At 54.6% G+C, this 70,606-nt stretch overlaps 7 pseudogenes across 7 annotated transcripts; all 7 read right to left on the bottom strand.

Moving 5' to 3' along the window:
* Positions 1 to 2,328: 2,328 nt before the first annotated feature.
* LOC306951847 (protocadherin beta-15-like) lies at positions 2,329 to 5,637 on the bottom strand (annotated as a pseudogene). Its single transcript has 2 exons — positions 3,006 to 5,637; positions 2,329 to 2,418 (listed from the first exon to the last, which is right to left on the bottom strand). The product of its transcript is annotated as a protocadherin beta-15-like (transcript).
* Positions 5,638 to 11,952: 6,315 nt separating this feature from the next.
* On the bottom strand, positions 11,953 to 15,267 carry LOC306951842 (protocadherin beta-15-like; annotated as a pseudogene). Its single transcript has 2 exons — positions 12,630 to 15,267; positions 11,953 to 12,042 (listed from the first exon to the last, which is right to left on the bottom strand). The product of its transcript is annotated as a protocadherin beta-15-like (transcript).
* Positions 15,268 to 21,594: 6,327 nt separating this feature from the next.
* Positions 21,595 to 24,909, bottom strand: LOC306951837 (protocadherin beta-15-like; annotated as a pseudogene). Its single transcript has 2 exons — positions 22,272 to 24,909; positions 21,595 to 21,684 (listed from the first exon to the last, which is right to left on the bottom strand). The product of its transcript is annotated as a protocadherin beta-15-like (transcript).
* A 7,270-nt stretch (positions 24,910 to 32,179) lies between these two features.
* Positions 32,180 to 35,494, bottom strand: LOC306951841 (protocadherin beta-15-like; annotated as a pseudogene). Its single transcript has 2 exons — positions 32,857 to 35,494; positions 32,180 to 32,269 (listed from the first exon to the last, which is right to left on the bottom strand). The product of its transcript is annotated as a protocadherin beta-15-like (transcript).
* Positions 35,495 to 45,593: 10,099 nt separating this feature from the next.
* On the bottom strand, positions 45,594 to 48,908 carry LOC306951844 (protocadherin beta-15-like; annotated as a pseudogene). The gene is made up of 2 exons: positions 46,274 to 48,908; positions 45,594 to 45,683 (listed from the first exon to the last, which is right to left on the bottom strand). The product of its transcript is annotated as a protocadherin beta-15-like (transcript).
* Positions 48,909 to 54,619: 5,711 nt separating this feature from the next.
* On the bottom strand, positions 54,620 to 57,796 carry LOC306951849 (protocadherin beta-15-like; annotated as a pseudogene). The gene is made up of 2 exons: positions 55,188 to 57,796; positions 54,620 to 54,709 (listed from the first exon to the last, which is right to left on the bottom strand). The product of its transcript is annotated as a protocadherin beta-15-like (transcript).
* Positions 57,797 to 64,738: 6,942 nt separating this feature from the next.
* LOC306951843 (protocadherin beta-15-like) lies at positions 64,739 to 68,052 on the bottom strand (annotated as a pseudogene). Its single transcript has 2 exons — positions 65,415 to 68,052; positions 64,739 to 64,828 (listed from the first exon to the last, which is right to left on the bottom strand). The product of its transcript is annotated as a protocadherin beta-15-like (transcript).
* Between the last annotated feature and the right edge of the window lie 2,554 nt (positions 68,053 to 70,606).

Below are 70,606 nucleotides of genomic sequence, written 5' to 3'. Positions count from 1 at the left end.
CACTTCCTTCTAATGTGTCAACCTCACCGCTCAGCTTGGGGCCATCGGCAAACTTGCTCAGGGTGCACTTGAGCTCATCATTGATGTCACTGATGAAGATGCTGAAGAGCTCTGGTTGCAAGACCGACTGCTCATCACTGGCTTCCACCTGGACACAGCGCTGTTCAGCACAAACCTCTGTCTATGGCTTTCCAACCAATTCATTATCCATCCTATCGTCCTCCACACAAATCCATACCGCTCCAATTTGGAGAGAAGAATGTGGTAGAGCACCATGAGAAAGGCCTTGCACAAGTCCACAGGGATGACAGCACTTACGCTTCCTTTGTCTCATGCTGCTGTTCCTGCACCACAAAAGTACATTCAACTCACAAGGGCTCGCTGTTCAAGCTTGTCCAGATCCCATTGGAGACAACCCTTGCTTCTAAGTGGGAATCAATTCAAGGCCTCTTGCAGGACTTGCAGCAACTGTAGGGCTTGTCGAGGGAATTGGAGCAGCCACAGAGTGTGTTGAGTGGGTTGGAGCAGCCACAGGACTTATCCCAGGGAAGGAAAAACCTCAGGGCTGTCACATGAGTTGGAGCAACTAAAGCAGCTTTTGCCAGGGTTGCTGAAACCACATGGCAAATAATGAGAGCTGGAGCAACTGCAGAGAGCGTTAAGAGGTGCTGCAATTGCAGGGCCTGTGTCTGTGCTGGAGCAACCACAAGGCCTCTCACGGGTGTTGAAGAAACAGCAGGGTTTGTTGCTAGGAATGCAGAGACTCCGTGGCCTGTTTTAAGGACTGGTGAAACGACAGGGCCTGCAGCAGGATTTGAGGCAACCACAGGCTGTGATGGAGGAGCTGGAGCAACTGCAGGGCAGATAGCAGGGTTGCAGTAACTACAGGCCTGTGGCGGCAGTTGGAGCAGCCACAGAGCACGAAGCAGGGCTTGGAGCCACCACAGCAACTGGCACAGGCCTCAAAGCAACCACAGGCACTGCAGGGAGGGATGAAGAAACTGCAGGGCCTATCTGAACATTCTGAACAATTCCAACCAACCCCTGGGGAAGGATCCACGCCCCCTTTGGGATAGGTCTCTCCCCACTTTTAGAGTTCTGTGTGATGTCACATGGCAGAGAACATCTCTCTGGCCAGTTCAGGCCAGCAGGCCTCCTTCTGCCCTCTACCAGCTTCTGGTGCACCACCAGCACGCTCACTCTCAGGGCACAATCAGAAGCAGAAATGGCCCTGGCTCTGTGCAGCACCGCTCAGCAACAACTCACTAGTCACTGTTCTAAATGTGCTTTTCCTCCTAAAGGCCAAACAAACCATCATATCAGCCACTACAAAGCAAGTCAGCTCCATTCACACCAAAAACAGGACAATCAGCAACACAGAAACGTCTTACAAAAACCAGCTGTAAGCCAGCATCAGCACATCCAGTTGGAATGCAGCTCCTCATTCATGGCACACAGCAGTTACAGCACCACCTGCTATTTGTGCCCTTATGCTCCTACCAATGCTGCTGATTCGCCCCTACGACCTCAGAGAGAGGAAGGGGGACCCGTCCCCTTCTTTTACTGTACCCTGATGGCTGGCACCGCTGTGGCAGGGAACAGATCCGGATGAGAAGAGCTTCCCCAGACGCTGCTCACCATGACTGCCCTCATTTCACACGGACACAGGGACCTGAAGCTGTCCTTCAGCTTCCGGTGTAGAAGGCTTTAAGAGCAACACTGATCCTCAATGCATCTCTCCAACAGAATAATAACTTTGCACAAAAGAGTGAAGCTCAGACTCTTTCAGACTTCTCAGCAGACTTTATTGGTTTCTGTCCCCAGGCATTCAACTCCAGGAAATACATGAGCAAAGGGAAATTCCACATTGCTTTGAATCTTCTATTATCTAATATTCCATAATCCTGACATGTTCCAGAACCATTCATTTACACTTAACTCTGCGAAAAGAATGAAATCAACCAACCAACTAACCAAACCAAACAAAAAAACCAACAGAGAAACAGTGCATAAAAACAGATGTATGAACATGAAAGCTTCAGTATTAGAAAATTTTTCTTCTCCTTATTCACTTAATGCTTAGGAGCAATAGCACTATCACAATTAGATATCACGCCTCAGTAATCCCAGCATGCATCCACCTCCAAATGTAACAACATTTAAATATGAACACGTGAATAAAGTACTGCATCAGAGGAGATTGTCCTTGACTTCTCACACAGCACATCTCTGCTTCCCTGGCGATTTTTGGTACAATGTTGGTGCCTCCTTCATTTCAATTGGAAGAGATCAGCCCACGAGGACCGAGATGCTTCTCCTTCTCCTCCCTTACTGATGGCTGAGCCAGGGGCTTTGATCCAAACTGGCATTCTCCTCTGCTGCCCTGGCACCCGTGCCTTCAGAGACGGGAGCTCCGCCCTGCAAAGAACACAGTGCAGGGCTGACATGGGGCCGTTAACGGCAAGCAGGTGTCAGCGAGAAACTGGGAAGGCTCATCTGAACCGATGTGAATGGGACACCACTCTTCCTGCCCAAAGGCAAAGAAAGAGGAGGGTGGAGACACAGCTCTCGGACCCAAGCAGGACAACATTAAAACCCCGTAATGAACCCCTTAGCCCCTTAGCAAAGCCTTGCATATCGACTTCAGAAAACCAGAAATATTTTTGGATCAAGAAGAGGGGAGCAGACACTAACGGTTCCCTCAAGAACAAATACCGTGCTTTAAAGACAACGGTAAAAAGAGGATAAAGGACGTGAGAACTCAGATAGCAACGGAGGGGAAACTGACTCCGAGGTGACAGCAGTTATGCCGTCGCCGATGCCGTGCAGGAGAAACGCGACGCCACCCATCACCGCCACGGCCTCGCCGCAGCTCCCCGCCGTCGCACAGCCGCACTCGGGGCCGAACCCTCCCTCGCAGCCTCCGTCCCCGCCTCCCTCCGTGCCCCGCACCGCGCTGCCCCCGCGCTCCCCCTCGGCCCCCGCGCGGGGCTCCGCTCCCTCACCTGCACGGCCCAGTCGCCTTCTTCTTGGCCGAGGCCGGCCGAGCACAGCGAGCTCCGCCGCTCGGCCGCGCCGTGCGGCAGCCCGGCGGGGAAGCAGGGCAAGAGCGGCCCGAGGAAGCGGAACTCGCTGTCGACGGTGCCGGCGGCGAGGCGGACGTCGTAGACGTAGCTGCGGGGCAGGGAGCCGGCGCCGCTGTCGGCGGCGGAGCGCGGGAAGGCGGGCAAGGGCCCCGGCTCGCCCCGCCGGGCCCGCCGCACGTGGGCGGCCACGGCGGCCGCCGCGCCGGCCACGAAGAGCGCGGACACGCAGGCCAAGCAGACGCTGAGGTACAGGGTGAGGCGGCCGTCGGGCTCGGCGGCCGGCGCCTCTTCGCTCGCCCGCAGGCGGCCTTCGGAGAAGCCGTCGGCCAGGGCGACGGCCAGCGTGGCGCTGGCGGAGCGCGGCGGCCGCCCGCGGTCCCGCACCAGCACCACCAGCCTGTGCCGGGCCGCGTCGCGCTCGCCCACGGCCCGCGCCGTGCGCACCTCGCCGCTGTGCAGCCCCACGCGGAACAGCCCCGGCTCCGTCGCCTTGGCCAGCTCGTAGCACAGCCACGCGTTCTGCCCCGCGTCCGCGTCCACCGCCACCACCTTGGCCACCAGGTAGCCCGCCCGCGCCCGCCGCGGCACCAGCTCGCCCAGCGCCGCGCCGCCGTCGGCCGGCGGGTGCAGCACCACGGGCGCGTTGTCGTTCTCGTCCCGCACCAGCACCCGCAGCAGCGCCGTGGCGCTCCGCGGCGGCGAGCCCCCGTCGCCGGCGACCACCGTCACCTCCACGGCGCGCACCTGCTCGTAGTCCAGCGGCCGCACCACGGACACGGCCCCGCTCTCGGCGTCCACCGACACGGCGGGCCGCTCCTCGCCCTCCTCCCGCACCAGCGCGTACCTCACGCGCCCGTTCGCGCCCGCGTCCGCGTCCGTCGCCTTCACGCTGCCGATCCGCACCGCGCCCGCCTCGTTCTCGCTCACCCACATGCTGTACGCCGCCTGCGTGAAGCGAGGCGCGTTGTCGTTCACGTCGCCGACCCGCACCCGCACGCTCTCGCGAGCGCTCAGCCGCGCCCGGCCCCGGTCCGTGGCCACGATGCTCACGTTGTACTCGGCCGCCGTCTCCCTGTCCAGGGCCGCGCTGGTGCGCAGCTCGTAGTGGTCGGCGAACGCGGCCGTCAGGCTGAACGGCACGTCGCCCTCGACGGCGCACTCCGTCCGCCCGTTGTCGCCGGAGTCGCGGTCCCGCACGCTCAGCAGGGCCACCACGGTGCGCGGCGGGGCGTCCTCGGGGATGGACGCGCTCACCGAGCTCAGCTCGATCTCCGGCGCGTTGTCGTTCACGTCCAGCACCTCCACGTGCACTTTAGAGTAGGCATACAGACCACCGCCGTCCGTGGCTTTGACTACAAGTTTATGGGTTTTTACTTCCTCGAAATCCAGGTTTCCCGATACGCGGATCTCCCCTGTATCAGCGTCCAAATCAAAAAACTGCTGGGACTTCTCCGAGGTGAATTCGTACCGCACTTTGCCGTTGGTTCCTTCGTCGGGATCGGCGGCCGACACCCGCACCACCAGCTGCCCCGGGGGGCTGTTCTCGGCCACGCGCACCTCGTACACCTCCCGCGAGAACACCGGCATGTTGTCGTTGGCATCCAGCACCACCACCCGCACCTCAGCCGTGCCCGACCTGGGCGGCGAGCCCCCGTCCGTGGCCGTGAGCACCAAATGCAGCTCCCGCTGCTCCTCGCGGTCCAAAGGACTCTCAAGGACGAGCTCCGGGTATCTGTCTCCATCTTCTCCTTTTTCGAGAGCGAGAGAGAAATGCAAGTTTGGGGACAGGCTGTAATTCTGCAAACCGTTCATCCCAACGTCCTTATCCCGAGCTGCTTCGAGGGGGAAGGCAGAGCCCGGAGTGACCGTTTCAGGAATCTTTAACACGACCTCCTTCTGCGGGAACACGGGGGAGTTGTCGTTCACGTCGCGAAGCTCCACCTCCCCGCGGATCAGCTGCACCGGGTTCTCAAAGAAAAGCTTGAAGAAGAGCGCGCAGCTCTCGCTGTGCGGACAGATCCGCTCTCGGTCCAGCGTCTCCGTGACCGTCAGGACGCCGCTGTGCGGATCGAGGCGGAAATGCTGCTCGCTCCCCTCGGACACCACGCGCGCCTTGCGAGCCGCCAGCTGGCTCGGAGAAAGCCCCAGGTCCCGGGCGACGTTGCCCACCCACGAGTCCCTCGCCATTTCCTCCGACACGGAATAGCGCAGCGTCTCGGCCCCGCTCTCCCACACGCAAACGCACACGAGCCACAGCACCACTCGCCTCTGGCCGCCGCCGCTCCGGCTCCCGCTCGCCGTCCCTCTCCGCCACGGCCGGCCTTTCCCGGCGCCCTCCATGCCTCGCCGCCTCGCTCGCCGGCCCCGACGCGCCGCGCTGCCGCTCGCCGACCCCAAGCCGCCGCACTTTGACAGCGCCTCGGCCCCGAAGCCCCCCAGCGCCCGGCTCCGTGCCCCGCCGCCCTTCCCGAGCGGCTCGCACGGCTCTTCTGCGCGCCTGCGCCTGAAAGCGCGCTGCGGCCACAGGGAGCTGCCGCTCCGTGGACAACATCCCCACCCAGCGGCGCGACGCCGAATTGCTCCTTCTCCGCCTTCCCACCAGTTCCCGGTTCCAATCTCCTTTCCTCCTGCACACGCGATCCCAAATCTCAATGTAAATACTCGCCGCGTTTGGCAGCAGGCTTGTTGCCCTCACACGCACTGCTGCTCTGGGTATCACTTCTCAGGTCTCCGCGGCGAATTCATTTCCTCCGTTCTGTTTGGTCTTTGCAAAGTATTTTCTCACTGCTATTCAGTTCATTGTCGTACTTTCCTCATTTTCCTTTTTCTTTCTTTTCGTTTTCTTTTAATCCCTTATGGTAATTAACATTATAGTGATTAACATTATCTGTTATAATAATTAACAGAGCAGTCCTGACACAGACTGGAACGGAATGGGAGAATTGCTGCCAGAGAGCTTACACAGAACTGTGCTGTATTCAAATGATTCACCATGACTCCACCATGCTGTCATGCTCGTCATAATACTCTTCCAGGACAGAATGCTGATCCTGTTTCCTTCACAGTGTGTATATCAGCATGCCTTATGGTTCCAGGCTTCTAATGCTTTCCTGTTTGAAAGTCAGCTTTCTTCCCTGACATGACAAACATGTCCTACCTTGCGCCTATTCTGAAGTGTGGCATCACACAACAATGCTCTCTGATCTCCTAGGACACCGAAGGGGCTGTACACTTTGCTGCAACCCTGGCATCAGTGATTCACTTGCCTAAGCCATGTGAAGAAGCAAGGATCTCCTCGTCAAGGCATCCTGAGCAGGGCGAGATTGATTCATAGATTCATAGACATGCTCTGATTTTCTGATCATCTTCATACCTCCTCTGCTTTTGTTCCATTCGTTCCATGCCAGTGTTGGTGGGCACCAACCGGGACAAAATATTCCAGGTGGGTCCTCATAAGAGCAAAGCAGAGGAGGACAATCACCTCCCTCACCCTGCTAGCCACCTCTCTTTTCATGGGGACCACAGTACAGTTGCTCATCTCTGCTGCAAGCATGCATGTCTGGCTCGTCTCTGTGCACCTGAAACTTCAAGTCCTTCTCCACAGGGCTGCTCTCAGTCAGTTTTCTCCCAGACTGTAATCACACTCGGAAAGGACCTGACCCAAGTCCAAGGCCACCTCGTGGACGTGTGGAACCTCATTCAATTCCCATGGACTCACTTCTCAAGCTGTTCCAGGTCCTCTGGAGAGCATCCCCACCATCTCTTGCATCAACTGCACTACGCACACCAGTGTCATCTGCAAAACTGCTGAGGGTGCACTTGATCCCGCTCTCTCAATCCATTGATAGAGATGTTGAAGAGCGCCGGTCCCCACACAGACCTCTAGGGGGACACCACTCATCACTGCTTTCCACCCGCACATAACGCTCTTGACCACGATTCTATCGCTGTGAGCATCCAACCAATTCCGTATGCACTGAACAGCCCAGCCTTCAGATCCATACCTCTCCAACTCACCCGTAAGGACGTTGTGTGGGACCATGTCAAAAGCCCTGCGCAAGTCCAACTGCATGACAGCACTCACTCTTCATTTGTCCAATGCTGCTGTTACTCCACCATAGAAGGACACCAGATTGCTCAGACAGGATCTGCCCTTGTTGAAGCAACGCTGGCTGTGTCACATCACCTTCTTTTCTTGCAAGTGTCTTAACATGGCTTCTGAGAGGATGTGTTCCCTGATCTTCCCCGGCACAGACATGAGGCTCCTGGGTCTGGAGTTTCCCAGCTCTTCCTAATGGCTAAGACCCTTGACGAGCCTTTTCTGTCTAACTCTTGTAAACAGCTTGTGGCTCTTAATTGTAGCGTTCCCGTTGTGTGAATCTTCTCACCATATTTCCATGAGAACAAATAGGTTGATTTGTTGTAATTTTCAATGCTGTGGTTTCCAGCTCTGGCTTATTTCCCATGATGCATGCATTGGGATACAGGATATTCAGTTCCCGGTTCGAATCTCCTTTTCTCTTGCACACACGAGCCTGAAAGTGAAATGGAAATACTCGCCGCGTTTGGCAGCAGGCTTACTGCCTGCTCACAGAGTTCTGCTCTGGGTATCACTTCTCAGGTCTCCCCATCAAACTTTTTTCCTCCGTGCTGTGTGGCATTTGCAAAATATTTTGCCATTTCCATTGGTGCTGTTGTCGTATTTTCTTCTTTTTCTCTTATTTTTAATTAGCACAGTAATTAACAAGAGAGGCGAACAGACACATAGCGTTTCTGAGTGTGATAATTGGTGCCAGAGAGCTTGCATGGAAAGGGTGTGTGATCCTTCCCAGCACGTTTCTATGATAACAATTAGTCACTAGCTTTATAGCCTTCTCAGCTGGGATTTACAGCTCCTCCTTATTTCCCATGATGGACACACTGGGATAGAGCAACTTCAGATGGGCTTCAAGCTGCATTAGCTTTTGGAGGACTCTCCCTACTTCCTAACAGCTCTGAGGGAGAAGAATGCTACCAGTGCTCCCAATCCCTTCATCGTGCTCCCAAGGGATATGAGTTCTCTTGATGTGTTGTAGTCCTCTTGGTGCATCCTTAATGACACCACATGAAATGCAGGATGGAGTACTTCTCCAGCTTTACCAGGCATGCGAGCTTCTTCTTGTTATTGCAAAGGCAGGTCCCCAGACTCACTCAGATGCAGCCACTGTTGCGCTTTCCTCTTAAATCAGTTTTGTCTGGATGCATGATAGTCTAAATAGTATCACAGATTAAGTCAGTTTCTGTCTTTCCCTTCCTTCCATGCATTGCATGCATCTGTCCACCCATCCATCCATTTGGGATTGTTACCATCTCTCTTGTCACTACTGACATCAGCAACACAGAAAGGTCCAGTGAAAACTGTCATAGGCCAAGCAGACATAACTGGGAATACAGCTTGCAGTGGAATTACCAGGTCACAGCCTGACCCAGTGGCTGAGCACCAGGTGAGAAGGCATCGCTAACGCTGGGATCCTAGGGGCAAGCAATGTACCTGAGGGACTGGAAGGAGTGGAGCCTCTCCTTGCCCCCTCCTCCCCCTCATGCAAGAGGTTGCAGACAGGGGAGTAGCATCTCTTTAGACAGAGTTTGAGCCCCTTTGAGTCATCACCAGTCACTAGAAGGGGTGAGCCAGTTTTCCTTCTTTTTTACCTGCTGTTGCTCTTCTTTACCTCTGTTGCTCTCTTCATATGATGGAACTTGAACTCCTCCATGTGCTGCCAATATCTCTTTTTCAGCTGGAGCGTTAGCAGGCCTCTGATTCTCAGTATCCCAGAGCCTAAGGGTATACAGAAAGAAAAAGGATGACCTCGAGCCTCCCACAGAGCTTTCTGCCAGATTCTTCAGGCTGGGCTTTTTTCCTTATCTGCAGTGCAGTGTACTTTTTTTATGTCTTGTCCTGGCCCATGAACCACCTCCCTGTTTCATTTGCTCAGAGGTTTGTCATTGCTCAGACCCCGATTTGAAGTCATCCTTCTTCTGGGTCAGTTGACAGAGAGGACTTGCAATCAGACTGAAATGCAGAATGTGCACTCTTGAGAAAATGGAAACTTTTAAGAAAGCTTGTGTTTCTTTTTTGCCGGTTGGTGGAAACACAGCTTTTGTTTTGTTGATCAGATGATGTCCATCTTGCCTTTTTATTCCTCAAAAAATGGATCTCCTACGCAGGGAACAAACGGCTTACAGGAGAATTTGGATTCTTTTCCTATGTTTCTCAAAACCTTCCTCTGCTCTTTTGTCCCACTCAATGATGCCATCAATGTAGTGCAGGTGTTCAGGAGCTTCTTTCTGTTCCAGTGCAGTTTAAATCATTCCTTTGGAAACGGTAGGGACGTGTATCCAGCCCTGGGGCAATCCATACCAGGTGCACTTCTCCCAGTCTGCATACGTATCTGGGGGTTACTCCAGTGCAGGTGTCAAACCTTGCAATTTGCAATCTTGAACCTCATTAGGTTCACACAGGCTCACCCTTCAAGTTTGTTGAGGTCCCTCTGGATGGTGTCACTTCCTTCTAATGTGTCAACCTCACCGCTCAGCTTGGGGCCATCGGCAAACTTGCTCAGGGTGCACTTGAGCTCATCATTGATGTCACTGATGAAGATGCTGAAGAGCTCTGGTTGCAAGACCGACTGCTCATCACTGGCTTCCACCTGGACACAGCGCTGTTCAGCACAAACCTCTGTCTATGGCTTTCCAACCAATTCATTATCCATCCTATCGTCCTCCACACAAATCCATACCGCTCCAATTTGGAGAGAAGAATGTGGTAGAGCACCATGAGAAAGGCCTTGCACAAGTCCACAGGGATGACAGCACTTACGCTTCCTTTGTCTCATGCTGCTGTTCCTGCACCACAAAAGTACATTCAACTCACAAGGGCTCGCTGTTCAAGCTTGTCCAGATCCCATTGGAGACAACCCTTGCTTCTAAGTGGGAATCAATTCAAGGCCTCTTGCAGGACTTGCAGCAACTGTAGGGCTTGTCGAGGGAATTGGAGCAGCCACAGAGTGTGTTGAGTGGGTTGGAGCAGCCACAGGACTTATCCCAGGGAAGGAAAAACCTCAGGGCTGTCACATGAGTTGGAGCAACTAAAGCAGCTTTTGCCAGGGTTGCTGAAACCACATGGCAAATAATGAGAGCTGGAGCAACTGCAGAGAGCGTTAAGAGGTGCTGCAATTGCAGGGCCTGTGTCTGTGCTGGAGCAACCACAAGGCCTCTCACGGGTGTTGAAGAAACAGCAGGGTTTGTTGCTAGGAATGCAGAGACTCCGTGGCCTGTTTTAAGGACTGGTGAAACGACAGGGCCTGCAGCAGGATTTGAGGCAACCACAGGCTGTGATGGAGGAGCTGGAGCAACTGCAGGGCAGATAGCAGGGTTGCAGTAACTACAGGCCTGTGGCGGCAGTTGGAGCAGCCACAGAGCACGAAGCAGGGCTTGGAGCCACCACAGCAACTGGCACAGGCCTCAAAGCAACCACAGGCACTGCAGGGAGGGATGAAGAAACTGCAGGGCCTATCTGAACATTCTGAACAATTCCAACCAACCCCTGGGGAAGGATCCACGCCCCCTTTGGGATAGGTCTCTCCCCACTTTTAGAGTTCTGTGTGATGTCACATGGCAGAGAACATCTCTCTGGCCAGTTCAGGCCAGCAGGCCTCCTTCTGCCCTCTACCAGCTTCTGGTGCACCACCAGCACGCTCACTCTCAGGGCACAATCAGAAGCAGAAATGGCCCTGGCTCTGTGCAGCACCGCTCAGCAACAACTCACTAGTCACTGTTCTAAATGTGCTTTTCCTCCTAAAGGCCAAACAAACCATCATATCAGCCACTACAAAGCAAGTCAGCTCCATTCACACCAAAAACAGGACAATCAGCAACACAGAAACGTCTTACAAAAACCAGCTGTAAGCCAGCATCAGCACATCCAGTTGGAATGCAGCTCCTCATTCATGGCACACAGCAGTTACAGCACCACCTGCTATTTGTGCCCTTATGCTCCTACCAATGCTGCTGATTCGCCCCTACGACCTCAGAGAGAGGAAGGGGGACCCGTCCACTTCTTTTACTGTACCCTGATGGCTGGCACCGCTGTGGCAGGGAACAGATCCGGATGAGAAGAGCTTCCCCAGACGCTGCTCACCATGACTGCCCTCATTTCACACGGACACAGGGACCTGAAGCTGTCCTTCAGCTTCCGGTGTAGAAGGCTTTAAGAGCAACACTGATCCTCAATGCATCTCTCCAACAGAATAATAACTTTGCACAAAAGAGTGAAGCTCAGACTCTTTCAGACTTCTCAGCAGACTTTATTGGTTTCTGTCCCCAGGCATTCAACTCCAGGAAATACATGAGCAAAGGGAAATTCCACATTGCTTTGAATCTTCTATTATCTAATATTCCATAATCCTGACATGTTCCAGAACCATTCATTTACACTTAACTCTGCGAAAAGAATGAAATCAACCAACCAACTAACCAAACCAAACAAAAAAACCAACAGAGAAACAGTGCATAAAAACAGATGTATGAACATGAAAGCTTCAGTATTAGAAAATTTTTCTTCTCCTTATTCACTTAATGCTTAGGAGCAATAGCACTATCACAATTAGATATCACGCCTCAGTAATCCCAGCATGCATCCACCTCCAAATGTAACAACATTTAAATATGAACACGTGAATAAAGTACTGCATCAGAGGAGATTGTCCTTGACTTCTCACACAGCACATCTCTGCTTCCCTGGCGATTTTTGGTACAATGTTGGTGCCTCCTTCATTTCAATTGGAAGAGATCAGCCCACGAGGACCGAGATGCTTCTCCTTCTCCTCCCTTACTGATGGCTGAGCCAGGGGCTTTGATCCAAACTGGCATTCTCCTCTGCTGCCCTGGCACCCGTGCCTTCAGAGACGGGAGCTCCGCCCTGCAAAGAACACAGTGCAGGGCTGACATGGGGCCGTTAACGGCAAGCAGGTGTCAGCGAGAAACTGGGAAGGCTCATCTGAACCGATGTGAATGGGACACCACTCTTCCTGCCCAAAGGCAAAGAAAGAGGAGGGTGGAGACACAGCTCTCGGACCCAAGCAGGACAACATTAAAACCCCGTAATGAACCCCTTAGCCCCTTAGCAAAGCCTTGCATATCGACTTCAGAAAACCAGAAATATTTTTGGATCAAGAAGAGGGGAGCAGACACTAACGGTTCCCTCAAGAACAAATACCGTGCTTTAAAGACAACGGTAAAAAGAGGATAAAGGACGTGAGAACTCAGATAGCAACGGAGGGGAAACTGACTCCGAGGTGACAGCAGTTATGCCGTCGCCGATGCCGTGCAGGAGAAACGCGACGCCACCCATCACCGCCACGGCCTCGCCGCAGCTCCCCGCCGTCGCACAGCCGCACTCGGGGCCGAACCCTCCCTCGCAGCCTCCGTCCCCGCCTCCCTCCGTGCCCCGCACCGCGCTGCCCCCGCGCTCCCCCTCGGCCCCCGCGCGGGGCTCCGCTCCCTCACCTGCACGGCCCAGTCGCCTTCTTCTTGGCCGAGGCCGGCCGAGCACAGCGAGCTCCGCCGCTCGGCCGCGCCGTGCGGCAGCCCGGCGGGGAAGCAGGGCAAGAGCGGCCCGAGGAAGCGGAACTCGCTGTCGACGGTGCCGGCGGCGAGGCGGACGTCGTAGACGTAGCTGCGGGGCAGGGAGCCGGCGCCGCTGTCGGCGGCGGAGCGCGGGAAGGCGGGCAAGGGCCCCGGCTCGCCCCGCCGGGCCCGCCGCACGTGGGCGGCCACGGCGGCCGCCGCGCCGGCCACGAAGAGCGCGGACACGCAGGCCAAGCAGACGCTGAGGTACAGGGTGAGGCGGCCGTCGGGCTCGGCGGCCGGCGCCTCTTCGCTCGCCCGCAGGCGGCCTTCGGAGAAGCCGTCGGCCAGGGCGACGGCCAGCGTGGCGCTGGCGGAGCGCGGCGGCCGCCCGCGGTCCCGCACCAGCACCACCAGCCTGTGCCGGGCCGCGTCGCGCTCGCCCACGGCCCGCGCCGTGCGCACCTCGCCGCTGTGCAGCCCCACGCGGAACAGCCCCGGCTCCGTCGCCTTGGCCAGCTCGTAGCACAGCCACGCGTTCTGCCCCGCGTCCGCGTCCACCGCCACCACCTTGGCCACCAGGTAGCCCGCCCGCGCCCGCCGCGGCACCAGCTCGCCCAGCGCCGCGCCGCCGTCGGCCGGCGGGTGCAGCACCACGGGCGCGTTGTCGTTCTCGTCCCGCACCAGCACCCGCAGCAGCGCCGTGGCGCTCCGCGGCGGCGAGCCCCCGTCGCCGGCGACCACCGTCACCTCCACGGCGCGCACCTGCTCGTAGTCCAGCGGCCGCACCACGGACACGGCCCCGCTCTCGGCGTCCACCGACACGGCGGGCCGCTCCTCGCCCTCCTCCCGCACCAGCGCGTACCTCACGCGCCCGTTCGCGCCCGCGTCCGCGTCCGTCGCCTTCACGCTGCCGATCCGCACCGCGCCCGCCTCGTTCTCGCTCACCCACATGCTGTACGCCGCCTGCGTGAAGCGAGGCGCGTTGTCGTTCACGTCGCCGACCCGCACCCGCACGCTCTCGCGAGCGCTCAGCCGCGCCCGGCCCCGGTCCGTGGCCACGATGCTCACGTTGTACTCGGCCGCCGTCTCCCTGTCCAGGGCCGCGCTGGTGCGCAGCTCGTAGTGGTCGGCGAACGCGGCCGTCAGGCTGAACGGCACGTCGCCCTCGACGGCGCACTCCGTCCGCCCGTTGTCGCCGGAGTCGCGGTCCCGCACGCTCAGCAGGGCCACCACGGTGCGCGGCGGGGCGTCCTCGGGGATGGACGCGCTCACCGAGCTCAGCTCGATCTCCGGCGCGTTGTCGTTCACGTCCAGCACCTCCACGTGCACTTTGCAGTGCGCAGACAGACCGCCGCCATCGCTGGCTCTCAGCACCAGTTCGTGGAACTTTTCTTCTTCATAATCTAAACTGCGTGAGACACGAATCTCCCCCGTCTCCGGGTTCAGTTCAAATAGCTGGTGCGATTGCTCTGGCATCTCTGTGAACTCGTACCGCACTTTGCCGTTGGTTCCTTCGTCGGGATCCGCGGCCGACACCCGCACCACCAGCTGCCCCGGGGGGCTGTTCTCGGCCACGCGCACCTCGTACACCTCCCGCGAGAACACCGGCATGTTGTCGTTGGCATCCAGTACCACCACCCGCACCTCAGCCGTGCCCGACCTGGGCGGCGAGCCCCCGTCCGTGGCCGTGAGCACCAAATGCAGCTCCCGCTGCTCCTCGCGGTCCAAAGGACTCTCAAGGACGAGCTCCGCGTATCTGCCTCCCACTTTACCTATTCCCTGATTTAGGGAGAAATGGGAATTCGGGGATAGGCTATAATTCTGCAAGCCATTCATTCCAACGTCCTTATCCTGCGCGTTTCCTAAATGGAGGTGAGTCCCAGGAGACGCCGTTTCAAGCATCTCAAAAACCATCTCCTTCTGCGGGAACACGGGGGAGTTGTCGTTCACGTCGCGAAGCTCCACCTCCCCGCGGATCAGCTGCACCGGGTTCTCAAAGAAAAGCTTGAAGAAGAGCGCGCAGCTCTCGCTGTGCGGACAGATCCGCTCTCGGTCCAGCGTCTCCGTGACCGTCAGGACGCCGCTGTGCGGATCGAGGCGGAAATGCTGCTCGCTCCCCTCGGACACCACGCGCGCCTTGCGAGCCGCCAGCTGGCTCGGAGAAAGCCCCAGGTCCCGGGCGACGTTGCCCACCCACGAGTCCCTCGCCATTTCCTCCGACACGGAATAGCGCAGCGTCTCGGCCCCGCTCTCCCACACGCAAACGCACACGAGCCACAGCACCACTCGCCTCTGGCCGCCGCCGCTCCGGCTCCCGCTCGCCGTCCCTCTCCGCCACGGCCGGCCTTTCCCGGCGCCCTCCATGCCTCGCCGCCTCGCTCGCCGGCCCCGACGCGCCGCGCTGCCGCTCGCCGACCCCAAGCCGCCGCACTTTGACAGCGCCTCGGCCCCGAAGCCCCCCAGCGCCCGGCTCCGTGCCCCGCCGCCCTTCCCGAGCGGCTCGCACGGCTCTTCTGCGCGCCTGCGCCTGAAAGCGCGCTGCGGCCACAGGGAGCTGCCGCTCCGTGGACAACATCCCCACTCAGCGGCGCGACGCCGAATTGCTCCTTCTCCGCCTTCCCACCAGTTCCCGGTTCCAATCTCCTTTCCTCCTGCACACGCGATCCCAAATCTCAATGTAAATACTCGCCGCGTTTGGCAGCAGGCTTGTTGCCCTCACACGCACTGCTGCTCTGGGTATCACTTCTCAGGTCTCCGCGGCGAATTCATTTCCTCCGTTCTGTTTGGTCTTTGCAAAGTATTTTCTCACTGCTATTCAGTTCATTGTCGTACTTTCCTCATTTTCCTTTTTCTTTCTTTTCGTTTTCTTTTAATCCCTTATGGTAATTAACATTATAGTGATTAACATTATCTGTTATAATAATTAACAGAGCAGTCCTGACACAGACTGGAACGGAATGGGAGAATTGCTGCCAGAGAGCTTACACAGAACTGTAGGCAAATGATTCACCATCAAATGATTCACCATGACTCCACCATGCTGTCATGCTCAAGTCATAATACTCTTCCAGGACAGAGCGCTGATCCTGTTTCCTTCACAGTGTGTATATCAGCACGCCTTATGGTTCCAGGCTTCTAACGCTTTCCTGTTTGAAAGTCAGCTTTCTTCCCTGACATGACAAACATGTCCTACCTTGTGCCTATTCTGAAGTGTGGCATCACACAACAATGCTCTCTGATCTCCTAGGACACCGAAGGGGCTGTACACTTTGCTGCAACCCTGGCATCAGTGATTCACTTGCCTAAGCCATGTGAAGAAGCAAGGATCTCCTCGTCAAGGCATCCTGAGCAGGGCGAGATTGATTCATAGATTCATAGACATGCTCTGATTTTCTGATCATCTTCATACCTCCTCTGCTTTTGTTCCATTCGTTCCATGCCAGTGTTGGTGGGCACCAACCGGGACAAAATATTCCAGGTGGGTCCTCATAAGAGCAAAGCAGAGGAGGACAATCACCTCCCTCACCCTGCTAGCCACCTCTCTTTTCATGGGGACCACAGTACAGTTGCTCATCTCTGCTGCAAGCATGCATGTCTGGCTCGTCTCTGTGCACCTGAAACTTCAAGTCCTTCTCCACAGGGCTGCTCTCAGTCAGTTTTCTCCCAGACTGTAATCACACTCGGAAAGGACCTGACCCAAGTCCAAGGCCACCTCGTGGACGTGTGGAACCTCATTCAATTCCCATGGACTCACTTCTCAAGCTGTTCCAGGTCCTCTGGAGAGCATCCCCACCATCTCTTGCATCAACTGCACTACGCACACCAGTGTCATCTGCAAAACTGCTGAGGGTGCACTTGATCCCGCTCTCTCAATCCATTGATAGAGATGTTGAAGAGCGCCGGTCCTCACACAGACCTCTAGGGGGACACCACTCATCACTGCTTTCCACCCGCACATAACGCTCTTGACCACGATTCTATCGCTGTGAGCATCCAACCAATTCCGTATGCACTGAACAGCCCAGCCTTCAGATCCATACCTCTCCAACTCACCCGTAAGGAGGTTGTGTGGGACCATGTCAAAAGCCCTGCGCAAGTCCAACTGCATGACAGCACTCACTCTTCATTTGTCCAATGCTGCTGTTACTCCACCATAGAAGGACACCAGATTGCTCAGACAGGATCTGCCCTTGTTGAAGCAACGCTGGCTGTGTCACATCACCTTCTTTTCTTGCAAGTGTCTTAACATGGCTTCTGAGAGGATGTGTTCCCTGATCTTCCCCGGCACAGACATGAGGCTCCTGGGTCTGGAGTTTCCCAGCTCTTCCTAATGGCTAAGACCCTTGACGAGCCTTTTCTGTCTAACTCTTGTAAACAGCTTGTGGCTCTTAATTGTAGCGTTCCCGTTGTGTGAATCTTCTCACCACATTTCCATGAGAACAAATAGGTTGATTTGTTGTAATTTTCAATGCTGTGGTTTCCAGCTCTGGCTTATTTCCCATGATGCATGCATTGGGATACAGGATATTCAGTTCCCGGTTCGAATCTCCTTTTCTCTTGCACACACGAGCCTGAAAGTGAAATGGAAATACTCGCCGCGTTTGGCAGCAGGCTTACTGCCTGCTCACAGAGTTCTGCTCTGGGTATCACTTCTCAGGTCTCCCCATCAAACTTTTTTCCTCCGTGCTGTGTGGCATTTGCAAAATATTTTGCCATTTCCATTGGTGCTGTTGTCGTATTTTCTTCTTTTTCTCTTATTTTTAATTAGCACAGTAATTAACAAGAGAGGCGAACAGACACATAGTGTTTCTGAGTGTGATAATTGGTGCCAGAGAGCTTGCATGGAAAGGGTGTGTGATCCTTCCCAGCACGTTTCTATGATAACAATTAGTCACTAGCTTTATAGCCTTCTCAGCTGGGATTTACAGCTCCTCCTTATTTCCCATGATGGACACACTGGGATAGAGCAACTTCAGATGGGCTTCAAGCTGCATTAGCTTTTGGAGGACTCTCCCTACTTCCTAACAGCTCTGAGGGAGAAGAATGCTACCAGTGCTCCCAATCCCTTCATCGTGCTCCCAAGGGATATGAGTTCTCTTGATGTGTTGTAGTCCTCTTGGTGCATCCTTAATGACACCACATGAAATGCAGGATGGAGTACTTCTCCAGCTTTACCAGGCATGCGAGCTTCTTCTTGTTATTGCAAAGGCAGGTCCCCAGACTCACTCAGATGCAGCCACTGTTGCGCTTTCCTCTTAAATCAGTTTTGTCTGGATGCATGATAGTCTAAATAGTATCACAGATTAAGTCAGTTTCTGTCTTTCCCTTCCTTCCATGCATTGCATGCATCTGTCCACCCATCCATCCATTTGGGATTGTTACCATCTCTCTTGTCACTACTAACATCAGCAACACAGAAAGGTCCAGTGAAAACTGTCATAGGCCAAGCAGACATAACTGGGAATACAGCTTGCAGTGGAATTACCAGGTCACAGCCTGACCCAGTGGCTGAGCACCAGGTGAGAAGGCATCGCTAACGCTGGGATCCTAGGGGCAAGCAATGTACCTGAGGGACTGGAAGGAGTGGAGCCTCTCCTTGCCCCCTCCTCCCCCTCATGCAAGAGGTTGCAGACAGGGGAGTAGCATCTCTTTAGACAGAGTTTGAGCCCCTTTGAGTCATCACCAGTCACTAGAAGGGGTGAGCCAGTTTTCCTTCTTTTTTACCTGCTGTTGCTCTTCTTTACCTCTGTTGCTCTCTTCATATGATGGAACTTGAACTCCTCCATGTGCTGCCAATATCTCTTTTTCAGCTGGAGCGTTAGCAGGCCTCTGATTCTCAGTATCCCAGAGCCTAAGGGTATACAGAAAGAAAAAGGATGACCTCGAGCCTCCCACAGAGCTTTCTGCCAGATTCTTCAGGCTGGGCTTTTTTCCTTATCTGCAGTGCAGTGTACTTTTTTTATGTCTTGTCCTGGCCCATGAACCACCTCCCTGTTTCATTTGCTCAGAGGTTTGTCATTGCTCAGACCCCGATTTGAAGTCATCCTTCTTCTGGGTCAGTTGACAGAGAGGACTTGCAATCAGACTGAAATGCAGAATGTGCACTCTTGAGAAAATGGAAACTTTTAAGAAAGCTTGCGTTTCTTTTTTGCCAGTTGGTGGAAACACAGCTTTTGTTTTGTTGATCAGATGATGTCCATCTTGCCTTTTTATTCCTCAAAAAATGGATCTCCTACGCAGGGAACAAACGGCTTACAGGAGAATTTGGATTCTTTTCCTATGTTTCTCAAAACCTTCCTCTGCTCTTTTGTCCCACTCAATGATGCCATCAATGTAGTGCAGGTGTTCAGGAGCTTCTTTCTGTTCCAGTGCAGTTTAAATCATTCCTTTGGAAACGGTAGGGACGTGTATCCAGCCCTGGGGCAATCCATACCAGGTGCACTTCTCCCAGTCTGCATACGTATCTGGGGGTTACTCCAGTGCAAGTGTCACACCTTGCAATTTGCAATCTTGAACCTCATTAGGTTCACACAGGCTCACCCTTCAAGTTTGTTGAGGTCCCTCTGGATGGTGTCACTTCCTTCTAATGTGTCAACCTCACCGCTCAGCTTGGGGCCATCGGCAAACTTGCTCAGGGTGCACTTGAGCTCATCATTGATGTCACTGATGAAGATGCTGAAGAGCTCTGGTTGCAAGACCGACTGCTCATCACTGGCTTCCACCTGGACACAGCGCTGTTCAGCACAAACCTCTGTCTATGGCTTTCCAACCAATTCATTATCCATCCTATCGTCCTCCACACAAATCCATACCGCTCCAATTTGGAGAGAAGAATGTGGTAGAGCACCATGAGAAAGGCCTTGCACAAGTCCACAGGGATGACAGCACTTACGCTTCCTTTGTCTCATGCTGCTGTTCCTGCACCACAAAAGTACATTCAACTCACAAGGGCTCGCTGTTCAAGCTTGTCCAGATCCCATTGGAGACAACCCTTGCTTCTAAGTGGGAATCAATTCAAGGCCTCTTGCAGGACTTGCAGCAACTGTAGGGCTTGTCGAGGGAATTGGAGCAGCCACAGAGTGTGTTGAGTGGGTTGGAGCAGCCACAGGACTTATCCCAGGGAAGGAAAAACCTCAGGGCTGTCACATGAGTTGGAGCAACTAAAGCAGCTTTTGCCAGGGTTGCTGAAACCACATGGCAAATAATGAGAGCTGGAGCAACTGCAGAGAGCGTTAAGAGGTGCTGCAATTGCAGGGCCTGTGTCTGTGCTGGAGCAACCACAAGGCCTCTCACGGGTGTTGAAGAAACAGCAGGGTTTGTTGCTAGGAATGCAGAGACTCCGTGGCCTGTTTTAAGGACTGGTGAAACGACAGGGCCTGCAGCAGGATTTGAGGCAACCACAGGCTGTGATGGAGGAGCTGGAGCAACTGCAGGGCAGATAGCAGGGTTGCAGTAACTACAGGCCTGTGGCGGCAGTTGGAGCAGCCACAGAGCACGAAGCAGGGCTTGGAGCCACCACAGCAACTGGCACAGGCCTCAAAGCAACCACAGGCACTGCAGGGAGGGAGGAAGAAACTGCAGGGCCTATCTGAACATTCTGAACAATTCCAACCAACCCCTGGGGAAGGATCCACGCCCCCTTTGGGATAGGTCTCTCCCCACTTTTAGAGTTCTGTGTGATGTCACATGGCAGAGAACATCTCTCTGGCCAGTTCAGGCCAGCAGGCCTCCTTCTGCCCTCTACCAGCTTCTGGTGCACCACCAGCACGCTCACTCTCAGGGCACAATCAGAAGCAGAAATGGCCCTGGCTCTGTGCAGCACCGCTCAGCAACAACTCACTAGTCACTGTTCTAAATGTGCTTTTCCTCCTAAAGGCCAAACAAACCATCATATCAGCCACTACAAAGCAAGTCAGCTCCATTCACACCAAAAACAGGACAATCAGCAACACAGAAACGTCTTACAAAAACCAGCTGTAAGCCAGCATCAGCACATCCAGTTGGAATGCAGCTCCTCATTCATGGCACACAGCAGTTACAGCACCACCTGCTATTTGTGCCCTTATGCTCCTACCAATGCTGCTGATTCGCCCCTACGACCTCAGAGAGAGGAAGGGGGACCCGTCCCCTTCTTTTACTGTACCCTGATGGCTGGCACCGCTGTGGCAGGGAACAGATCCGGATGAGAAGAGCTTCCCCAGACGCTGCTCACCATGACTGCCCTCATTTCACACGGACACAGGGACCTGAAGCTGTCCTTCAGCTTCCGGTGTAGAAGGCTTTAAGAGCAACACTGATCCTCAATGCATCTCTCCAACAGAATAATAACTTTGCACAAAAGAGTGAAGCTCAGACTCTTTCAGACTTCTCAGCAGACTTTATTGGTTTCTGTCCCCAGGCATTCAACTCCAGGAAATACATGAGCAAAGGGAAATTCCACATTGCTTTGAATCTTCTATTATCTAATATTCCATAATCCTGACATGTTCCAGAACCATTCATTTACACTTAACTCTGCGAAAAGAATGAAATCAACCAACCAACTAACCAAACCAAACAAAAAAACCAACAGAGAAACAGTGCATAAAAACAGATGTATGAACATGAAAGCTTCAGTATTAGAAAATTTTTCTTCTCCTTATTCACTTAATGCTTAGGAGCAATAGCACTATCACAATTAGATATCACGCCTCAGTAATCCCAGCATGCATCCACCTCCAAATGTAACAACATTTAAATATGAACACGTGAATAAAGTACTGCATCAGAGGAGATTGTCCTTGACTTCTCACACAGCACATCTCTGCTTCCCTGGCGATTTTTGGTACAATGTTGGTGCCTCCTTCATTTCAATTGGAAGAGATCAGCCCACGAGGACCGAGATGCTTCTCCTTCTCCTCCCTTACTGATGGCTGAGCCAGGGGCTTTGATCCAAACTGGCATTCTCCTCTGCTGCCCTGGCACCCGTGCCTTCAGAGACGGGAGCTCCGCCCTGCAAAGAACACAGTGCAGGGCTGACATGGGGCCGTTAACGGCAAGCAGGTGTCAGCGAGAAACTGGGAAGGCTCATCTGAACCGATGTGAATGGGACACCACTCTTCCTGCCCAAAGGCAAAGAAAGAGGAGGGTGGAGACACAGCTCTCGGACCCAAGCAGGACAACATTAAAACCCCGTAATGAACCCCTTAGCCCCTTAGCAAAGCCTTGCATATCGACTTCAGAAAACCAGAAATATTTTTGGATCAAGAAGAGGGGAGCAGACACTAACGGTTCCCTCAAGAACAAATACCGTGCTTTAAAGACAACGGTAAAAAGAGGATAAAGGACGTGAGAACTCAGATAGCAACGGAGGGGAAACTGACTCCGAGGTGACAGCAGTTATGCCGTCGCCGATGCCGTGCAGGAGAAACGCGACGCCACCCATCACCGCCACGGCCTCGCCGCAGCTCCCCGCCGTCGCACAGCCGCACTCGGGGCCGAACCCTCCCTCGCAGCCTCCGTCCCCGCCTCCCTCCGTGCCCCGCACCGCGCTGCCCCCGCGCTCCCCCTCGGCCCCCGCGCGGGGCTCCGCTCCCTCACCTGCACGGCCCAGTCGCCTTCTTCTTGGCCGAGGCCGGCCGAGCACAGCGAGCTCCGCCGCTCGGCCGCGCCGTGCGGCAGCCCGGCGGGGAAGCAGGGCAAGAGCGGCCCGAGGAAGCGGAACTCGCTGTCGACGGTGCCGGCGGCGAGGCGGACGTCGTAGACGTAGCTGCGGGGCAGGGAGCCGGCGCCGCTGTCGGCGGCGGAGCGCGGGAAGGCGGGCAAGGGCCCCGGCTCGCCCCGCCGGGCCCGCCGCACGTGGGCGGCCACGGCGGCCGCCGCGCCGGCCACGAAGAGCGCGGACACGCAGGCCAAGCAGACGCTGAGGTACAGGGTGAGGCGGCCGTCGGGCTCGGCGGCCGGCGCCTCTTCGCTCGCCCGCAGGCGGCCTTCGGAGAAGCCGTCGGCCAGGGCGACGGCCAGCGTGGCGCTGGCGGAGCGCGGCGGCCGCCCGCGGTCCCGCACCAGCACCACCAGCCTGTGCCGGGCCGCGTCGCGCTCGCCCACGGCCCGCGCCGTGCGCACCTCGCCGCTGTGCAGCCCCACGCGGAACAGCCCCGGCTCCGTCGCCTTGGCCAGCTCGTAGCACAGCCACGCGTTCTGCCCCGCGTCCGCGTCCACCGCCACCACCTTGGCCACCAGGTAGCCCGCCCGCGCCCGCCGCGGCACCAGCTCGCCCAGCGCCGCGCCGCCGTCGGCCGGCGGGTGCAGCACCACGGGCGCGTTGTCGTTCTCGTCCCGCACCAGCACCCGCAGCAGCGCCGTGGCGCTCCGCGGCGGCGAGCCCCCGTCGCCGGCGACCACCGTCACCTCCACGGCGCGCACCTGCTCGTAGTCCAGCGGCCGCACCACGGACACGGCCCCGCTCTCGGCGTCCACCGACACGGCGGGCCGCTCCTCGCCCTCCTCCCGCACCAGCGCGTACCTCACGCGCCCGTTCGCGCCCGCGTCCGCGTCCGTCGCCTTCACGCTGCCGATCCGCACCGCGCCCGCCTCGTTCTCGCTCACCCACATGCTGTACGCCGCCTGCGTGAAGCGAGGCGCGTTGTCGTTCACGTCGCCGACCCGCACCCGCACGCTCTCGCGAGCGCTCAGCCGCGCCCGGCCCCGGTCCGTGGCCACGATGCTCACGTTGTACTCGGCCGCCGTCTCCCTGTCCAGGGCCGCGCTGGTGCGCAGCTCGTAGTGGTCGGCGAACGCGGCCGTCAGGCTGAACGGCACGTCGCCCTCGACGGCGCACTCCGTCCGCCCGTTGTCGCCGGAGTCGCGGTCCCGCACGCTCAGCAGGGCCACCACGGTGCGCGGCGGGGCGTCCTCGGGGATGGACGCGCTCACCGAGCTCAGCTCGATCTCCGGCGCGTTGTCGTTCACGTCCAGCACCTCCACGTGCACTTTGCAGTGCGCAGACAGACCGCCGCCATCGCTGGCTCTCAGCACCAGTTCGTGGAACTTTTCTTCTTCATAATCTAAACTGCGTGAGACACGAATCTCCCCCGTCTCCGGGTTCAGTTCAAATAGCTGGTGCGATTGCTCTGGCATCTCTGTGAACTCGTACCGCACTTTGCCGTTGGTTCCTTCGTCGGGATCCGCGGCCGACACCCGCACCACCAGCTGCCCCGGGGGGCTGTTCTCGGCCACGCGCACCTCGTACACCTCCCGCGAGAACACCGGCATGTTGTCGTTGGCATCCAGTACCACCACCCGCACCTCAGCCGTGCCCGACCTGGGCGGCGAGCCCCCGTCCGTGGCCGTGAGCACCAAATGCAGCTCCCGCTGCTCCTCGCGGTCCAAAGGACTCTCAAGGACGAGCTCCGCGTATCTGCCTCCCACTTTACCTATTCCCTGATTTAGGGAGAAATGGGAATTCGGGGATAGGCTATAATTCTGCAAGCCATTCATTCCAACGTCCTTATCCTGCGCGTTTCCTAAATGGAGGTGAGTCCCAGGAGACGCCGTTTCAAGCATCTCAAAAACCATCTCCTTCTGCGGGAACACGGGGGAGTTGTCGTTCACGTCGCGAAGCTCCACCTCCCCGCGGATCAGCTGCACCGGGTTCTCAAAGAAAAGCTTGAAGAAGAGCGCGCAGCTCTCGCTGTGCGGACAGATCCGCTCTCGGTCCAGCGTCTCCGTGACCGTCAGGACGCCGCTGTGCGGATCGAGGCGGAAATGCTGCTCGCTCCCCTCGGACACCACGCGCGCCTTGCGAGCCGCCAGCTGGCTCGGAGAAAGCCCCAGGTCCCGGGCGACGTTGCCCACCCACGAGTCCCTCGCCATTTCCTCCGACACGGAATAGCGCAGCGTCTCGGCCCCGCTCTCCCACACGCAAACGCACACGAGCCACAGCACCACTCGCCTCTGGCCGCCGCCGCTCCGGCTCCCGCTCGCCGTCCCTCTCCGCCACGGCCGGCCTTTCCCGGCGCCCTCCATGCCTCGCCGCCTCGCTCGCCGGCCCCGACGCGCCGCGCTGCCGCTCGCCGACCCCAAGCCGCCGCACTTTGACAGCGCCTCGGCCCCGAAGCCCCCCAGCGCCCGGCTCCGTGCCCCGCCGCCCTTCCCGAGCGGCTCGCACGGCTCTTCTGCGCGCCTGCGCCTGAAAGCGCGCTGCGGCCACAGGGAGCTGCCGCTCCGTGGACAACATCCCCACCCAGCGGCGCGACGCCGAATTGCTCCTTCTCCGCCTTCCCACCAGTTCCCGGTTCCAATCTCCTTTCCTCCTGCACACGCGATCCCAAATCTCAATGTAAATACTCGCCGCGTTTGGCAGCAGGCTTGTTGCCCTCACACGCACTGCTGCTCTGGGTATCACTTCTCAGGTCTCCGCGGCGAATTCATTTCCTCCGTTCTGTTTGGTCTTTGCAAAGTATTTTCTCACTGCTATTCAGTTCATTGTCGTACTTTCCTCATTTTCCTTTTTCTTTCTTTTCGTTTTCTTTTAATCCCTTATGGTAATTAACATTATAGTAATTAACATTATCTGTTATAATAATTAACAGAGCAGTCCTGACACAGAGTGGTACGGAATGGGAGAATAGCTGCCAGAGAGCTTACACAGAACTGTAGGCAAATGATTCACCATCAAATGATTCACCATGACTCCACCATGCTGTCATGCTCAAGTCATAATACTCTTCCAGGACAGAATGCTGATCCTGTTTCCTTCACAGTGTGTATATCAGCACGCCTTATGGTTCCAGGCTTCTAACGCTTTCCTGTTTGAAAGTGAGCTTTCTTCCCTGACATGACAAACATGTCCTACCTTGTGCCTATTCTGAAGTGTGGCATCACACAACAATGCTCTCAGATCTCCTAGGACACCGAAGGGGCTGTACACTTTGCTGCAACCCTGGCATCAGTGATTCACTTGCCTAAACCTTGTCAACAAGCAAGAATCTCCTCATCAAGGCATCCTGAGCAGGGCGAGATTGATTCATAGATTCATAGAGGTGCTCTGATTTTCTGATCATCTTCATACCTCCTCTGCTTTTGTTTCATTCGTTCCATGCCAGTGTTGGTGGGCACCAACCGGGACAAAATATTCCAGGTGGGTCCTCATAAGAGCAAAGCAGAGGAGGACAATCACCTCCCTCACCCTGCTAGCCACCTCTCTTTTCATGGAGACCACAGTACAGTTGCTCATCTCTGCTGCAAGCATGCATGTCTGGCTCGTCTCTGTGCACCTGAAACTTCAAGTCCTTCTCCACAGGGCTGCTGTCAGTTACTTCTCTCCCAGACTGTAATCACACTCGGAAAGGACCTGACCCAAGTCCAAGGCCACCTCGTGGACGTGTGGAACCTCATTCAATTCCCATGGACTCACTTCTCAAGCTGTTCCAGGTCCTCTGGAGAGCATCCCCACCATCTCTTGCATCAACTGCACTACGCACACCAGTGTCATCTGCAAAACTGCTGAGGGTGCACTTGATCCCGCTCTCTCAATCCATTGATAGAGATGTTGAAGAGCGCCGGGCCCCACACAGACCTCTAGGGGGACACCACTCATCACTGCTTTCCACCCGCACATAACGCTCTTGACCACGATTCTATCGCTGTGAGCATCCAACCAATTCCGTATGCACTGAACAGCCCAGCCTTCAGATCCATACCTCTCCAACTCACCCGTAAGGACGTTGTGTGGGACCATGTCAAAAGCCCTGCGCAAGTCCAACTGCATGACAGCACTCACTCTTCATTTGTCCAATGCTGCTGTTACTCCACCATAGAAGGACACCAGATTGCTCAGACAGGATCTGCCCTTGTTGAAGCAACGCTGGCTGTGTCACATCACCTTCTTTTCTTGCAAGTGTCTTAACATGGCTTCTGAGAGGATGTGTTCCCTGATCTTCCCCGGCACAGACATGAGGCTCCTGGGTCTGGAGTTTCCCAGCTCTTCCTAATGGCTAAGACCCTTGACCATCCTTTTCTAACTCTTGTAAACAGCTTGTAGCTCTTAATTGTAGCGTTCCCGTTGTGTGAATCTTCTCACCACATTTCCATGAGAACAAATAGGTTGATTTGTTGTAATTTTCAATGCTGTGGTTTCCAGCTCTGGCTTATTTCCCATGATGTATGCATTGGGATACAGGATATTCAGTTCCCGGTTCGAATCTCCTTTTCTCTTGCACACACGAGCCTGAAAGTGAAATGGAAATACTCGCCGCGTTTGGCAGCAGGCTTACTGCCTGCTCACAGAGTTCTGCTCTGGGTATCACTTCTCAGGTCTCCCCATCAAACTTTTTTCCTCCGTGCTGTGTGGCATTTGCAAAATATTTTGCCATTTCCATTGGTGCTGTTGTCGTATTTTCTTCTTTTTCTCTTATTTTTAATTAGCACAGTAATTAACAAGAGAGGCGAACAGACACATAGCATTTCTGAGTGTGATAATTGGTGTCAGAGAGCTTGCATGGAAAGGGTGTGTGATCCTTCCCAGCACGTTTCTATGATAACAATTAGTCACTAGCTTTATAGCCTTCTCAGCTGGGATTTACAGCTCCTCCTTATTTCCCATGATGGACACACTGGGATAGAGCAACTTCAGATGGGCTTCAAGCTGCATTAGCTTTTGGAGGACTCTCCCTACTTCCTAACAGCTCTGAGGGAGAAGAATGCTACCAGTGCTCCCAATCCCTTCATCGTGCTCCCAAGGGATATGAGTTCTCTTTATGTTTTGTAGTCCTCTCGGTGCATCCTTAATGACACCACATGAAATGCAGGATGGAGTACTTCTCCAGCTTTACCAGGCGTGGGAGCTTCTTCTTGTTACTGCAAAGGCAGGTCCCCAGACTCACTCAGATGCAGCCACTGTTGCGCTTTCCTCTTAAATCAGTTTTGTCTGGATGCATGATAGTCTAAATAGTATCACAGATTAAGTCAATTTCTGTCTTTCCCTTCCTCTCATGCACTGCATGCATCTGTCCACCCATCCATCCATTTGGGATTGTTACCATCTCTCATGTTACTACTGACATCAGCAACACAGAAAGGTCCAGTGAAAACTGTCATAGGCCAAGCAGACATAACTGGGAATACAGCTTGCAGTGGAATTACCAGGTCACAGCCTGACCCAGTGGCTGAGCACCAGGTGAGAAGGCATCGCTAACGCTGGGATCCTAGGGGCAAGCAATGTACCTGAGGGACTGGAAGGAGTGGAGCCTCTCCTTGCCCCCTCCTCACCCTCATGTAAGGGGTTGCAGACAGAGGAGTAGCATCTCTTTAGACACAGATTGAGCCCCTTTGAGTCATCACCAGTCACTAGAAGGGGTGAGCCAGTTTTCCTTCTTTTTTACCTGCTGTTGCTCTTCTTTACCTCTGTTGCTCTCTTCATATGATGGAACTTGAACTCCTCCATGTGCTGCCAATATCTCTTTTTCAGGTGGAGCGTAGCAGGCTTCTGATTCTCAGTATCCCAGAGCCTAAGGGTATACAAAAAGAAAAAGGATGACCTCGAGCCTCCCACAGAGCTTTCTGCCAGATTCTTCAGGTCTTTTTTCCTTATCTGCAGTACAGTGTACTTTTTTTATGTCTTGTCATGAACCACCTCCCTGTTTCATTTGCTCAGAGGTTTGTCATTGCTGAGACCCCAGTTTGAAGTCTTTCTTCTTCTGGGTCAGTTGACAGAGAGGACTTGCAATCAGACTGAAATGCGGAATGTGCACTCTTGAGAAAATGGAAACTTTTAAGAAAGCTTGCGTTTCTTTTTTGCCGGTTGGTGGAAACACAGCTTTTGTTTTGTTGATCAGATGATGTCCATCTTGCCTTTTTATTCCTCAAAAAATGGATCTCCTACGCAGGGAACAGACGCTTACAGAAGAATTTGGATTCTTTTCCTATGTTTCTCAAAACCTTCCTCTGCTCTTTTGTCCAAGTCAATGATGCCATCAATGTAGTGCAGGTGTTCAGGAGCTTCTTTCTGTTCCAGTGCAGTTTAAATCATTCCTTTGGAAATGGTAGGGACGTGTATCCAGCCCTGGGGCAATCCATACCAGGTGCACTTCTCCCAGTCTGCATACATATCTGAGGGTTACTCCAGTGCAAGTGTCACACCTTGCAATTTGCAATCTTGAACCTCATTAGGTTCACACAGGCTCACCCTTCAAGTTTGTTGAGGTCCCTCTGGATGGTGTCACTTCCTTCTAATGTGTCAACCTCACTGCTCAGCTTGGGGCCATCGGCAAACTTGCTCAGGGTGCACTTGAGCTCATCATTGATGTCACTGATGAAGATGCTGAAGAGCTCTGGTCTTAACACCGACTGCTCATCACTGGCTTCCACCTGGACACAGGGCTGTTCAGCACAACCCTCTGTCTATGGCTTTCCAACCAATTCATTATCCACCATATCGTCCGCCACACAAATCCATACCTCTCCAATTTGGAGAGAAGGATGTGGTAGAGCACCATGACAAAGGCCTTGCACAAGTCCACATGGATGACAGCACTTACGCTTCCTTTGTCTCATGCTGCTGTTCCTGCACCACAAAAGTACATTCAACTCACAAGGGCTCGCTGTTCAAGCTTGTCCAGATCCCATTGGAGGCAACCCTTCCTTCTATTGTATCAACTGCACCACTGAAATAAATGTTACCAGCTATCTTGCTGAGGGTGCATTTCATCCCACTGTCTAGATCCACTGACAAGGATTTTGAGGAGCACTGGTTCCAGCACACACCCCAGGGGACACCACTTGTCACGGGCTGCCATCTGACATGGAGCTCTTGACCACAATCCTATGTCTGTAAGCATTCAACCTTCTCCACTGAACAGTCCACCACTCATACACATCTCTCTTTAACTTACAGATGAATATGTTGTGTGGGACCATGTCAAAGTCCTTGCACAGGTCCATGTCGATGACTCCACTTACGTTACGTTTCGTTCGTCTAGTGATGCTGTTCCTGCACCATAGAAGCACACCAGGTGGATCAGACAGGATCTGTCCTCACTGAAACAACACTGGCTGTGTTGGATCCCCTCCTTTTCCTGCATGTGTCTTAACATGGCTTCCAGAAGAATCTGCGGCTCAATCTTCCCCGGCACAGACATGAGGCTCATGGGTCTGTCGTTTCCCGAGCCTTCTGAGAAGGCAACACCCTCGCCCATCCTTCCCTGCATAACTCTTGTAAACAGCATGTATCTCTTCATCGCAGAATTCCAGTTGTGTGAAGCTTCTCACCACATTTCCATGAGAACATATGCACAATATTTTTCTAACTTTCCATGTTGTGGTTTCCAGCTCTGGCTTATTTCCCATGATGATGTATTCCATTGGGATACAGGAACTTCAGATGGGCTTTCAGATGTGCTGCCTTGTACAGGGGCAACTGTAGGACTTGTCGAGGGAATTGGAGCAGCCACAGAGTGTGTAGAGTGGGTTGGAGCAGCCACAGGACTTATCCCATTGAAGGGAAAACCTCAGGGCTGTCACATGAGTTGGAGCTACTAAAGCAGCTTTTGCCAGGGTTGCTGAAACCACATGGCAAATAATGAGAGCTGGAGCAACTGCAGAGAGCGTTGAGAAGTGCTGCAATTGCAGGGCCTGTGTCTGTGCTGGAGCAACCACAAGGCCTCTCACGGGTGTTGAAGAAGCAGCAGGGTTTGTTGCTAGGAATGCAGAGACTCCATGGCCTGTTTTGAGGACTGGTGAAACAACAGGGCCTGCAGCAGGATTTGAGGCAACCACAGGCTGTGATGGAGGAGCTGGAGCAACTGCAGGGCAGATAGCAGGGCTGCAGTAACTACAGGCCTGTGGCGGCAGTTGGAGCAGCCACAGAGCACGGAGCAGGGCTTGGAGCCACCACAGCAACTGGCACAGGCCTCAAAGCAACCACAGGCACTGCAGGGAGGGCTGAAGAAACTGCAGGGCCTATCTGAACATTCTGAACAAGTCCAACCAACTCCTGGGCAAGGACCCGTATCCCCCTTTGGGATCGGTGATACCCATTGGCAGCCCTCATACCAGGTGCCGAGCAGACCATCCCATGACCAAACAACCCCCAATTTTTTGTTTGCACCAGCCTCTCAGCCATGTGTTTGTAAGGTTGGTTTTCCTGCTCCTCTCACTGTCCTTCCCTGCCACCACAGCAACACAGGCAAATACTGCTTGTATGCCACCACCTGCTGACCAATGCCCACCCGGTTCACAAGCACTTGCTGGCCCCCAACCCTGACAGCTTCCCACTTTTAGAGTTCTGTGTGATGTCACATGGCAGAGAACATCTCTCTGGCCAGTTCAGGCCAGCAGGCCTCCTTCTGCCCCCTACCAGCTTCTGGTGCACCACCAGCACGCTCACTCTCAGGGCACAATCAGAAGCAGAAATGGCCCTGGCTCTGTGCAGCACCGCTCAGCAACAACTCACTAGTCACTGTTCTAAACGTGCTTTTCCTCCTAAAGGCCAAACAAACCATCATATCAGCCACTACAAAGCAAGTCAGCTCCATTCACACCAAAAACAGGACAATCAGCAACACAGAAACGTCTTACAAAAACCAGCTGTAAGCCAGCATCAGCACATCCAGTTGGAATGCAGCTCCTCATTCATGGCACACAGCAGTTACAGCACCACCTGCTATTTGTGCCCTTATGCTCCTACCAATGCTGCTGATTCGCCCCTGCGACCTCAGAGAGAGGAAGGGGGACCCGTCCCCTTCTTTTACTGTACCCTGATGGCTGGCACCGCTGTGGCAGGGAACAGATCCGGATGAGAAGAGCTTCCCCAGACGCTGCTCACCATGACTGCCCTCGTTTCACACGGACACAGGGACCTGAAGCTGTCCTTCAGCTGCAGGTGTAGAAGGCTTTAAGAGCAACACTGATCCTCAATGCATCTCTACAACAGAATAATAACTTTGCACAAAAGAGTGAAGCTCAGACTCTTTCAGACTTCTCAGCAGACTTTATTGGTTTCTGTCACCAGGCATTCAACTCCAGGAAATACATGAGCAAAGGGAAATTCCACGTTGCTTTGAATCTTCTATTATCTGATATCCATAATCCTGACATGTTCCAGAACCATTCATTTACACTTTATGTTCTGAAAAGAACCAAACCAAACCAACCAAACCAAACAAAACAAAAAAAATACAGAGGAAGAGTGCATGAAAGCAGATGTATGAACATGAGAGCTTCAATATTAGAAAATTTTCTTCTCCTTTTTCACTTAACGCTTAGGAGCAATAGCACTATCACAATTAGATATCACGTCTCAGTAATCCCAGCATGCATCCACCTCCAAATGTAACAACATTTAAATATGAACACATGAATAAAGTACTGCATCAGAGGAGATTGTCCTTGACTTCTCACACAGCACATCTCTGCTTCCCTGGCGATTTTTGGTACAATGTTGGTGCCTCCTTCATTTCAATTGGAAGAGATCAGCCCACGAGGACCGAGATGCTTCTCCTTCTCCTCCCTTACTGATGGCTGAGCCAGGGGCTTTGATCCAAACTGGCATTCTCCTCTGCTGCCCTGGCACCCGTGCCTTCAGAGACGGGAGCTCCGCCCTGCAAAGAACACAGTGCAGGGCTGACATGGGGCCGTTAACGGCAAGCAGGTGTCAGCGAGAAACTGGGAAGGCTCATCTGAACCGATGTGAATGGGACACCACTCTTCCTGCCCAAAGGCAAAGAAAGAGGAGGGTGGAGACACAGCTCTCGGACCCAAGCAGGACAACATTAAAACCCCGTAATGAACCCCTTAGCCCCTTAGCAAAGCCTTGCATATCGACTTCAGAAAACCAGAAATATTTTTGGATCAAGAAGAGGGGAGCAGACACTAACGGTTCCCTCAAGAACAAATACCGTGCTTTAAAGACAACGGTAAAAAGAGGATAAAGGACGTGAGAACTCAGATAGCAACGGAGGGGAAACTGACTCCGAGGTGACAGCAGTTATGCCGTCGCCGATGCCGTGCAGGAGAAACGCGACGCCACCCATCACCGCCACGGCCTCGCCGCAGCTCCCCGCCGTCGCACAGCCGCACTCGGGGCCGAACCCTCCCTCGCAGCCTCCGTCCCCGCCTCCCTCCGTGCCCCGCACCGCGCTGCCCCCGCGCTCCCCCTCGGCCCCCGCGCGGGGCTCCGCTCCCTCACCTGCACGGCCCAGTCGCCTTCTTCTTGGCCGAGGCCGGCCGAGCACAGCGAGCTCCGCCGCTCGGCCGCGCCGTGCGGCAGCCCGGCGGGGAAGCAGGGCAAGAGCGGCCCGAGGAAGCGGAACTCGCTGTCGACGGTGCCGGCGGCGAGGCGGACGTCGTAGACGTAGCTGCGGGGCAGGGAGCCGGCGCCGCTGTCGGCGGCGGAGCGCGGGAAGGCGGGCAAGGGCCCCGGCTCGCCCCGCCGGGCCCGCCGCACGTGGGCGGCCACGGCGGCCGCCGCGCCGGCCACGAAGAGCGCGGACACGCAGGCCAAGCAGACGCTGAGGTACAGGGTGAGGCGGCCGTCGGGCTCGGCGGCCGGCGCCTCTTCGCTCGCCCGCAGGCGGCCTTCGGAGAAGCCGTCGGCCAGGGCGACGGCCAGCGTGGCGCTGGCGGAGCGCGGCGGCCGCCCGCGGTCCCGCACCAGCACCACCAGCCTGTGCCGGGCCGCGTCGCGCTCGCCCACGGCCCGCGCCGTGCGCACCTCGCCGCTGTGCAGCCCCACGCGGAACAGCCCCGGCTCCGTCGCCTTGGCCAGCTCGTAGCACAGCCACGCGTTCTGCCCCGCGTCCGCGTCCACCGCCACCACCTTGGCCACCAGGTAGCCCGCCCGCGCCCGCCGCGGCACCAGCTCGCCCAGCGCCGCGCCGCCGTCGGCCGGCGGGTGCAGCACCACGGGCGCGTTGTCGTTCTCGTCCCGCACCAGCACCCGCAGCAGCGCCGTGGCGCTCCGCGGCGGCGAGCCCCCGTCGCCGGCGACCACCGTCACCTCCACGGCGCGCACCTGCTCGTAGTCCAGCGGCCGCACCACGGACACGGCCCCGCTCTCGGCGTCCACCGACACGGCGGGCCGCTCCTCGCCCTCCTCCCGCACCAGCGCGTACCTCACGCGCCCGTTCGCGCCCGCGTCCGCGTCCGTCGCCTTCACGCTGCCGATCCGCACCGCGCCCGCCTCGTTCTCGCTCACCCACATGCTGTACGCCGCCTGCGTGAAGCGAGGCGCGTTGTCGTTCACGTCGCCGACCCGCACCCGCACGCTCTCGCGAGCGCTCAGCCGCGCCCGGCCCCGGTCCGTGGCCACGATGCTCACGTTGTACTCGGCCGCCGTCTCCCTGTCCAGGGCCGCGCTGGTGCGCAGCTCGTAGTGGTCGGCGAACGCGGCCGTCAGGCTGAACGGCACGTCGCCCTCGACGGCGCACTCCGTCCGCCCGTTGTCGCCGGAGTCGCGGTCCCGCACGCTCAGCAGGGCCACCACGGTGCGCGGCGGGGCGTCCTCGGGGATGGACGCGCTCACCGAGCTCAGCTCGATCTCCGGCGCGTTGTCGTTCACGTCCAGCACCTCCACGTGCACTTTGCAGTGCGCAGACAGACCGCCGCCGTCCGTGGCTCTCACCAGGAGCTCGTGGGATTTTGCCTCCTCATAATCTACGTTACCGAAAACCTCTATCTCCCCGTTCTCAGCGTTTAAATCAAAGAGCTCTCGGGATCCTTCCGATGTCTGTGTGAACTCGTACCGCACTTTGCCGTTGGTTCCTTCGTCGGGATCCGCGGCCGACACCCGCACCACCAGCTGCCCCGGGGGGCTGTTCTCGGCCACGCGCACCTCGTACACCTCCCGCGAGAACACCGGCATGTTGTCGTTGGCATCCAGCACCACCACCCGCACCTCAGCCGTGCCCGACCTGGGCGGCGAGCCCCCGTCCGTGGCCTTGAGCACCAAATGCAGCTCCCGCTGCTCCTCGCGGTCCAAAGGACTCTCAAGGACGAGCTCCGCGTATTTGCCTACATCTTTCCCTGTTTTTAGAGCTAGGGAGAAATATTTGTTCGGGGACAGGCTGTAATTCTGCAAACCGTTAATGCCAACGTCTTTATCCCGTGCTGCTTCCACCGGGAACCGTGACCCGGGAGCTGTCGTTTCGGGTATCTCCAGAACCACCTCCTTCTGCGGGAACACGGGGGAGTTGTCGTTCACGTCGCGAAGCTCCACCTCCCCGCGGATCAGCTGCACCGGGTTCTCAAAGAAAAGCTTGAAGAAGAGCGCGCAGCTCTCGCTGTGCGGACAGATCCGCTCTCGGTCCAGCGTCTCCGTGACCGTCAGGACGCCGCTGTGCGGATCGAGGCGGAAATGCTGCTCGCTCCCCTCGGACACCACGCGCGCCTTGCGAGCCGCCAGCTGGCTCGGAGAAAGCCCCAGGTCCCGGGCGACGTTGCCCACCCACGAGTCCCTCGCCATTTCCTCCGACATGGAATAGCGCAGCGTCTCGGCCCCGCTCTCCCACACGCAAACGCACACGAGCCACAGCACCACTCGCCTCTGGCCGCCGCCGCTCCGGCTCCCGCTCGCCGTCCCTCTCCGCCACGGCCGGCCTTTCCCGGCGCCCTCCATGCCTCGCCGCCTCGCTCGCCGGCCCCGACGCGCCGCGCTGCCGCTCGCCGGCCCCAAGCCGCCGCACTTTGACAGCGCCTCGGCCCCGAAGCCCCCCAGCGCCCGGCTCCGTGCCCCGCCGCCCTTCCCGAGCGGCTCGCACGGCTCTTCTGCGCGCCTGCGCCTGAAAGCGCGCTGCGGCCACAGGGAGCTGCCGCTCCGTGGACAACATCCCCACCCAGCGGCGCGACGCCGAATTGCTCCTTCTCCGCCTTCACACCAACGCTGGCGATGCTGAAGGAGTTGGAGGTTCGAATCTCTTCTCCTTCAAATTCGATCCGAAAGGCGCTCTGTTTAAATAACCACCCCGTTTGACATCTTGGTAGAACTTCCTGTGTCTCCACTGCGAAAGCTTTTGCTCCCTGCTGAGTGGAATTTACGGCATGTTATGTCTTTTCAGTGTACTGAAAAGTCACATTTTCTTTATTTTCTCTTCTTTTTTACCAGCTTGTTGGGAAGGGTGGTGGTTTGGACACATAGGAGCATTGAATGATTGAACTGGTGTGAGACTTCTTACAGGGAAAGATGTTTCAGGCAAGTGATTCACCATCACCCCATCTTGCCATCACACTAGAATGATATTTCTGCTCTAGCACTGAATGCTGATATTGTTTTCTTCACACTGTGTATCACACCTCACCCAAAGCTGCTAGGGCTCTAATGCTTTCCTGTTTGATAGAGTGTGGCTGATGCCAAGGGGAGCATCCCTCTGCAATATGAGAAATAGTGCCCACATGGGAAGTGCCTGAGCACTCAGAGTTAGCACTCAGCTGCGTTCATGTTTATGCATTGTGAACTCCATTGGGGTCCTTTAACAGCAGCTGGGACCCCCAGTCTCACAGATATGTGCAGAAGGGAAGGAATGTGAAGAGTCAATCACGCTCTTGTTTGTAAGTTCATGTAAGTATTGGAAAGCCACAATGTGACTCTTCTCTAGGCTGAACAAGCCAGTCTGCCTCAGCATTTCTTCACAGCAGAGCTGCTTCAACCTCCTTATGTCCTCTTGTCTCGCTCCATTCACTCCATGTCACTGCTGGTGGGCACAAACCAGGACACAGTATTCTGGTGGATCCTCATGAGTGCAAAGCAGAAGGGGACAAGCAACTCCATCACCCTGCTTGCCATGTCTCTTCTGATGGAACCCACAATATAGTTGGTCATATGGGTGGCAAACACACAGTTATGGCTCATGTCAAGATCTTGGTGCACCTGAAACTCGGAGTCTCCACAGGGCTGCTCTCAGTTACTTCTCCCAGACTGTAATCATACTCAGGAAGAACCTGACCAAAGTCCAAGTCCACCTCATGGACATGTTGAACATCATTTGATTCATGTGGACTCACTTCCCAAGTTTGTCCAGGTCCTTTGAATCCATCCCTACCATCTCTTGCATGAAGTGTACCTCTCAGCTAAGTGTCATCTGCAGACTTGCTGATGGTGCATCTGATCCCACTGTCTCAATTCATTGATTGAGATGTTGGAGAGCATTAGTCCCAGGACAGACCCCAGGGGAACACCACTCTTCACCAGTTTCCACCTGGACGTAGTGCTCTTGACCACAGTCCTGTGGCTGTGACCATCCAACCAATTCAATTCCTTATCCACTGAACAGCTCATCCTTCAGATCCACACCTCTCCAACTTTGAGATTAGGAGGTTGTGTGGGACCATGTCAAAAGCCTTGCACAAGTCCAACTGGATGACATCACTTACTCATCCTTCATCCACTTCTGATTATCTTCATGTCCTCCTCTTGTCTACAGCATTGGGTCAGAGTTCCATTGCTTCTACCATTACGCTGTTTCTTTGTGAAGCCTCTGCTGTGAGCTCCCAGAAGAGTGGTGCCAAGGGGAGCATCCCTCTGCAACCAGGCAAACAGCGCCCACATGGGAAGTACCTGAGCACTCAGAGTTAGCGCTCAGCTGTGTTCACGTTGATCATTTGTGAATCCCACTGTGGTCCTTTTAACAGCAGTTGTGACCCCCGGTCTCACAGGTATCAGCAGAAGGGAAGGGATTATAAAGTCAATCTCCCTCCTGTTTGTAAGCTCATTCATGTCCTGGAAACCACAATGTGATCTTCCTCTAGGCTCAACAATCAGTCTGCCTCAGTTTTCCTTCATAGCGGAGGTGCCCTGATTTTCTGATCATCTTCATACCTCCTCTGCTTTTGTTCCATTCGTTCCTTGCCAGTGTTGGTGGGCACCAACCGGGACAAAATATTCCAGGTGGGTCCTCATAAGAGCAAAGCAGAGGAGGACAATCACCTCCCTCACCCTGCTAGCCACCTCTCTTTTCATGGAGACCACAGTACAGTTGCTCATCTCTGCTGCAAGCATGCATGTCTGGCTCGTCTCTGTGCACCTGAAACTTCAAGTCCTTCTCCACAGGGCTGCTGTCAGTTACTTCTCTCCCAGACTGTAATCACACTTGGAAAGGACCTGACCCAAGTCCAAGGCCACCTCGTGGACGTGTGGAACCTCATTCAATTCCCATGGACTCACTTCTCAAGCTGTTCCAGGTCCTCTGGAGAGCATCCCCACCATCTCTTGCATCAACTGCACTACGCACACCAGTGTCATCTGCAAAACTGCTGAGGGTGCACTTGATCCCGCTCTCTCAATCCATTGATAGAGATGTTGAAGAGCGCCGGTCCCCACACAGACCTCTAGGGGGACACCACTCATCACTGCTTTCCACCCGCACATAACGCTCTTGACCACGATTCTATCGCTGTGAGCATCCAACCAATTCCGTATGCACTGAACAGCCCAGCCTTCAGATCCATACCTCTCCAACTCACCCGTAAGGACGTTGTGTGGGACCATGTCAAAAGCCCTGCGCAAGTCCAACTGCATGACAGCACTCACTCTTCATTTGTCCAATGCTGCTGTTACTCCACCATAGAAGGACACCAGATTGCTCAGACAGGATCTGCCCTTGTTGAAGCAACGCTGGCTGTGTCACATCACCTTCTCTTTTTGCAAGTGGCTTAACATGGCTTCTGAGAGGATGTGTTCCCTGATCTTCCCCGGCACAGACATGAGGCTCCTGGGTCTGGAGTTTCCCAGCTCTTCCTAATGGCTAAGACCCTTGACCATCCTTTTCTGTCTAACTCTTGTAAACAGCTTGAGGCTCTTAATTGTAGCGTTCCCGTTGTGTGAATCTTCTCACCATATTTCCATGAGAACAAATAGGTTGATTTGTTGTAATTTTCAATGCTGTGGTTTCCAGCTCTGGCTTATTTCCCATGATGCATGCATTGGGATACAGGATATTCAGTTCGCGATTCGAATCTCCTTTTCTCTTGCACACACAAGCCTGAAAGTGAAATGGAAATACTCGCCGCGTTTGGCAGCAGGCTTACTGCCTGCTCACAGAGTTCTGCTCTGGGTATCACTTCTCAGGTCTCCCCATCAAACTTTTTTCCTCCGTGCTGTGTGGCATTTGCAAAATATTTTGTCATTTCCATTGGTGCTGTTGTCGTATTTTCTTCTTTTTCTCTTATTTTTAATTAGCACAGTAATTAACAAGAGAGGCGAACAGACACATAGCATTTCTGAGTGTGATAATTGGTGCCAGAGAGCTTGCATGGAAAGGGTGTGTGATCCTTCCCAGCACGTTTCTATGATAACAATTAGTCACTAGCTTTATAGCCTTCTCAGCTGGGATTTACAGCTCCTCCTTATTTCCCATGATGGACACACTGGGATAGAGCAACTTCAGATGGGCTTCAAGCTGCATTAGCTTTTGGAGGACTCTCCCTACTTCCTGTCGAACAGCTCTGAGGGAGAAGAATGCTACCAGTGCTCCCAATCCCTTCATCGTGCTCCCAAGGGATATGAGTTCTCTTTATGTTTTGTAGTCCTCTTGGTGCATCCTTAATGACACCACATGAAATGCAGGATGGAGTACTTCTCCAGCTTTACCAGGCGTGGGAGCTTCTTCTTGTTATTGCAAAGGCAGGTCCCCAGACTCACTCAGATGCAGCCACTGTTGCGCTTTCCTCTTAAATCAGTTTTGTCTGGATGCATGATAGTCTAAATAGTATCACAGATTAAGTCAGTTTCTGTCTTTCCCTTCCTTCCATGCACTGCATGCATCTGTCCACCCATCCATCCATTTGGGATTGTTACCATCTCTCTTGTCACTACTGACATCAGCAACACAGAAAGGTCCAGTGAAAACTGTCATAGGCCAAGCAGACATAACTGGGAATACAGCTTGCAGTGGAATTACCAGGTCACAGCCTGACCCAGTGGCTGAGCACCAGGTGAGAAGGCATCGCTAACCCTGGGATCCTAGGGGCAAGCAATGTACCTGAGGGACTGGAAGGAGTGGAGCCTCTCCTTGCCCCCTCCTCACCCTCTTCCCCCTCATGCAAGGGGTTGCAGACAGGGGAGTAGCATCTCTTTAGACGCAGATTGAGTCCCTTTGAGTCATCACCAGTCACTAGAAGAGGTGAGCCAGTTTTCCTTCTTTTTTACCTGCTGTTGCTTTTCTTTACCTCTGTTGCTCTCTTCATGTGATGGAACTTGAACTCCTCCATGTGCTGCCAATATCTCTTTTCTAGGTGGAGCGTAGCAGGCCTCTGATTCTCAGTATCCCAGAGCCTAAGGGTATACAGAAAGAAAAAGGATGACCTCGAGCCTCCCACAGAGCTTTCTGACAGATTCTTCAGGCTGGGCTTTTTTCCTTATCTGCAGTGCAGTGTACTTTTTTTATGTCTTGTCCTGGCCCATGAACCACCTCCCTGTTTCATTTGCTCAGAGGTTTGTCATTGCTCAGACCCCGATTTGAAGTCATCCTTCTTCTGGGTCAGTTGACAGAGAGGACTTGCAATCAGACTGAAATGCAGAATGTGCACTCTTGAGAAAATGGAAACTTTTAAGAAAGCTTGCGTTTCTTTTTTGCCAGTTGGTGGAAACACAGCTTTTGTTTTGTTGATCAGATGATGTCCATCTTGCCTTTTTATTCCTCAAAAAATGGATCTCCTACGCAGGGAACAAACGGCTTACAGGAGAATTTGGATTCTTTTCCTATGTTTCTCAAAACCTTCCTCTGCTCTTTTGTCCCACTCAATGATGCCATCAATGTAGTGCAGGTGTTCAGGAGCTTCTTTCTGTTCCAGTGCAGTTTAAATCATTCCTTTGGAAACGGTAGGGACGTGTATCCAGCCCTGGGGCAATCCATACCAGGTGCACTTCTCCCAGTCTGCATACGTATCTGGGGGTTACTCCAGTGCAGGTGTCAAACCTTGCAATTTGCAATCTTGAACCTCATTAGGTTCACACAGGCTCACCCTTCAAGTTTGTTGAGGTCCCTCTGGATGGTGTCACTTCCTTCTAATGTGTCAACCTCACTGCTCAGCTTGGGGCCGTCGGCAAACTTGCTCAGGGTGCACTTGAGCTCATCATTGATGTCACTGATGAAGATGCTGAAGAGCTCTGGTCTTAACACTGACTGCTCATCACTGGCTTCCATCTGGACACAGGGCTGTTCAGCACAACCCTCTGTCTATGGCTTTCCAACCAATTCATTATCCACCATATCGTCCTCCACACAAATCCATACCTCTCCAATGTGGAGAGAAGGATGTGGTAGAGCACCATGAGAAAGGCCTTGCACAAGTCCACAGGGATGACAGCACTTACGCTTCCTTTGTCTCATGATGCTGTTCCTGCACCACAAAAGTACATTCAACTCACAAGGGCTCGCTGTTCAAGCTTGTCCAGGTCCCTTTGGAAGGCAACCCTTCCTTCTATTGTATCAACTGCACCACTGAAATAAATGTTACCAGCTATCTTGCTGAGGGTGCATTTCATCCCACTGTCTAGATCCATTGACAAGGATTTTGAGGAGCACTGGTTCCAACACAGACCCCAGGGGACACCACTTGTCACTGGCCTCCACCTGACATGGAGCTCTTGACCACAATCCTATTTCTGTAAGCATTCAGCCTTATCCACTGGATAGTCCACCACTCAAATGCGCATCTCTTCAACATACAGATAAAGTTGTTGTGTGGGACCATGTCAAAGTCCTTGCACAACTCCACATGGATGACATCACTTATGCATCCTCTGTCTAATGATGCTGTTCCTGCACCATAGAAGTACACTAGGTGGATCAGACAGGATCTGCCCACACTGAAGCAACACTGGATGTGATGAATCCCCTCCTTTTCTTGCATGTGTCTTAACATGGCTTCCAGAAGAATCTGTGGCTCAATCTTCCCCAGCACAGACATGAGGCTCATGGGTCTGTCGTTTCCCAAGCCTTCTGAGAAGGCAACACCCTCGCCCATCCTTCCCTGCATAACTCTTGTAAACAGCATGTATCTCTTCATCGCAGAATTCCAGTTGTGTGAAGCTTCTCACCACATTTCCATGAGAACATATGCACAATATTTTTCTACTTTTCCATGTTGTGGTTTCCAGCTCTGGCTTACTTCCCACGATGCATGCATTGGGATACAGGAACTTCAGATGGGCTTTCAGATGTGCTGCCTTCCTCGATGTCTCTCCCTCTCTCTTTTAGAACAGCCTTGCAGGAAGAGAACACTGCCTGTGCTTCCAATGCCCTCAGTATCCCTCCAAGAGATATGAATTCTCTTGATTTTTTTGTAGTCTGCTCATTGCAACCTCATTAACTCTATTTGAATAATAAGGATAGAGCAGTTCTCCAGCATCTACAGCAGCGTCCTCTTGTTATTGCAAAGTCAGGCCTACAACTTCATTCAGATACAGACACTGTTGTGCTTTCCTCTTCCATTCCTTTTGCTTGGAAGCATGAGAGTAACTGAAAGTTGAAACAGCATCAGAAATCAAGACAGTTTTCCATCTTTCCCTTCCTTCCATCCCTCCTCCCTTCCTCCTTTCCATGCAACAAATCCATCTAACCATCCAGGCGTTTGGGATAGTTACCATCTCTCAAGTTAATACTGACATTTGCAACACATAAACTACAAATAAAACAACCATGGGCCAGGTATATGAGTAGACAAAATTGGGAATACGGCTCCTCATTCATGCCGTGCAAAATGACAGTGACACCTGGGATCCTGGGATCCATCTGCTTATGCTCCTGATTGGCCCTTGGCTCCTCAGGGAGAGGCAGGTGGACCCATGACTTTGCTTACTGTAACCTCATCTTAGGTTCTAATATGGCTGAGAACAGATCCAGGCACAGAAGAGCTTCCAATGATACTTCCCACTCTGACTGCGCTCAGTGCACAACAGACATGTTGCTGTTCACCTTCAGGTGCAGAAGTGTATGAAAGGAAAAAGGAGCTCACTGAGCTATAAATAAGACACCCCTATGCTGCCAGTCCAGAGCTACCTGAACCACTTCAGCCCTAGCAGATTTATGCACCTGCTGGTTATTTCCATGACATTCCATGGCATAGCTCTTAGGTATGTGAGCATCACAGAGAATGTACTTCTGTAATCATGTTCTCTACATGGGCAGCAATACCTTTACACAGTGCAGCAGACATGAGGGGGATGCCTCTGTGCTGCCAGTTACTCTGCTTGTATGGTTGCAACCACTCCCAGGGAGTATTTTCCACCATTCCTGATTAAGTGCAGAGATAAAGCACTGAGCACTTTTCTCATTCAGCAGTATCCAAAACCAGCAGGATTCATATTGCCTCTGTGCATTGGCTCCATTCACCCTCTCCTTCCATGGTTTCTGCAACTTGTCATGAAGGACTCAATGCTCCACCAAATGCTCCTGCATGAACAGGAGAAATATGGCTATTATCTCCTGTATGGATTCTGACAATAAGTCGACATTTGCAGTCACTTTATCATCCCATGTACAGGGGCAAACTGATACTGACACAGATGGTTCCCTGGTACAGCCAGAAGACTTGTCACAGAGACTGAAGAAAATACGGGGCATGATTTGAAGTGGGAGTCACTTCAAGGCCTCCAGCAGGACTTGCAGCAACTGTAGGGCTTGTCGAGGGACTTGGAGCAGCCACAGAGTGTGTTGAGTGGGTTGGAGCAGCCACAGGACTTATCCCAGGGAAGGAAAAACCTCAGGGCTGTCACATGAGTTGGAGCTACTAAAGCAGCTTTTGCCAGGGTTGCTGAAACCACATGGCAAATAATGAGAGCTGGAGCAACTGCAGAGAGCGTTGAGAAGTGCTGCATTTGCAGGGCCTGTGTCTGTGCTGGAGCAACCACAAGGCCTCTAATGGGTGTTGAAGAAGCAGCAGGGTTTATTGCTAGGAATGCAGAGACTCCGTGGCCTGTTTTGAGGACTGGTGAAACAACAGGGCCTGCAGAAGGATTTGAGGCAACCACAGGCTGTGATGGAGGAGCTGGAGCAACTGCAGGGCAGATAGCAGGGCTGCAGTAACTACAGGCCTGTGGCGGCAGTTGGAGCAGCCACAGAGCACGGAGCAGGGCTTGGAGCCACCACAGCAACTGGCACAGGCCTCAAAGCAACCACAGGCACTGCAGGGAGGGCTGAAGAAACTGCAGGGCCTATCTGAACATTCTGAACAAGTCCAACCAACCCCTGGGCAAGGACCCGTGTCCCCCTTTGGGATCGGTGATACCCATTGACAGCCCTCATACCAGGTGCTGAGCAGACCATCCCATGACCAAACAACCCCAAATGTTTCCGTTTGTACCATCCTCTCAGCCAGGTGTTTGTAAGGTTGGTTTTCATGCTCCTCTCAGTGTCCTTCCCTGCCACCACAGCAACACAGGCAAATACTGCTTGTATGCCACCACCTGCTGACCAATGCCCACCCGGTTCACAAGCACTTGCTGGCTCCCAACCCTGACAGCTCCCCACTTTTAGAGTTCGGTGTGATGTCACATGGCAGAGAACATCTCTCTGGCCAGTTCAGGCCAGCAGGCCTCCTTCTGCCCCCTACCAGCTTCTGGTGCACCACCAGCACGCTCACTCTCAGGGCACAATCAGAAGCAGAAATGGCCCTGGCTCTGTGCAGCACTGCTCAGCAGCAACTCACTAGTCACTGTTCTAAACGTGCTTTTCCTCCTAAAGGCCAAACAAACCATCATATCAGCCACTACAAAGCAAGTCAGCTCCATTCACACCAAAAACAGGACAATCAGCAACACAGAAACGTCTTACAAAAACCAGCTGTAAGCCAGCATCAGCACATCCAGTTGGAATGCAGCTCCTCATTCATGGCTGTATAATCAACAGATATCAAGATGTTATAATCACAATATAATCAAGAGAGTTAGGCAAAGTAGTCAAAGATAACAAAAGAGAATAAAATGGAAGGCTTACCCTTCGGCTGGGCTCACCACAAAACACCAATAGAGGCGATCTCCAGAAGAGATCCTTCCCTACTGGTAGCCAGATCTTAAATAGGTCTAGGAGGGGTGGAGCCTGGCTCCTCATTCATGGCACACAGCAGTTACAGCACCACCTGCTATTTGTGCCCTTATGCTCCTACCAATGCTGCTGATTCGCCCCTACGACCTCAGAGAGAGGAAGGGGGACCCGTCCCCTTCTTTTACTGTACCCTGATGGCTGGCACCGCTGTGGCAGGGAACAGATCCGGATGAGAAGAGCTTCCCCAGACGCTGCTCACCATGACTGCCCTCATTTCACACGGACACAGGGACCTGAAGCTGTCCTTCAGCTTCCGGTGTAGAAGGCTTTAAGAGCAACACTGATCCTCAATGCATCTCTACAACAGAATAATAACTTTGCACATAAGAATGAAGCTCAGACTCTTTCAGACTTCTCAGCAGACTTTATTGGTTTCTGTCCCCAGGCATTCAACTCCAGGAAATACATGAGCAAAGGGAAATTCCACATTGCTTTGAATCTTCTATTATCTAATATTCCATAATCCTGACATGTTCCAGAACCATTCATTTACACTTAACTCTGCGAAAAGAATGAAATCAACCAACCAACTAACCAAACCAAACAAAAAAACCAACAGAGAAAAAGTGCATAAAAACAGATGTATGAACATGAAAGCTTCAGTATTAGAAAATTTTTCTTCTCCTTATTCACTTAATGCTTAGGAGCAATAGCACTATCACAATTAGATATCACGCCTCAGTAATCCCAGCATGCATCCACCTCCAAATGTAACAACATTTAAATATGAACACGTGAATAAAGTACTGCATCAGAGGAGATTGTCCTTGACTTCTCACACAGCACATCTCTGCTTCCCTGGCGATTTTTGGTACAATGTTGGTGCCTCCTTCATTTCAATTGGAAGAGATCAGCCCACGAGGACCGAGATGCTTCTCCTTCTCCTCCCTTACTGATGGCTGAGCCAGGGGCTTTGATCCAAACTGGCATTCTCCTCTGCTGCCCTGGCACCCGTGCCTTCAGAGACGGGAGCTCCGCCCTGCAAAGAACACAGTGCAGGGCTGACATGGGGCCGTTAACGGCAAGCAGGTGTCAGCGAGAAACTGGGAAGGCTCATCTGAACCGATGTGAATGGGAGACCACTCTTCCCTGCCCAGAGGCAAAGAAAGAGGAGGGTGGAGACACAGCTCTCGGACCCAAGCAGGACAACATTAAAACCCCGTAATGAACCTCTTAGCCCCTTAGCAAAGCCTTGCATATCGACTTCAGAAAACTGCAAATTTTTTTTTGGATCAAGAAGAGGGGAGCAGACACTAACGGTTCCCTCAAGAACAAATACCGTGCTTTAAAGACAACGGTAAAAAGAGGATAAAGGATGGGGGAACTCAGACAGCAACGGAGGGGAAACTGACTCCGAGGTGATAGCAGTTATGCCGTCGCCGATGCCGTGCAGGAGAAACGCGACGCCACCCATCACCGCCACGGCCTCGCCGCAGCTCCCCGCCGTCGCACAGCCGCACTCGGGGCCGAACCCTCCCTCGCAGCCTCCGTCCCCGCCTCCCTCCGTGCCCCGCACCGCGCTGCCCCCGCGCTCCCCCTCGGCCCCCGCGCGGGGCTCCGCTCCCTCACCTGCACGGCCCAGTCGCCTTCTTCTTGGCCGAGGCCGGCCGAGCACAGCGAGCTCCGCCGCTCGGCCGCGCCGTGCGGCAGCCCGGCGGGGAAGCAGGGCAAGAGCGGCCCGAGGAAGCGGAACTCGCTGTCGACGGTGCCGGCGGCGAGGCGGACGTCGTAGACGTAGCTGCGGGGCAGGGAGCCGGCGCCGCTGTCGGCGGCGGAGCGCGGGAAGGCGGGCAAGGGCCCCGGCTCGCCCCGCCGGGCCCGCCGCACGTGGGCGGCCACGGCGGCCGCCGCGCCGGCCACGAAGAGCGCGGACACGCAGGCCAAGCAGACGCTGAGGTACAGGGTGAGGCGGCCGTCGGGCTCGGCGGCCGGCGCCTCTTCGCTCGCCCGCAGGCGGCCTTCGGAGAAGCCGTCGGCCAGGGCGACGGCCAGCGTGGCGCTGGCGGAGCGCGGCGGCCGCCCGCGGTCCCGCACCAGCACCACCAGCCTGTGCCGGGCCGCGTCGCGCTCGCCCACGGCCCGCGCCGTGCGCACCTCGCCGCTGTGCAGCCCCACGCGGAACAGCCCCGGCTCCGTCGCCTTGGCCAGCTCGTAGCACAGCCACGCGTTCTGCCCCGCGTCCGCGTCCACCGCCACCACCTTGGCCACCAGGTAGCCCGCCCGCGCCCGCCGCGGCACCAGCTCGCCCAGCGCCGCGCCGCCGTCGGCCGGCGGGTGCAGCACCACGGGCGCGTTGTCGTTCTCGTCCCGCACCAGCACCCGCAGCAGCGCCGTGGCGCTCCGCGGCGGCGAGCCCCCGTCGCCGGCGACCACCGTCACCTCCACGGCGCGCACCTGCTCGTAGTCCAGCGGCCGCACCACGGACACGGCCCCGCTCTCGGCGTCCACCGACACGGCGGGCCGCTCCTCGCCCTCCTCCCGCACCAGCGCGTACCTCACGCGCCCGTTCGCGCCCGCGTCCGCGTCCGTCGCCTTCACGCTGCCGATCCGCACCGCGCCCGCCTCGTTCTCGCTCACCCACATGCTGTACGCCGCCTGCGTGAAGCGAGGCGCGTTGTCGTTCACGTCGCCGACCCGCACCCGCACGCTCTCGCGAGCGCTCAGCCGCGCCCGGCCCCGGTCCGTGGCCACGATGCTCACGTTGTACTCGGCCGCCGTCTCCCTGTCCAGGGCCGCGCTGGTGCGCAGCTCGTAGTGGTCGGCGAACGCGGCCGTCAGGCTGAACGGCACGTCGCCCTCGACGGCGCACTCCGTCCGCCCGTTGTCGCCGGAGTCGCGGTCCCGCACGCTCAGCAGGGCCACCACGGTGCGCGGCGGGGCGTCCTCGGGGATGGACGCGCTCACCGAGCTCAGCTCGATCTCCGGCGCGTTGTCGTTCACGTCCAGCACCTCCACGTGCACTTTGCAGTGCGCAGACAGACCGCCGCCGTCACTGGCTGTCACTACCAGCTTGTGGGTTTTGCGTTCCTCGAAATCCAGATTGCCGATGATCCGAATGTCCCCGTTATCAGGATTCAGATCGAAGAGTAGCATGGTCTGATCTGACATCTCACTGAACATGTACCGCACTTTGCCGTTGGTTCCTTCGTCGGGATCGGCGGCCGACACCCGCACCACCAGCTGCCCCGGGGGGCTGTTCTCGGCCACGCGCACCTCGTACACCTCCCGCGAGAACACCGGCATGTTGTCGTTGGCATCCAGCACCACCACCCGCACCTCAGCCGTGCCCGACCTGGGCGGCGAGCCCCCGTCCGTGGCCGTGAGCACCAAATGCAGCTCCCGCTGCTCCTCGCGGTCCAAAGGACTCTCAAGGACGAGCTCCGCGTATTTGAATGAATCCTCTCCTGTTTCAACTATGGAAAAATGCGAGTTCGGAGACAAGCTGTAATACTGCAAACCGTTCATCCCAACATCCCTGTCCCGGGCTTTTCCTAGGAGGAAGCGAGACCCAGGAGCTGCGGTTTCGGGTATCTCCAGAACCACCTCCTTCTGCGGGAACACGGGGGAGTTGTCGTTCACGTCGCGAAGCTCCACCTCCCCGCGGATCAGCTGCACCGGGTTCTCAAAGAAAAGCTTGAAGAAGAGCGCGCAGCTCTCGCTGTGCGGACAGATCCGCTCTCGGTCCAGCGTCTCCGTGACCGTCAGGACGCCGCTGTGCGGATCGAGGCGGAAATGCTGCTCGCTCCCCTCGGACACCACGCGCGCCTTGCGAGCCGCCAGCTGGCTCGGAGAAAGCCCCAGGTCCCGGGCGACGTTGCCCACCCACGAGTCCCTCGCCATTTCCTCCGACACGGAATAGCGCAGCGTCTCGGCCCCGCTCTCCCACACGCAAACGCACACGAGCCACAGCACCACTCGCCTCTGGCCGCCGCCGCTCCGGCTCCCGCTCGCCGTCCCTCTCCGCCACGGCCGGCCTTTCCCGGCGCCCTCCATGCCTCGCCGCCTCGCTCGCCGGCCCCGACGCGCCGCGCTGCCGCTCGCCGACCCCAAGCCGCCGCACTTTGACAGCGCCTCGGCCCCGAAGCCCCCCAGCGCCCGGCTCCGTGCCCCGCCGCCCTTCCCGAGCGGCTCGCACGGCTCTTCTGCGCGCCTGCGCCTGAAAGCGCGCTGCGGCCACAGGGAGCTGCCGCTCCGTGGACAACATCCCCACCCAGCGGCGCGACGCCGAATTGCTCCTTCTCCGCCTTCCCACCAGTTCCCGGTTCCAATCTCCTTTCCTCCTGCACACGCGATCCCAAATCTCAATGTAAATACTCGCCGCGTTTGGCAGCAGGCTTGTTGCCCTCACACGCACTGCTGCTCTGGGTATCACTTCTCAGGTCTCCGCGGCGAATTCATTTCCTCCGTTCTGTTTGGTCTTTGCAAAGTATTTTCTCACTGCTATTCAGTTCATTGTCGTACTTTCCTCATTTTCCTTTTTCTTTCTTTTCGTTTTCTTTTAATCCCTTATGGTAATTAACATTATAGTAATTAACATTATCTGTTATAATAATTAACAGAGCAGTCCTGACACAGAGTGGTACGGAATGGGAGAATAGCCGCCAGAGAGCTTACACAGAACTGTAGGCAAATGATTCACCATCAAATGATTCACCATGACTCCACCATGCTGTCATGCTCAAGTCATAATACTCTTCCAGGACAGAATGCTGATCCTGTTTCCTTCACAGTGTGTATATCAGCACGCCTTATGGTTCCAGGCTTCTAACGCTTTCCTGTTTGAAAGTCAGCTTTCTTCCCTGACATGACAAACATGTCCTACCTTGTGCCTATTCTGAAGTGTGGCATCACACAACAATGCTCTCTGATCTCCTAGGACACCGAAGGGGCTGTACACTTTGCTGCAACCCTGGCATCAGTGATTCACTTGCCTAAACCTTGTCAACAAGCAAGAATCTCCTCATCAAGGCATCCTGAGCAGGGCGAGATTGATTCACAGATTCATAGAGGTGCTCTGATTTTCTGATCATCTTCATACCTCCTCTGCTTTTGTTTCATTCGTTCCATGCCAGTGTTGGTGGGCACCAACCGGGACAAAATATTCCAGGTGGGTCCTCATAAGAGCAAAGCAGAGGAGGACAATCACCTCCCTCACCCTGCTAGCCACCTCTCTTTTCATGGAGACCACAGTACAGTTGCTCATCTCTGCTGCAAGCATGCATGTCTGGCTCGTCTCTGTGCACCTGAAACTTCAAGTCCTTCTCCACAGGGCTGCTGTCAGTTACTTCTCTCCCAGACTGTAATCACACTCGGAAAGGACCTGACCCAAGTCCAAGGCCACCTCGTGGACGTGTGGAACCTCATTCAATTCCCATGGACTCACTTCTCAAGCTGTTCCAGGTCCTCTGGAGAGCATCCCCACCATCTCTTGCATCAACTGCACTACGCACACCAGTGTCATCTGCAAAACTGCTGAGGGTGCACTTGATCCCGCTCTCTCAATCCATTGATAGAGATGTTGAAGAGCGCCGGTCCCCACACAGACCTCTAGGGGGACACCACTCATCACTGCTTTCCACCCGCACATAACGCTCTTGACCACAATTCTATCGCTGTGAGCATCCAACCAATTCCGTATGCACTGAACAGCCCAGCCTCCAGATCCATACCTCTCCAACTCACCCGTAAGGACGTTGTGTGGGACCATGTCAAAAGCCCTGCGCAAGTCCAACTGCATGACAGCACTCACTCTTCATTTGTCCAATGCTGCTGTTACTCCACCATAGAAGGACACCAGATTGCTCAGACAGGATCTGCCCTTGTTGAAGCAACGCTGGCTGTGTCAAATCACCTTCTTTTCTGGTCTTAACATGGCTTCTGAGAGGATGTGTTCCCTGATCTTCCCCGGCACAGACATGAGGCTCCTGGGTCTGGAGTTTCCCAGCTCTTCCTAATGGCTAAGACCCTTGACCATCCTTTTCTGTCTAACTCTTGTAAACAGCTTGTGGCTCTTAATTGTAGTGTTCCCGTTGTGTGAATCTTCTCACCACATTTCCATGAGAACAAATAGGTTGATTTGTTGTAATTTTCAATGCTGTGGTTTCCAGCTCTGGCTTATTTCCCATGATGCATGCATTGGGATACAGGAACTTCAGATGTGCTTCAAGATGTGCTGCCTTCCTCGATGTTCCTCCGTCTCTCTTTTAGAACAGCCTTGAGGGAAGATAACATGGCCTCTGCTCCCAATCCCTTCAGCATCCTCCCAAGGGATATGAGTTCTCTTGATTATTTGTAGTCAGCTCACTGAAACCTCATTAACTCGATCTGAAAGAGCAGAATAGAGTAGTTCCCCAGCTTTACCAGGTATGGGAGCTTCTTGTTTGCAAAGTCAGACCCACAACTTCGCTCAGATACACACATTGTTGTGCTTTCCTCTTCCATTCCTTTGGCTCTACAGGCTAAGTAGCATCAGAATCCAACTCAGTTTTTTATCTTTCCCTTCCTCCCAACCATCCAGCCATCCACAAGGTATTGTCAGCAGCTCTCAAGTTACTATTCTTACTAGCAACCCAGGAACTTCTACTAATAACAACCATGGGCCAAGTGCTTCAGTAGACAAAATGGGGAATAGAGCTTGAAGAGGATCAGCCAGGTCACATCCTGAACCAATGGTTGAGCACCAGGTGAGAAGGTGGGGCCAATTCAGGGAGCTCTGCTGCAAGCAATGCACCTGGAAGTCTTGGAGCATTGATCCACACCTGCTCACCCTCATTTCAGGGTTCACAGATGAGGGAATGACATCTCTTGGAATACAGATTGCACTCCTTTTGATCAATCACCAGTCATTGGAAGGATGAGAATTTTTTTTTCTTTTTTTTTTTTTTTTTTTGGCTGCTATTGCTCCATTATGTTTCTATCCTCGAAGAAGGCACTGTCATCACCTTATTTTCCATTGATGCATCCTCATTCCTGTCATGTAACACTGACAGTGACACCTGGGATCCATTTGTTTATACTCCAGATTGCCTTTAGCACCTCAGGCAGAGGAGAGGACCCATAACCTTCCTTATGGTAACCTCACCTGTGGTGCCTGTATAGCCAGGAACACATCCAGGCAAAGAAGAGCTTCTGAAGACACTTCCCACTCTCACTGCCCTCTGTTCACAAATGACACTTTGCTGTTCACCTTTAGGTGTACAAGGGTGTGAAAGGAAAATCAGGCACTTTGGGCTGTAAATAACACACCTGTATGTCACCTGCGCAGAGCTATCAGAACCACTTTAATCCTAGCAGCTTTATCCACCTGCTGGTTGTTGAGATGTTGTTCAGTGGTTTGACTCTTGGGAATGTGAGCATCTTACAGAATGTACTTCTGTAATCATGTTCTCCACGTGGGTAGCAGTAACTTTTCACAATGCAGCAGACTTGAGGGATTTGCCTCAGCACTGCCTGAATAGCACTGATCAGTGGACAGTAGGGATAGGCCAAGGCCCAGCTCTGATTGCTGTCTCTCTACAGTTGCCAGAGTGATGGCGTATCTGCTGCAAACAGTTTGCCAATTCGTCCGGATCCTGAACTTGTTTGGTGTGGAGCTCCAGAGCACCGACAGTGCCCAATCTTCTGGGGACCAGCTGGTATCCTCCCACACAGCCTGACACTCACAAAGCACTGTGTCAGGGCACATCTCTGTGTTGTATTAATAAGGAGCTGGTTAAACATAGACAAAACCAGAAACAGATACAGGACATGCTGCAGTAGGATCGGGCTGGTTTGAACATCCCAAAGACATTTAACACTCTCAAGAGCCATAGTAATTTGGCCAAAAGATAACAGGTAGGTGAAGGACAAAGAAGTGTGAGGACATGGAGGAAAACATGGCCTGTTCACACTCCCATAGCCTGGCTTTCTAAAGACACAAAGGAAAATGTGTAATTCTTCATAGCGTCTGAGAGATGGTTCCCTATGTACGAAGATGATGACAGTGTGCAGTACAAACACCAGCTGAGTCTCCTGAGCAGTAACTTCAACACATCAGAACTTGATGTTACATGTAACAGCAAAATCTTCATCATCTTCTTCCAGCCCCCTAAGATGGTAAACAGCACAACAGGGAACAGAAATAGCAACCAAGGTGAGAAATGTAATCACTTCTAGAAAACACTCCAAAAGACTTCCAAAAATAATTGAAAAGCTAACATGGTGCCCACAAGCTAATAAACTAATAACACACATATAAGAATTCTGCAATTGTGTTTTCAATACACTCGAATAAGACCTGTGTTATCTCAGCCCTTCAGGCCATGTGTTGGACACCAAAAACAGTGCTGTAGTATAACCTGACAGCAGTTCTGCACCACACGTTCATTATTCACCACCCTCTTCCAACAGGATGCGGGAGAGAGTCAGAATACAAGAATGAAAGTAGAACACAGGAGAAAAACTGAAAAGATGTAGAGGTGGAGGTATGGAGATAGAAGTACAGAGAGAGGTAGAGATACTGAGAACCACGTAGATGTAGTCATAGATACACTGAGATAGAGATAAGGGACACAGAGACAGACAAAAGAAGAGATGCAGAACCACCTTGAGATATAAAGAATTAGGAATCAATGCACCACCACCTGCTGACCAATGCCCATCCGGTTCACAAGCACTTGCTGGCCCCCAACCCTGACAGCTCCCCACTTTTAGAGTTCGGTGTGATGTCACATGGCAGAGAACATCTCTCTGGCCAGTTCAGGCCAGCAGGCCTCCTTCTGCCCCCTACCAGCTTCTGGTGCACCACCAGCACGCTCACTCTCAGGGCACAATCAGAAGCAGAAATGGCCCTGGCTCTGTGCAGCACCGCTCAGCAACAACTCACTAGTCACTGTTCTAAACGTGCTTTTCCTCCTAAAGGCCAAACCAACCATCATATCAGCCACTACAAAGCAAGTCAGCTCCATTCACACCAAAAACAGGACAATCAGCAACACAGAAACGTCTTACAAAAACCAGCTGTAAGCCAGCATCAGCACATCCAGTTGGAATGCAGCTCCTCATTCATGGCACACAGCAGTTACAGCACCACCTGCTATTTGTGCCCTTATGCTCCTACCAATGCTGCTGATTCGCCCCTACGACCTCAGAGAGAGGAAGGGGGACCCGTCCCCTTCTTTTACTGTACCCTGATGGCTGGCACCGCTGTGGCAGGGAACAGATCCGGATGAGAAGAGCTTCCCCAGACGCTGCTCACCATGACTGCCCTCGTTTCACACGGACACAGGGACCTGAAGCTGTCCTTCAGCTGCAGGTGTAGAAGGCTTTAAGAGCAACACTGATCCTCAATGCATCTCTCCAACAGAATAATAACTTTGCACAAAAGAGTGAAGCTCAGACTCTTTCAGACTTCTCAGCAGACTTTATTGGTTTCTGTCCCCAGGCATTCAACTCCAGGAAATACATGAGCAAAGGGAAATTCCACATTGCTTTGAATCTTCTATTATCTAATATTCCATAATCCTGACATGTTCCAGAATCATTCATTTTGACTTTACTTTGGGAAAAGAACCAAACCAAACCAAACCAACAACCAAAACTAAAACAGAGAAATAGTGCATAAAAGCAGATGTATGAACATGAGAGCTTCAATATAAGAAAATTTCCTTCTCCTTTTTCACTTAACACTTAGGAGCAATAGCACTATCACAATTAGATATCACGTCTCAGTGATCCCAGCATGCATCCACTTCCAAACGAAACAAAAATTCAAAATGAACACGTGAATAAAGTACTGCATCAGAGGAGATTGTCCTTGACTTCTCACACAGCACATCTCTGCTTCCCTGGCGATTTTTGGTACAACGTTGGTGCCTCCTTCATTTCAGTTGGAAGAGATCAGCCCACGAGGACCGAGATGCTTCTCCTTCTCCTCCCTTACTGATGGCTGAGCCAGGGGCTTTGATCCAAACTGGCATTCTCCTCTGCTGCCCTGGCACCCGTGCCTTCAGAGACGGGAGCTCCGCCCTGCAAAGAACACAGTGCAGGGCTGACATGGGGCCGTTAACGCTAAGCAAGAAAACATTTAAACCCTGTAACGAGCCCTACAGACCTACTAAGGCCCTGCTTAAAGACCTCAGAAAAGCATAACTGGAAATCTTATTGGGATCAGGAAGAGAAGAGCAGACACTAACGATTCCTTCATGAACAAATACCGTGCTCTAAAGACAACGGTAAAAAGAGGGTAAGAGATGGGGGAACTCTGACAGCAACGGAGGGGAAACTGACTCCGAGGTGACAGCAGTTATGCCGTCGCCGATGCCGTGCAGGAGAAACGCGACGCCACCCATCACCGCCACGGCCTCGCCGCAGCTCCCCGCCGTCGCACAGCCGCACTCGGGGCCGAACCCTCCCTCGCAGCCTCCGTCCCCGCCTCCCTCCGTGCCCCGCACCGCGCTGCCCCCGCGCTCCCCCTCGGCCCCCGCGCGGGGCTCCGCTCCCTCACCTGCACGGCCCAGTCGCCTTCTTCTTGGCCGAGGCCGGCCGAGCACAGCGAGCTCCGCCGCTCGGCCGCGCCGTGCGGCAGCCCGGCGGGGAAGCAGGGCAAGAGCGGCCCGAGGAAGCGGAACTCGCTGTCGACGGTGCCGGCGGCGAGGCGGACGTCGTAGACGTAGCTGCGGGGCAGGGAGCCGGCGCCGCTGTCGGCGGCGGAGCGCGGGAAGGCGGGCAAGGGCCCCGGCTCGCCCCGCCGGGCCCGCCGCACGTGGGCGGCCACGGCGGCCGCCGCGCCGGCCACGAAGAGCGCGGACACGCAGGCCAAGCAGACGCTGAGGTACAGGGTGAGGCGGCCGTCGGGCTCGGCGGCCGGCGCCTCTTCGCTCGCCCGCAGGCGGCCTTCGGAGAAGCCGTCGGCCAGGGCGACGGCCAGCGTGGCGCTGGCGGAGCGCGGCGGCCGCCCGCGGTCCCGCACCAGCACCACCAGCCTGTGCCGGGCCGCGTCGCGCTCGCCCACGGCCCGCGCCGTGCGCACCTCGCCGCTGTGCAGCCCCACGCGGAACAGCCCCGGCTCCGTCGCCTTGGCCAGCTCGTAGCACAGCCACGCGTTCTGCCCCGCGTCCGCGTCCACCGCCACCACCTTGGCCACCAGGTAGCCCGCCCGCGCCCGCCGCGGCACCAGCTCGCCCAGCGCCGCGCCGCCGTCGGCCGGCGGGTGCAGCACCACGGGCGCGTTGTCGTTCTCGTCCCGCACCAGCACCCGCAGCAGCGCCGTGGCGCTCCGCGGCGGCGAGCCCCCGTCGCCGGCGACCACCGTCACCTCCACGGCGCGCACCTGCTCGTAGTCCAGCGGCCGCACCACGGACACGGCCCCGCTCTCGGCGTCCACCGACACGGCGGGCCGCTCCTCGCCCTCCTCCCGCACCAGCGCGTACCTCACGCGCCCGTTCGCGCCCGCGTCCGCGTCCGTCGCCTTCACGCTGCCGATCCGCACCGCGCCCGCCTCGTTCTCGCTCACCCACATGCTGTACGCCGCCTGCGTGAAGCGAGGCGCGTTGTCGTTCACGTCGCCGACCCGCACCCGCACGCTCTCGCGAGCGCTCAGCCGCGCCCGGCCCCGGTCCGTGGCCACGATGCTCACGTTGTACTCGGCCGCCGTCTCCCTGTCCAGGGCCGCGCTGGTGCGCAGCTCGTAGTGGTCGGCGAACGCGGCCGTCAGGCTGAACGGCACGTCGCCCTCGACGGCGCACTCCGTCCGCCCGTTGTCGCCGGAGTCGCGGTCCCGCACGCTCAGCAGGGCCACCACGGTGCGCGGCGGGGCGTCCTCGGGGATGGACGCGCTCACCGAGCTCAGCTCGATCTCCGGCGCGTTGTCGTTCACGTCCAGCACCTCCACGTGCACTTTGGTGTAAGCATAGAAACCCCCGCCGTCGCTGGCTCTCACCACGAGCTGGTGAGTCTTTGCTTCTTCAAAATCCAGATTACCCGAGACCCGAATCTCCCCCGTCTCCGGATTCAGATTAAAGGGCTCTCGGGATCCCTCCAATGCCTGGGTAAAGGCATACCGCACTTTGCCGTTGGTTCCTTCGTCGGGATCCGCGGCCGACACCCGCACCACCAGCTGCCCCGGGGGGCTGTTCTCGGCCACGCGCACCTCGTACACCTCCCGCGAGAACACCGGCATGTTGTCGTTGATATCCAGCACCACCACCCGCACCTCAGCCGTGCCCGACCTGGGCGGCGAGCCCCCGTCCGTGGCCGTGAGCACCAAATGCAGCTCCCGCCTCTCCTCGCGGTCCAAAGGCTTCTCAAGGACGAGCTCCGCGTATTTGACTGCACTTTCTCCTTTCTGGACTGCAAGGGAGAAATGCGAGTTTGGGGACAGAGTGTAATTCTGCAAGCCGTTCAGCCCGACGTCCTTATCCCGCGCTTCTTCTAAGCGGAATCGAGACCCAAGAGATGCCGTTTCGGGTATCTCCAGAACCACCTCCTTCTGCGGGAACACGGGGTAGTTGTCGTTCACGTCACGAAGCTCCACCTCCCCGCGGATCAGCTGCACCGGGTTCTCAAAGAAAAGCTTGAAGAAGAGCGCGCAGCTCTCGCTGTGCGGACAGATCCGCTCTCGGTCCAGCGTCTCCGTGACCGTCAGGACGCCGCTGTGCGGATCGAGGCGGAAATGCTGCTCGCTCCCCTCGGACACCACGCGCGCCTTGCGAGCCGCCAGCTGGCTCGGAGAAAGCCCCAGGTCCCGGGCGACGTTGCCCACCCACGAGTCCCTCGCCATTTCCTCCGACACGGAATAGCGCAGCGTCTCGGCCCCGCTCTCCCACACGCAAACGCACACGAGCCACAGCACCACTCGCCTCTGGCCGCCGCCGCTCCGGCTCCCGCTCGCCGTCCCTCTCCGCCACGGCCGGCCTTTCCCGGCGCCCTCCATGCCTCGCCGCCTCGCTCGCCGACCCCAAGCCGCCGCATTTTGACAGCGCCTCGGCCCCGAAGCCCCCCAGCGCCCGGCTCCGTGCCCCGCCGCCCTTCCCGAGCGGCTCGCACGGCTCTTCTGCGCGCCTGCGCCTGAAAGCGCGCTGCGGCCACAGGGAGCTGCCGCTCCGTGGACAACATCCCCACCCAGCGGCGCGACGCCGAATTGCTTCCCACCGGCGCTGTCGATGCGGATGGAGTTGGAGGTTCGAATCTTCTTTCTCCAAATTCGATCCGATAGGGGCTGTGTTAAATAACCACCGCGTTTGGCATCTTTGTATCACTTCTCAGGTCTCCACTGCGAAATCTTTTGCTCCCTGCTGTGTGGAATTTACAGAATGTTATATTATGTTTTTTCAGTGTAGTGTTACATTTTCTTTATTTTCTCTTCTTTTTTACCAGCTTATTGGGAAGGGATACAGTTTGGACACATAGGAGTATTGAATGATTGAACTGGTGCAGGACTGCTTACAGGGAAAGCCCTTCCAGGCAAGTGATTCACCATCACCCCATCTTGCCATCACACTAGAATGATATTTCTGCTCTAGCACTGAATGCTGATATTGTTTTCTTCACACTGTGTATCACACCTCACCCAAAGCTGCTAGGGCTCTAATGCTTTCCTGTTTGATAGAGTGTAGCTGATGCCAAGGGGAGCATCCCTCTGGAACGAGAGAAATAGTGCCCACATGGGAAGTGCCTGAGCACTCAGAGTTAGCACTCAGCTGCGTTCATGTTTATGCATTGTGAACTCCATTGGGGTCCTTTTAACAGCAGCTGGGACCCCCAGTCTCACAGATATGTGCAGAAGGGAAGGAATGTGAAGAGTCAATCACGCTCTTGTTTGTAAGTTCATGTAAGTATTGGAAAGCCACAATGTGACTCTTCTCTGGGCTGAACAAGCCAGTCTGCCTCAGCATTTCTTCACAGCAGAGCTGCTTCAACCTCCTTATGTCCTCTTGTCTTGCTCCATTCACTCCACGTCACTGCTGGTGGGCACAAACCAGGACACAGTATTCTGGTGGATCCTCATGAGTGCAAAGCAGAAGGGGACAAGCAACTCCATCACCCTGCTTGCCATGTCTCTTCTGATGGAGCCCACAATATATTTGGTCATATGGGTGGCAAACACACAGTTATGGCTCATGTCAAGATCTTGGTGCACCTGAAACTCGGAGTCTCCACAGGGCTGCTCTCAGTTAGTTCTCCCAGACTGTAATCATACTCAGGAAGAACCTGACCAAAGTCCAAGTCCACCTCATGGACATGTTGAACATCATTTGATTCATGTGGACTCACTTCCCAAGTTTGTCCAGGTCCTTTGAATCCATCCCTACCATCTCTTGCATGAAGTGTACCTCTCAGCTAAGTGTCATCTGCAGACTTGCTGATGGTGCATCTGATCCCACTGTCTCAATTCATTGATGGAGATGTTGGAGAGCATTAGTCCCAGGACAGACCCCAGGGGGACACCACTCTTCACCAGTTTCCACCTGGACGTAGTGCTCTTGACCACAGTCCTGTGGCTGTGACCGTCCAACCAGTTCAATTCCTTATCCACTGAACAGCTCATCCTTCAGATCCACACCTCTCCAACTTTGAGATTAGGAGGTTGTGTGGGACCATGTCAAAAGCCTTGCACAAGTCCAACTGGATGACATCACTTACTCTTCCTTCATCCACTTCTGATTATCTCCATGTCCTCCTCTTGTCTTGCTGCATTCACTCCATGTTGGTGCTGGTGAACTCTTTTCCTCCGTGCAGTGTGGAATATGTTTAAATGTGTTGTTTCCATTCAGTGCATGATTACATTTTCCTCATTTTCTCTACTTTTTAATTGGCAGATGGTGAATAACTTGTTGACCGGACCAGACACATACCAGCATTGAATGACTGAACTGGTGCCTCACAGCTTACAGGGAAAGGTGTTGTAAGCAAATGACTCACCATCACTCTATCTTGCTATCACACTAGGAAGATGATTCTCTACAACAGAATCCTGATATTGTTTTCATCACATTGTATATCACACCTCACCTAAAACACCGATGTCTGTAGTGCTTTCATGTGTGAAATTCATTTTTCTTTTCTGCGTTGACAAGGATTTCCTCTCTTGCACCTCTGCTCAAGTGTGTCACCTCAGAAGCAAGCTAACACACGAAACAGAAAATTCTTCCCAGTTGTGCACAAAGAACTCAAACAGCTGTAAACTACTTCCACAATTTGGAGATAGAGAGGTTTAGGAACACCTAAAAGGATGAATGGAAAGATATAGCAAAGAAGAGAAGGAGATAGCAGGGCAGGACAGGGAAGGGAAAAACTCAGTCTATCTCTATTGATAAGCTCCCTTTGAGTATCAGAAGGCCACCGTGAGGTCTCCCCCCAGTCCTCCTCCAGGCTGAACAAGCCAGTCCGCCTCAGTCTTTCTTCATACAGGAGGTGCTTCACCTTCACAACCTCCCCTCAATTCTGCTTCAATTGTTCCACAGCACTCCAGGTGGTTTCTAAAGAAGGTAGAAGGGAGTGGGACAATCACTTCTCTCACCCTGCAGGCCACTGCTCTTCTGATGGAGCCCAGGATACAGGTTGCCATCTGGCCTGCAGGCACTTATGGCTCATGTCAAACTTTTCGTCGACCTGAAATTCCAAGTCCTTCTCCACATGGCAGTACTCTGTCAGCTCATGGAATGACCTTCAAGCCACTTCAGTTTGTGGAACCTCATTCAACTCACATGGGCTCACTTTTCAAGCTTGTCCAGGTCCCTTTGGAAGGCAACCCTTCCTTCTATTGTATCAACTGCACCACTGAAATAAATGTTACCAGCTATCTTGCTGAGGGTGCATTTCATCCCACTGTCTAGATCCACTGACAAGGATTTTGAGGAGCACTGGTTCCAGCACACACCCCAGGGGACACCACTTGTCACTGGCCTCCACCTGACATGGAGCTCTTGACCACAATCCTACGTCTGTAAGCATTCAACCTTCTCCACTGAACAGTCCACCACTCAAATGCATATCTCTTCAGCATACAGATAAAGTTGTTGTGTGGGACCATGTCAAAGACCTTGCACAGCTCCACATGGATGACATCACTCATGCATCCTCTGTCTAATGATGCTGTTCCTGCACCATAGAAGTACACCAGGTGGATCAGAAAGGATCTGCCCTCATTGAATCAACACTGGCTGTGTTGGATCACCTACTTTTCTTGCATGTGTCTTAACATGGCTTCCAGAAGAATCTGTGGTTCAATCTTCCCCAGCACAGACATGAGGCTCATGGGTCTGTCGTTTCCCAAGCCTTCTGAGAAGGCAACACCCTCACCCATCCTTCCCTGCACAACTCTTGTAAACAGCATGTATCTCTTCATCGCAGAATTCCAGTTGTGTGAAGCTTCTCACCCCATTTCCATGAGAACATATGCACAATATTTTTCTACTTTTCTATGTTGTGGTTTCCAGCTCTGGCCGATTTCCCATGATGCATGCATTGGGATACAGGAACTTCAGATGGGCTTTCAGATGTGCTGCCTTCCTTGATGTCTCTCCCTCTCTCTTTTAGAACAGCCTTGCAGGAAGAGAACAATTCCTGTGTTCCCTATCTCCTCAGTATCCCACCAAGGGATATGAATTCTCTTGATTTTTTGCAGTCTACTCACTGCAACCTCATTAACTCTCTTCGAATAATTAGGATAGAGTAGTTCTCCAGCATTACCAGCTATGGGAGCCTCTTCTTGTTATTGCAAAGTCAGGACCACAACTTCACTCAGATACAGACACTGTTGTACTTTCCTCTTCCATTCCTTTTGCTTGGAAGGTTGAGAATAATTGCAAGTCTAAACAGCATCAGAAATCAAGACAGTTTTCCATCTTTCCCTTCCTTTCCCGTCCTTTCCCTTCATTCTATCCCTCCTTCCTTCCTCCTTTCCATGCAACAAATCCATCTAACCGTCCAGCCGTTTGGGATAGTTACCATCTCTCAAGTTGACATCTGCAACACATAAACTACAAATCAAACAACCATGGGCCAGGTATATGAGTAGACAAAATTGGGAATACGGCTCCTCATTCATGCCGTGCAAAATGACAGTGACACCTGGGATCCTGGGATCCATCTGCTTATGCTCCTGATTGGCCCTTGGCTCCTCAGGGAGAGGCAGGTGGACCCATGACTTTGCTTACTGTAACCTCATCTTAGGTTCTAATATGGCTGAGAACAGATCCAGGCACAGAAGAGCTTCCAATGATACTTCCCACTCTGACTGCGCTCAGTGCACAACAGACATGTTGCTGTTCACCTTCAGGTGCAGAAGTGTATGAAAGGAAAAAGGAGCTCACTGAGCTATAAATAAGACACCCCTATGCTGCCAGTCCAGAGCTACCTGAACCACTTCAGCCCTAGCAGATTTATGCACCTGCTGGTTATTTCAATGACATTCCATGGCATAGCTCTTAGGTATGTGAGCATCACAGAGAATGTACTTCTGTAATCGTGTTCTCTACATGGGCAGCAATACCTTTACACAGTGCAGCAGACATGAGGGGGATGCCTCTGTGCTGCCAGTTACTCTGCTTGTATGGTTGCAACCACTCCCAGGGAGTATTTTCCACCATTCCTGATTAAGTGCAGAGATAAAGCACTGAGCACTTTTCTCATTCAGCAGTACCTAAAACCAGCAGGATTCATATTGCCTCTGTGCATTGGCTCCATTCACCCTCTCCTTCCATGGTTTCTGCAACTTGTCATGAAGGACTCCATGCTCCACCAAATGCTCCTGCATGGACAGGAGAAATGTGGCTATTATCTCCTGTATGGATTATGACAATAAGTCGACATTTGCAGTCACTTTATCATACATGTACAAGGGCAAACTGATAATGACACAGATGGTTCCCTGGTTCAGCCAGAAGACTTGTCACAGAGACTGAAGAAAATACGGGGCGTGATTTGAAGTGGGAATCACTTCAAGGCCTCCTGCAGGACTTGCAGCAACTGTAGGGCTTGTCGAGGGACTTGGAGCAGCCACAGAGTGTGTAGAGTGGGTTGGAGCAGCCACAGGACTTATCCCAGGGAAGGAAAAACCTCAGGGCTGTCACATGAGTTGGAGCAACTAAAGCACCTTTTGCCAGGGTTGCTGAAACCACATGGCAAATAATGAGAGCTGGAGCAACTGCAGAGAGCGTTGAGAAGTGCTGCAATTGCAGGGCCTGTGTCTGTGCTGGAGCAACCACAAGGCCTCTCACGGGTGTTGAAGAAGCAGCAGGGTTTGTTGCTAGGAATGCAGAGACTCCATGGCCTGTTTTGAGGACTGGTGAAACAACAGGGCCTGCAGCAGGATTTGAGGCAACCACAGGCTGTGATGGAGGAGCTGGAGCAACTGCAGGGCAGATAGCAGGGTTGCAGTAACTACAGGCCTGTGGCGGCAGTTGGAGCAGCCACAGAGCACGGAGCAGGGCTTGGAGCCACCACAGCAACTGGCACAGGCCTCAAAGCAACCACAGGCACTGCAGGGAGGGCTGAAGAAACTGCAGGGCCTATCTGAACATTCTGAACAAGTCCAACCAACTCCTGGGCAAGGACCCGTGTCCCCCTTTGGGATCGGTGATACCCATTGGCAGCCCTCGTACCAGGTGCCGAGCAGACCATCCCATGACCAAATAACCCCAAATGTTTCCGTTTGCACCAGCCTCTCAGCCATGTGTTTGTAAGGTTGGTTTTCCTGCTCCTCTCACTGTCCTTCCCTGCCACCACAGCAACACAGGCAAATACTGCTTGTATGCCACCACCTGCTGACCAATGCCCACCCGGTTCACAAGCACTTGCTGGCCCCCAACCCTGACAGCTCCCCACTTTTAGAGTTCGGTGTGATGTCACATGGCAGAGAACATCTCTCTGGCCAGTTCAGGCCAGCAGGCCTCCTTCTGCCCCCTACCAGCTTCTGGTGCACCACCAGCACGCTCACTCTCAGGGCACAATCAGAAGCAGAAATGGCCCTGGCTCTGTGCAGCACTGCTCAGCAACAACTCACTAGTCACTGTTCTAAACGTGCTTTTCCTCCTAAAGGCCAAACAAACCATCATATCAGCCACTACAAAGCAAGTCAGCTCCATTCACACCAAAAACAGGACAATCAGCAACACAGAAACGTCTTACAAAAACCAGCTGTAAGCCAGCATCAGCACATCCAGTTGGAATGCAGCTCCTCATTCATGGCACACAGCAGTTACAGCACCACCTGCTATTTGTGCCCTTATGCTCCTACCAATGCTGCTGATTCGCCCCTACGACCTCAGAGAGAGGAAGGGGGACCCGTCCCCTTCTTTTACTGTACCCTGATGGCTGGCACCGCTGTGGCAGGGAACAGATCCGGATGAGAAGAGCTTCCCCAGACGCTGCTCACCATGACTGCCCTCATTTCACACGGACACAGGGACCTGAAGCTGTCCTTCAGCTTCCGGTGTAGAAGGCTTTAAGAGCAACACTGATCCTCAATGCATCTCTCCAACAGAATAATAACTTTGCACAAAAGAGTGAAGCTCAGACTCTTTCAGACTTCTCAGCAGACTTTATTGGTTTCTGTCCCCAGGCATTCAACTCCAGGAAATACATGAGCAAAGGGAAATTCCACATTGCTTTGAATCTTCTATTATCTAATATTCCATGATCCTGACATGTTCCAGAATCATTCATTTTGACTTTACTCTGGGAAAAGAACCAAACCAAACCAAACCAACAACCAAAACTAAAACAGAGAAATAGTGCATAAAAGCAGATGTATGAACATGAAAGCTTCAGTATTAGAAAATTTACTTGTCCTTTTCCACTTAACGCTTAGGAGCAATAGCACTATCACAATTAGCTATCGCGTCTCAGTGATCCCAGCATGCATCCACCTCCAAATGTAACAAAATTTCAAAATGAACACATGAATAAAGTACTGCATCAGAGGAGATTGTCCTTGACTTCTCACACAGCACATCTCTGCTTCCCTGGTGATTTTTGGTACAATGTTGGTGCCTCCTTCATTTCAGTTGGAAGAGATCAGCCCACGAGGACCGAGATGCTTCTCCTTCTCCTCCCTTACTGATGGCTGAGCCAGGGGCTTTGATCCAAACTGGCATTCTCCTCTGCTGCCCTGGCACCCGTGCCTTCAGAAACGGGAGCTCGGTCCTGCAAAGAACACAGTGCAGGGCTGACATGGGGCCGTTAACGGCAAGCAGGTGTCAGCGAGAAGCTGGGAAGGCTCATCTGTACCGATGTGAAAGGGAGACCACTCTTCCCTGCCCAGAAGCAAAGAAACTGGAAGGCAGGGACACAGCTCTCTGACCCGGACAAGACAACATTAAAACCCTGTAACGAACCCCACGGCCCTACTAAAGCCTTGCATATCGACTTCAGAAAACCAGAAATATTTTTGGATCAAGAAGAGGGGAGCAGACACTAACGGTTCCCTCAAGAACAAATACCGTGCTTTAAAGACAACGGTAAAAAGAGGATAAAGGACGTGAGAACTCAGATAGCAACGGAGGGGAAACTGACTCCGAGGTGACAGCAGTTATGCCGTCGCCGATGCCGTGCAGGAGAAACGCGACGCCACCCATCACCGCCACGGCCTCGCCGCAGCTCCCCGCCGTCGCACAGCCGCACTCGGGGCCGAACCCTCCCTCGCAGCCTCCGTCCCCGCCTCCCTCCGTGCCCCGCACCGCGCTGCCCCCGCGCTCCCCCTCGGCCCCCGCGCGGGGCTCCGCTCCCTCACCTGCACGGCCCAGTCGCCTTCTTCTTGGCCGAGGCCGGCCGAGCACAGCGAGCTCCGCCGCTCGGCCGCGCCGTGCGGCAGCCCGGCGGGGAAGCAGGGCAAGAGCGGCCCGAGGAAGCGGAACTCGCTGTCGACGGTGCCGGCGGCGAGGCGGACGTCGTAGACGTAGCTGCGGGGCAGGGAGCCGGCGCCGCTGTCGGCGGCGGAGCGCGGGAAGGCGGGCAAGGGCCCCGGCTCGCCCCGCCGGGCCCGCCGCACGTGGGCGGCCACGGCGGCCGCCGCGCCGGCCACGAAGAGCGCGGACACGCAGGCCAAGCAGACGCTGAGGTACAGGGTGAGGCGGCCGTCGGGCTCGGCGGCCGGCGCCTCTTCGCTCGCCCGCAGGCGGCCTTCGGAGAAGCCGTCGGCCAGGGCGACGGCCAGCGTGGCGCTGGCGGAGCGCGGCGGCCGCCCGCGGTCCCGCACCAGCACCACCAGCCTGTGCCGGGCCGCGTCGCGCTCGCCCACGGCCCGCGCCGTGCGCACCTCGCCGCTGTGCAGCCCCACGCGGAACAGCCCCGGCTCCGTCGCCTTGGCCAGCTCGTAGCACAGCCACGCGTTCTGCCCCGCGTCCGCGTCCACCGCCACCACCTTGGCCACCAGGTAGCCCGCCCGCGCCCGCCGCGGCACCAGCTCGCCCAGCGCCGCGCCGCCGTCGGCCGGCGGGTGCAGCACCACGGGCGCGTTGTCGTTCTCGTCCCGCACCAGCACCCGCAGCAGCGCCGTGGCGCTCCGCGGCGGCGAGCCCCCGTCGCCGGCGACCACCGTCACCTCCACGGCGCGCACCTGCTCGTAGTCCAGCGGCCGCACCACGGACACGGCCCCGCTCTCGGCGTCCACCGACACGGCGGGCCGCTCCTCGCCCTCCTCCCGCACCAGCGCGTACCTCACGCGCCCGTTCGCGCCCGCGTCCGCGTCCGTCGCCTTCACGCTGCCGATCCGCACCGCGCCCGCCTCGTTCTCGCTCACCCACATGCTGTACGCCGCCTGCGTGAAGCGAGGCGCGTTGTCGTTCACGTCGCCGACCCGCACCCGCACGCTCTCGCGAGCGCTCAGCCGCGCCCGGCCCCGGTCCGTGGCCACGATGCTCACGTTGTACTCGGCCGCCGTCTCCCTGTCCAGGGCCGCGCTGGTGCGCAGCTCGTAGTGGTCGGCGAACGCGGCCGTCAGGCTGAACGGCACGTCGCCCTCGACGGCGCACTCCGTCCGCCCGTTGTCGCCGGAGTCGCGGTCCCGCACGCTCAGCAGGGCCACCACGGTGCGCGGCGGGGCGTCCTCGGGGATGGACGCGCTCACCGAGCTCAGCTCGATCTCCGGCGCGTTGTCGTTCACGTCCAGCACCTCCACGTGCACTTTGCAGTGCGCAGACAGACCGCCGCCGTCCGTGGCTCTCACCACGAGCTGGTGAGTCTTTGCTTCTTCATAATCCAGACTGCCTAAAACCCGAATGTCCCCGGTCACAGGGTTCAGATCAAAGAGCTCTCGGGATCCTTCCGATGTCTGTGTGAACTCGTACCGCACTTTGCCGTTGGTTCCTTCGTCGGGATCCGCGGCCGACACCCGCACCACCAGCTGCCCCGGGGGGCTGTTCTCGGCCACGCGCACCTCGTACACCTCCCGCGAGAACACCGGCATGTTGTCGTTGGCATCCAGCACCACCACCCGCACCTCAGCCGTGCCCGACCTGGGCGGCGAGCCCCCGTCCGTGGCCGTGAGCACCAAATGCAGCTCCCGCTGCTCCTCGCGGTCCAAAGACTTCTCAAGAACGAGTTTCATGAATTCAGCATCCGCTTTCCCTTTTTCTAGAGCTAGGGAGAAATACGAATTCGCGGAGAGGCTATAATTCTGTAATCCGTTGATCCCAACGTCCCTGTCCTGGGCGCTATCTAGAGGGAACCGAGATCCAGGCATCGCCGTTTCGGGTATCTCCAGAACCACCTCCTTCTGCGGGAACACGGGGGAGTTGTCGTTCACGTCGCGAAGCTCCACCTCCCCGCGGATCAGCTGCACCGGGTTCTCAAAGAAAAGCTTGAAGAAGAGCGCGCAGCTCTCGCTGTGCGGACAGATCCGCTCTCGGTCCAGCGTCTCCGTGACCGTCAGGACGCCGCTGTGCGGATCGAGGCGGAAATGCTGCTCGCTCCCCTCGGACACCACGCGCGCCTTGCGAGCCGCCAGCTGGCTCGGAGAAAGCCCCAGGTCCCGGGCGACGTTGCCCACCCACGAGTCCCTCGCCATTTCCTCCGACACGGAATAGCGCAGCGTCTCGGCCCCGCTCTCCCACACGCAAACGCACACGAGCCACAGCACCACTCGCCTCTGGCCGCCGCCGCTCCGGCTCCCGCTCGCCGTCCCTCTCCGCCACGGCCGGCCTTTCCCGGCGCCCTCCATGCCTCGCCGCCTCGCTCGCCGGCCCCGACGCGCCGCGCTGCCGCTCGCCGACCCCAAGCCGCCGCACTTTGACAGCGCCTCGGCCCCGAAGCCCCCCAGCGCCCGGCTCCGTGCCCCGCCGCCCTTCCCGAGCGGCTCGCACGGCTCTTCTGCGCGCCTGCGCCTGAAAGCGCGCTGCGGCCACAGGGAGCTGCCGCTCCGTGGACAACATCCCCACCCAGCGGCGCGACGCCGAATTGCTCCTTCTCCGCCTTCCCACCAGTTCCCGGTTCCAATCTCCTTTCCCCTTGCACACACGATCCTGAAAGTGGAATGGAAACTCGCCGCTTTTGGCAGCAGGTATCCGCTCTGGGTATCACTTCTCAGGTCTCCATGGCAAATTCTTTCCTCCGCGCTCTGCGATTTTTGCAAAATGTTTTGTCTTTTCCATTGGTGCTGTTGTTCTGTTTTCTTCTTTTTCTCTTCTTTTTAATCTGCAGACAGTAATTGACTAGAGAGGAGACGAGACACATAGCATTACTGAATGTGTTAATTGATGCCAGATAGCTAACAGGGAAAGGTGTGTACAGGGAATTGAAATGATTTTCCAGTACTCTGAGTTGCTGTCACATTAGAAAGATAATTCTCCTCTAGGACTGAATCCTCATAATGTTTTCTTCACATTGGGTGAGGCACTGCAGTTCACCTGCACGACCCAGGGCTCTCATGTTTTCCTGTGTGAAAGGCATTACTCTTCCTTGACATGACAAACATATTGCACGTGTGCTTGATTTTATCACAACACAACAAAGCTCCCACACCTATCTGAAAGTTGTCCCCAGTTGTACACAAACAAATAAAAAAGATGGAAACCGCTTTCACAATTTGTAGATACAGATGTTTGGGAACTCCAAAAATCCTGCTATAAAGAGGGCAGAGGAAGGGAAGGAAAAGGAAGGCATAGATTCGGTCACCCTTGTATTATAGTCTTCCTTTAAGTATTGGGAGGCCACAATGAGGTCTCCCCAGATCCCCAGATCCTCTTCCAGGCCAAACAAACCAGTCTACTTCAGGCTTTGTCCACAGCCCAGATTCTTCACTCTTCTGATGATCTTCATGGCCTCCCTTCATTCTGCTCCAACTGCTCCACATCATTGCTGGTGGCCACAGACCTGGACACGGTTCTCCAAGCGGATCCTAAAGAGAGCAAAGCAGAGAGGGACATTCACCTCCCTCACTCTGCTAGCTATCTCTCTTTTTGGATGGAACCCAGAATACAGATGGACATCTGGGCTGCATGCATGCAATTATGGCTCATGTCCACCAGAAACTCCAAGTCCTTCTCCACAGGGCTGCTCTCAGTTCTTCCCCAATACTGTACTCAAAACTGTGATAGATCTGATCCAAGTGCAACACCTTACACTCCAACTTGTTGAACCTCATTCATTTCACACAGGCTCCCTATTCAAGTCCCTTGGGATAGCATCCTTTCCTTCTGTTGTATCAGCAGCACCAGTCACATTAGTGCAAGCAGCAAACTTGTTGAGGTTGCCTTTGATCCCACTGACGAGATTCACTGACAAGGATGTTGAAGAGCACTGGTCCCAAAAGTAGTGGGACCTCTCTCTAGGAGACATCACTCATCTCCAGTCTCCACCTGGACGTGGAGCTCTTGACCAGAATCCCATGGCTGTGACCATCCAACCAGTTCCTTATCCACTGAATAGTCCACCATTCAAATCCAAATGCTTCCAACTTACAGTGAAAGTTGTTGTGTGGGACCATTCCAGAGGCCTTGCACAAGTCCACATGGAGGACATCACTTACTCTTCCCTTGCCTAATGAAGCTGTTACTGCACCATAGAAGTACACCAGGTGGATCAGACAGGATCTGCCCTTGGTGAAGCAATGTTGGCTGTGTCAGATCATCTCCCTTAATTGCATAAGTCTTAACATGGCTTCTAGGAGAATCTGTTCCCTGATCTTCTCTGGCACAGACAGGAGGTTCATGGGTCTGCAGTTTCCCAGCTCTTCTCAGTAGGCAACATCCTTGCCCACCCTTCCTTGCCTAACTCCAGTAAACAGGTTGTATTTCTTCACTGCAGTGTTCCAGTTGTGTGAAGCTTCTCACCACATTTCCACGATAACAAATAGGTAATACTTTTCCCAGGTCCTACATTGTGGTTTATAGCTCTTTCTTATTTCCCATGATGCACGCATTGCGATAGAGGAACTTCAGGTGGACTTCAAGATGCGTTACCTTCTTAGAGGTTCCCTCCCTAACTCCTTTCAAACAACTCTGAGGGAGGAGAACATTACCTGTGCTCCCAATCCTTTCAGCATCATTCCAAAGGATATGAATTCCATTGATGTTTTCTTGTCCACTCTTTGCAAACTCCCTGAATCTTCTTGACAAAGCAGAATAGAGTAGCTCTCCAGCTTTGTCAGGTATGGGAGCCTCTTCTTGTTAATGCAAAGGCAGGCCATCAACTTCACTCAGATGCAGCCATTGTTGTGCTTTCCTCTTCCATTCCTTTGGCTTGGCTTTGGAAGCACGACAGGCTAAACAGCATCTGAGACCAAGACAGTTTTTTATCTTTCCCTTCCCTCTTTCCATGCATGCAATGCACCCATCCTTCCATCCATTTGGAATTGTTACCAACTCACAAATTACAATTGTTACTAGCCACAGAAGAATTTCGAGTAAAATCAACTGTAGGCCAAGTGGTTGAGTAGAGAAAATTGGGAACATGGCTTGCAGAGGGATTGCTAGATCACAGCCTGAA

The sequence above is a fragment of the Tetrao urogallus genome, assembly GCF_951394365.1.
Source record: "Tetrao urogallus genome assembly, chromosome: 14".
NCBI lineage: Eukaryota > Metazoa > Chordata > Aves > Galliformes > Phasianidae > Tetrao > Tetrao urogallus.
The sequence above is the reverse complement of the archived record's forward strand: the minus strand, read 5'-3'. Positions and strand labels throughout refer to the sequence as shown.